Below are 72,089 nucleotides of genomic sequence, written 5' to 3' on the forward strand. Positions count from 1 at the left end.
ACAGACGGGATACCCCTCTGGTTTTGGCACCCCCTCTCCATGGTGGTGTATATTTGTCAATAATGACAAACTGTGATCCTTCAGGATTTCCATCATGGAATTCTTTATAATGCCTCTGGACCGTATGTTTTGTATCTCTACTTTTAATCAGGGCAATGTGCTCCCCCACTCTTATGGAGAATGTCCTGGTAGTACGGCCTATATATTGTTTGTGACAAGGACAGGTAATAAGATACACTATATACTTGGTGCTACATGTACAGAATGGTTTTATAGTATATCTCCTGCCTGTCACCATGGAAGTAAATTCTGTCACTTTACGAGTCCTCACGGGGTAGAAGTAATTTTAGAGGAAAAAGGGGTGGTAGAGGTAACTCTCGAAACAGGACACATCACCCTGACACCTACTCTCAACATGCTCCGTACTATCCTTCTCCCAGAGGATATGGAGCACGCCCAGACCCTCATTATATCATCGTTATTCCCCTGATTAAAAGTAGAGATCCAAAACATATGGTCCTGAGGCATTATAAAGAATTCCATGATGGAAATCCAGAAGGATCACAGTTTGTCATTATTGACAAATATACACCACCATGGAGAGGGGGTGCCAAAACCAGAGGGGTATCCCGTCTGGAAATGTTCTGGGCACATGAGCTACAGACATTTGCCCCTTTAGGGTTAAATGTGGAGGTAGATGTTAATGCCTTTATAGATCAATCATAATCTATAGGGTTTGTAGTGATTTATTGATGAATATGTATGTTCTAATTGTATACACAATTTCTATCTTTGAGTTGTAACAATCGATTCGAAGTGTATGCATTTATGTGAATCCAGTCCATTGAATTCCCTATGCATAAGACATCTTACATGCTATATACATATGTGACCCTCCATATTCAATTTGGTCATTTCTATTGAGTCACCATTATAATTATAGTTTTGGCCAAGAGTATTGTCACTTACATCTAATTCGTTGAAACGGAAATACGGAAATGCACAAGGCAGCATACACTCATGTACATGGGCGCCTACATGAGTGAATGTTTTTCCCGCAGACATAAAATCGAGTGGTTTGACTGCTCAGTTTTGTATTTTCATTATTAAGACTGATTAATAAAAGTTTTCCTATGAGAAATCTTGCTGGTATGTCTGACTCTTGCGACGCCGTACGGTTTGTAGATGCAACGTACGGTGGAACGCAAGCTTCCTATTAATCAAGCATAGTTGAAACGCAAGCCGCTTCAGAACGAGGCTTGCTTAAGCGCATTTCCGTTCCCGCGTCATGACGTCACGATGGCATATCGCGAGATGTGCGGGGAATTGTCTCCGCACACACAAGGAAATAGTTTTCGTTTTAACTATATTGCAACATCGGTATCGCATATAATACTATCTCCTCCCCGTTATACTAGTATGGGTATAAGTGGGATTTTGTTACATTGGGAGTATTGGGCTATATTATATCGAGGTGGAACGCAAAGTACACCCGCGAGATTGAAGCTTGGAACGCACGCGGGTCCGCCATCTTGGGCAACCCGGAAGTGCTAATTTACGGAATTGAATGGGCTGGAGTCACATCATAAGGATTACAGTACCTATATTAGGGAGTCAGGCTGCAGTGGATGGATACCCCTAGACGAAGTCTTGTTAGACGAAACGCGTCGGGAGGACTCCACTGCCGCCTTCATTTTATGTACAAGCGCTTTTTTTATCTTCTTAAATGTAAGTGTATTTCTTTTTATAATAAAAGTACTTTGTTTACGGAATCACACTATGTGGCCCCTTTTCTATCTCTTATGTGCCATATGCTGGGATATTTAACGTTATATGCGGAGAAGACATTTCCATGAAGTCCCTTGGGATCCCTTCACCTCCAGGTTGCCAAGATCTTCCCCCCATTGCCGGTGTGCAATACAAGCTGGTTTGACCCTTACAGTATATGCTGCTTTGGGTTCAAATCCTCCGGTAAGCTTCCACCTTCACTGGCTGTGGGAATTGCACGTTTTCGTGAAGACACTGTGGTGTGGTGTATCGAACTGGTCTTTTCACTTACCAACCAACAAGATCTAATATATACATATGGTGGACTAATTAGTAACCAGCTGTGTATTGTCTCAAAAATAGTTTATATAGAGTTATACGCTGGTGACGGCATTCTGCACATTTTTCACAGGTGGTGACCATTAAGGTCCTCATTATTTATGGACTTCAACCATTAGTCCATTGATGGACATTCAATTTGTTTTTCATGGACATTTATTCTTTATTTAAAACACCGGACATTTACTCATTTTAATTTTACAATTTGTATATTTAGGGTGCATTTTCATTTTCATTTAGCGCTACACTTTTGGTTTCTATTGGTTTATTTAGCAATTATTCTTTTTGCTGTGTTAGCGGCTCATACTTTAGTGCAAGCGCAATTTTATCACTGGTATTTTTTTGTGTACATCACCTGAAGAAATGCAAAAGCAGAGGGCAAGCTCATATGTAGCAATGCAAAAGCAGAGAGCAGGCTCACCTTTAGCCATGCAAAATCAGAGAACAGGCTCACCTGTAGCAATGCAAAAGCAGAAAGCAGGCTCATCTGTAGCAATGCAAAAGCAGAGGGCAGGCTCACCTGCAGCAGCCCTTTCCTTCTTAAAAGGTGTAGCATACACCAGAAACCCAGATATTACCTTTACAAGGCAGCTGAAGACTTCCAGTGTGTGTCTGTTGTGGCAGGGTGAGCCTATGCCAAGGTCTAAAATGCCAGTCTAGGCCAGAGTTTTGTGGAAACAAGCACATTAACCCCTTGACAACTAAGGGTAAAACAAATGTTAATGCCTAAGCACAATTTTGCAGTGTTGACATGTCTTAGTAGTGGTAATGTCTTAGTAGTGGTCTTAGTAGTGGTAGTGTCTTAGATGTGGCTCCTTGCTGTGGCCTTTCCCTGCATGGCTGTCCTCCTATTGAAGTCTCAGAGTCTGCCAATATAATTTGCAACTACCTAAAGGTGTCCTGGACCTAACCCTTTTTTCCCCCCAAAATACAAAAGGGACTGTTAAAAGAAATAAAACCTCTTTTGCATCCAAGAAGTGTCTGGCGCCCAATGACTTTAACCATCTTTGCCACCCACTATGCCTCACAACCCACCACATATTGAAGGATGTCAGCTATCTTTGGCCTTGTAGGTCCTATTAGACTGCATAAGGTCAGAGACCTTGCTACACTTGCATCAGATGCATTCAGAGAAAGACTTTACCAGGCAGGGTAGCCCCAATGGGCCATCTACAGAGTCAGGGACCAATGGAGTTGGTGTGCATTGATTTCTTGTATTTGGAACCTGACTTGAGTGGATGGAGTAATGCCCTGGTTGTGACAGATCATTTCACTCGATACGCCCAAGCTTTCCCCACTAGGGACTAGGGATGAGCCGAACACTGCCCTTTCAGTTCGCAGCAGAACATGCGAACCACCAAAAAATTTGTTCGAACACGCAAACACCATTAAAGTCTATGGGACACGAATGTGAAAAAACAAAAGTGCTAATTTTAAAGGCTTATATGCAAGTTATTGCCATAAAAAGTGTTTGGGGACCTGGGTCCTGCCCCAGGGGACATGTATCAATGCAAAAAAAGGTTTTAAAAAAGGCTGTTTTATCGGGAGCAGTGATTTTAATAATGCTTAAAGTGAAACATTAAAAATAAAATATTCCTTTAAATATCATGCCTGGGAGTGTCCTTAGTATGTCTGTAAAGTAGCACAGTGTTCCCATGTTTATAACAGTGCCACAGCAAAATTACATTTCTAAAGGAAAAAATGTAATGTAAAACTGCTCGTGGCTGTAATGTATTGCCGGATCCCAGCAATATAGATAAAAGTATCAAAAACACAAAAAAAAAAATGTGGATGTCACCCCCAAAATCCATACCAGGCCCTTTAGGTCTGGTATGGATATTAAGGGGAACCCCGCAACCAAATTTTTTAAAAAATGGCATGGGGTCCCCCAGGCACTATATACTCTGAACAGCAGTATATATACTATACGGCCTTCCCTATATACTCTGCAGAAAATTGGGCCTTAGGTGTTGGTGGTACCAAAACACCTGCCTCATTAACATAGTGACATGTCTTAGTAGTGGTGGAACCAGAACACTGTATGCCCTCACATTTACTCAATGGTTGAAGTTCAAAGGCACCTTCAGATTTGGGAGCAAAACATGTGCCTATTGTCCTTTCATAAAGGGGGTGATGTTGTTTGTTCTGCTATCACTGGCAGAATATTCAAGATCCTTTAATTTTTTTAATTGCAATACGAAATTCTTGATTTATGTTGTCACCTGTGGTTCATATAATATACAATACGTGGGACGGACTACTCGATGGCTGAGAGACCGCCTCTACGATCATCTGCATGACATTGAAAAGAATCACTCGACCAATGTCGCCAGACATTGGATTGATGTGCATGACAAGAATGTTTCATGTTTAACCATACAGGGAATGGAGAGGATTTTTACATCCATTAAAGGGGACGACAGATTCAGAACACTCTGTAAAAGAGAAGTGTTCTGGATATTTCATCTCAATACTAGAAAGCCGGCGGGGTTAAATTTTGAATGGGATGTATCCCATTTTTATGATTGAAAGCATGAGCTCCTATAGTATATGGGGTTTTACTTTCCATTCATCTGTCAGTTCGTCAATCCAAGACTCGATTCAATTATCTGCTTCACCCTGGCCATTTACTGTATGTCTCACCTTTCTGCTTTGAAAGGTCTTTTTATAGTGGGCAACTTTATATCCGCCTTCTTTCCATCTCACTATATTAGGATTGTACTGAAAATATATATATATATTTTTAACATTATACTACTAATATTTATGACACCAATTAATACCCAGAGTTGAATGGAGAGACAATATGGCCTGTAATTGCATTTACATTGTCCTAGACAAATTTGTTTAAAATTCAATCTAACATTAATAAAGTTAGTTGTGCTCTTGTACATAGTCCTTCCCATGATATGTAAGGGTCCTTCCATATGTGTGTATGCATGTACGTGTGTGCTTTTTATCGCATAACCAGGGACAGATGTCTTGTTCTGACACCTCCTGGTGGTGGTCAATTGCATACACATATCTGTGTCTATACACACACACACTGGGGCCATGAAGTATTTTGAACTTGAACTCTTCATTTATCATTTATTTACTCATTTCTCCTTTCATGGGTTAATCCACTTACATTTTGTCTACTCTGATCGCCTCCACGTCCACTCCTCCTTTTCATGTGTGTGAAAGTTTTTGAGGACTACACCTGACCTCAATCTAGATTAGACACAATTGGTCAGGTGACCAGTGATTTATGTGTATAAAAGATAGATTGGGCTCAGTCCTACAGTAATGACTAAGAGCAACTAATGGTGCAAAACGCGTCAGTTATAATCTGTACCTGTGCCTCTGTTGGACTAAGTTTTATCAATAAAGGCAATATATCGGACTGTAGCTGTCCTACTTGTTTTCTCTTTTTATTGTCCTTGCTGAGCCAGCACCCTCCATCTCCTGAAACACAAGGATGGTGTGAACACGGGCCTATCACCTGGAGCAGTAATCCTTTTGAACATACAGCTGCACTGTATTGTGTACTGTGTACACCACCAGAAGTATAGTAGAAACTGTACACACTGTATTAGATACTGTGTACACCACCTGCACTGTATTAGCAACTGTACTACGGCTGCACTGTACTGTGTACTGTGAATACAACCAGACATGTAGTAGAAACCGTACACACTGTATTAGATACTTTGTACACCGCCTGCACTGTATTAGAAACTGTACTACAGCTGCACTGTATTGTGTACTGTGTACACCACCAGAAGTGTAGTAGAAACTGTACACACTGTATTAGATACTGTGTACACTGCCTGCAAAGTAATAGATACTGTACTACGGCTGCACTGTATTGTGTACTGTGTACACTACCAGAAGTGTAGTAGAAACTGTGCACACTGTATTAGATACTGTTTACACCGCCTGCACAACGGCTGCACTGAATTGTATACTGTGTACACCACCAGAAGTGTAGTAGAAACTGTACACACTGTATTAGATACTGTGTACACCGCCTGCAAAGTACTAGATACTGTACTATGGCTACACTGTATTGTGTACTGTGTACACCACCAGAAGTGTAGTAGAAACTGTACACACTGTATTAGATACTGTGTACACCGCCTGCAAAGTTGTATATACTGTACTACAGCTGCACTGTATTGTGTACTGTGTACACCACCAGAAGTGTAGTAGAAACTGTACACACTGTATTAGATACTGTGTACACCGCCTGCACTGTATTAGCAACTGCACAATGGCTGCACTGTATTGTATACTGTGTACAGCACCAGAAGTGTAGTAGAAACTGTACACACTGTATTAGATACTGTGTACACCGCCTGCACTGTATTAGAAACTGTACTACAGCTGCACTGTATTGTGTACTGTGTACACCACCAGATGTGTAGTAGAAACTGTACACACTGTACTAGATACTGTGTACACCGCCTGCACTGCATTAGGAACTGTACTACAGCTGCACTGTATTGTGTACTGTGTACACCACCAGATGTGTAGTAGAAACTGTACACACTGTACTAGATACTGTGTACACTGCCTGCACTGTATTAGGAACTGTACTACAGCTGCACAGTATTGTGTACACCACCAGAAGTGTAGCAGAAACTGTACACACTGTATTAAATACTGTGTACACCGCCTGCAAAGTAGTAGATACTGTACTATGGCTGCACTGTATTGTGTACTGTGTACACCACCAGAAGTGTAGTAGAAACTGTACACACTGTATTAGACACTGTGTACACCGCCTGCACTGTATTAGCAACTGTACTATGGCTGCACTGTATTGTGTACTGTGTACACCACCAGAAGTGTAGCAGAAACTGTACACACTGTATTAAATACTGTGTACACCGCCTGCAAAGTAGTAGATACTGTACTATGGCTGCACTGTATTGTGTACTGTGTACACCACCAGAAGTGTAGTGGAAACTGTACACACTGTATTAGATACTGTGTACACCGCCTGCAAAGTAGTAGATACTGTACTACGGTTGCACTGTATTGTGCACTGTGTACACCACCAGAAGTGTAGTAGAAACTGTACACACTGTATTAGATACTGTGTACACCGCCGGCAAAGTAGTAGATACTGTACTACGGTTGCACTGTATTGTGTACTGTGTACACCACCAGAAGTGTAGTAGAAACTGTACACACTGTATTAGATACTGTGTACACCACCTGCAATGTATTAGCAACTATACTACGGCTGCACTGTACTGTGTACACCACCAGAAGTGTATTAGAAACTGTACACACTGTATTAGATACTGCATACACCGTCTGCACTGTATTAGAAACTGTACTACGGCTGCACTGTATTGTGTACTGTATACACCACCAGAAGTGTATTAGAAACTGTACACACTGTATTATATACTGTGTACACCGCCTGCAAAGTAGTAGATACTGTACTATGGCTGCATTGTATTGTGTAATGTGTACACCACCAGGAGTGTAGTAGAAACTGTACACACTGTATTAGATACTGTGTACACCGCCTGCACTGTATTAGCAACTGCACAATGGCTGCACTGTATTGTATACTGTGTACAGCACCAGAAGTGTAGTAGAAACTGTACACACTGTATTAGATACTGTGTACACCGCCTGCACTGTATTAGAAACTGTACTACAGCTGCACTGTATTGTGTACTGTGTACACCACCAGATGTGTAGTAAAAACTGTACACACTGTATTAGATACTGTGTACACCGCCTGCACTGTATTAGCAACTGCACAATGGTTGCACTGTATTGTATACTGTGTACACCACCAGAAGTGTAGTAGAAACTGTACACACTGTATTAGATACTGTGTACACCGTCTGCAAAGTAGTAGATACTGTACTACAGCTGCACTGTATTGTGTACTGTGTATACCACCAGATGTGTAGTAGAAACTGTACACACTGTATTAGATACTGTGTACACCGCCTGCACTGTATTAGAAACTTTACTACAGCTGCACAGTATTGTGTACTGTGTACACCACCAGAAGTGTAGTAGAAACTGTACACACTGTATTAGATACTGTGTACACCGCCTGCACTGCATTAACAACTGTACTATGGCTGCACTGTATTGTGTACTGTGTACACCAGCAGAAGTGTAGTAGAAACTGTACACACTGTATTAGATACTGTGTATACCGCCTGCAAAGTAGTAGATACTGTACTACGGTTGCACTGTATTGTGTACTGTGTATACCAACAGAAGTGTAGTAGAAACTGTACACACTGTATTAGATACTGTGTACACCACCTGCACTGTATTAGCAACTGTACTACAGCTGCACTGTACTGTGTACACCACCAGAAGTGTATTAGAAACTGTACAAACTGTATTAGATACTGTGTACATTGCCTGCACTGTATTAGCAACAGTACTACGGCTGCACTGTACTGTGTGTAGTAGAAGCTGTACACACTGTAGTAGATACTGTGTACACCACCTGCAAATTAGTAGATACTGTACTACGGCGGCACTGTATTGTGTACTGTGTACTCCACCAGAAGTGTAGTAGAAACTGTATGCACTGTATTAGATACTGTGTACACCACCAGAAAAGTAGTAGAAACTGTACACACTATATTAGATACTGTGTACACCACCTGCACTGTATTAGAAACTGTACAAGGGCTGCACTGTATTTTGTACTGTGTACACCACCAGAAGTGTAGTAGAAACTGTACACACTGTATTAGATACTGTGTACACCGCCTGAAGTGTATTAGAAACAGTATACCACAGAATGCACTGTAGATATAGGCTACACTGGAAGCAGAGTATATATCTATATATATGTAGATATATACGAGACTGTATATGTATATATATATATATATATATATATATATATATATATATATATATATATATATATATATATATATTTATTAATACACCGCCTGAAGTGTATTAGAAACAGTACACCATGGAATGCACTGAAGATATAGGCTACACTGGATGCAGAGTATATATATTAATATATATATATATATATATATATATATATATATATATATATATATATATATACACATATATATACACACGAGTCTGTGTGTGTGTATATATATATATATATATATATATATATTTATTTATTTATTTATTTATTTATATTAATACACTGCCTGCACTGACTGAATATAGAGTAAACCCTGAATATATAGTCTATGCTAAATGCAGAGTATATATATATATATCAAATACACTGCCACTAACTGAATAACCGGTCTGCTCAATCTAAATCAAGCTATCTCTCTGTCCACGCTAACAACACTACACACGGCGTGGACTTAGTCCTCCTGAGCCATGACTGGCCAAAGGCACCCTGCCTTTGGCCAATTATGGCTCTCTTAGCAGAGCACGCTGCATCAGGTGCATGCTTTGACCAATCATCATACAGCAATGCACTGCGATCTCCCAGTGCATTATGGGGCGTTCCGCGGCACTCAAATTTGCTGCAAACGCCCCATAATGTTCGCTCTTCGGTGAACGAGTAAACCCCTTATGTTCGAGTTGAACTTATGTTCGACCCGAACATCAAGCTCATCCCTACTAGGGGCCAGCAAGCCAGTACTGTAGCAAAAACCCTAGTTTTCTTTCATTATGGGCTGCCACCACGCCTACATTCAGACCAAGGTCGGGACTTTGAGAGCAAGCTTTTTAGAAGATTATGTGAACTTTTAAGTATAAAGAATTCCAGGACTACTCCTTACCACCCCCAATGGGATCCGTAACCTGGGCATTTTAACTGTACCCTGCTGAATATTTTGGGAACACTTCCCTCTGAAAAAACACAGCATGGGGAGACCATATAGCTGCAATAGTACATGCTTATAATAGCACCTCACAGGATTCTACTGGGTACTCCCCCTACAGACTGATGTTTGGAAGAGAAGCTTGTTTACCTGTGAATCTGGCTTTTGAAACATCGTTAGATCATACCTCTCAGGCCTCCTACCAGGGGTATGTCGACAGGCTTCGGAAGATTTTGAAGATATGAGAAAGCCAAGGAAGCATCCACCACCAGAGAACAGAGGAACAAGAAAAACTTCGATCTCAGAGTGAATGTCCAGGACCTACAACCCGGAGATCGAGTGTTGTTGCGCAACCTAGGAGTGCCTGGGAAACATAAACTGTCTGATCGATGCCACTCCCAACCTTACGTTGTCTGTAAACGATTATCTGGGCTTTCTGTGTACCAGATCTGACCTGAGGTAAGACTGGGCCTCTGAAGACCTAGCACCGAAACCATCTGCTGCCTATATCCAAGGCTGTCAGAGTACCTTCATCTTCCTGTCAAGACACTTATCAGTCCCCTACGCTAAGGCCTAGGGCCAGGAAAGCCTGCCAAAGTTATGCCAACTGAAGAGGAGAGTGAGGAGGAGGAATTAGACCTTGATTGGTTATGGATTTCACCTTAGAAGGCAATCTCACCACTCAGGGGACACCCTTCGCAAGGGAGACACGTCTTCCACTACCAGAATATGAAGTGCTAGATTCCCACCCACTAAGAGGAAACAAGGACGTCAAGACGGAACCCAATGAAGTACACAGTGTGCCAGATACCCCCAGTTCTCACACCAATGAAGTAGAGAAAGAGACCAGAGCTTGAGCCAGAGCTTGAACAGGAGCTTGAAACAGACCTTGAACTGGAGTTTGAACCAGAACAGGAATCAGAGTCTGAATCAGAACTGCTGGAAAATATCTACTCCAGATTGAGACAGAAAATATGCCCTCCAAAAAGACTGACGTATGATACCTTTGGGGAAAATTCTGATGAACTCATTCCTACCGCTCAGCGTTCTAGTCAAGCACTTGCCTCCTTTATTGAACCTTTAGTAAAGGATGACCTTGATCCACCGCCTGACACTACTGGGTGGGCCACTAATTTGTTAGTGGCCTGTCATAAACTTGATATGACTTTGCCTGATAATGTACATAGTTTATTGTTAGAAGGTCCCTCTTTGGATCAGTTGTTGGCTGATTCAATTTCTAGTTTGTCATATGATTAACCAGTCACTTTCTTATGATACAGTGAAGTGATCCTACAGGTTGTGTTCTGTCTTTGGGGACCAAAGACTTTCAAGTGGGGGTAAAATGTAGCAATATGGACTACAATTGCAATGAACAGTTATTCCCTGCCCTATCTGTATATTATATTATCCCTCTAGTGCCTGGTGTTAATAAACTGACATCATATTTGTGAGCCCAAGCAAAGGGATTGTGGGATTAGTAGTTCCACCAGATGGCTATTCCCCTGCATGGCTATATGCCCGGACCACATATCCCAGGGATCTTTGCTACCGTCAGGGAGATTGCTGGGAAGGTCTATAAAAGAAACCAGTAAAAAGTGAAATTATGTGCAGCGCTCAAAACATGGAAATACATATGTATACAAACTAATGTACACTGTGCAATGACCACAAAAACTAATAATAATGAAAATGAGATGTGAAATGCACACCAAACTAAAGTCCATGTGCCATCATATAAAAGTTGTTTTAAAACATAAACAGCAGTCTTTAAATAAACAGTGAAAACAAATTGTGTAAATAGAAGTGGGATTCCACGTGACATCAATGTTGAGGTGAGGACACAGACAATAGAACCACCACTGGTTAGTGAGGAGGCTTACCGGAGTGAGAGGACTCAAATGAGCATATGCTCAGTGAGTCAACAAGGCTTATGGTGCAACCACCAAAATATGGGACCTCCACATCTGAGTTCCAGATCAAGTTGGCAATTGGTCAAGAGATGTCACTAATAAGCGGTCTTCAGAAGCAGCCAACTTGTCAGACCAAATCCTTTCAAAATAGCATGACCAAAAAAGAAAATACTCCACATAGCATGAATCCTTATAAACGTAAAATTTATTAAAAGAAAATTGGAAACACTCACATTTAGAAAGTGGATCAAGCGCTTAAAACTGAAGTTTGTGGGTAACGCAATGACATCAGCAGGGCTGATGCGGGGTGCTGGACTCATAGGTTTCTATGAGGTTTATTTTTTCCCCAAGCCACATGATTAGAGCCCGAGGCTCTAATTGGCTTGAAAAAGGTTGGGCTCGGGGCGCAGAGCACTATGCCCCAAACCCACCCACTTATGACACCAGTGAATCAGTATTCACTATTGTCTTCCAGCTTCTCCTAGCGGCCATTCAGGACAGGAGGCGGATTCGGCTGGCCGGGAGGAGAAGCCGCGGCACTGCAACCGTGGATGGCTTTCTTGCAGGCTCAGTTCACAAACCCAGAAACTCCAGGGTATGTTGGATTTGCGATTCTCTTGAATCAGGTTCATCGTAAGTCTGTAAGGAAGGGATTTGAGTTTACACTGATGGTTGTAGGTGAATCTGGACTGGGGAAATCTGGGGAAATCAACGCTTATTAACAGCCTCTTCTCAACTGACTTGTATCCTGAGCGTGTGGTGCCCAATGCAGCAGATAAGATTGTCTAACAGTGGTTTACACTCCAGGCTATGGTGATTCTATGAATTGTGAAGACTGTTTCAGGCCCATTATTTTCTATGTGGATGACCAGTTTGAGCGATATCTTCATGACCAAAGTGGTTTAAATCGGCGGCACATTGTGGATAACTGCGTCCACTGCTGCTTTTACTTCATCTCCCCCTTTGGCCACGACTTGAAGCCCCTTGATGTGGAGTTTATGAAGGCTTTGCACAACAGAGTGAACATTGTTCCTGTTATTGCCAAAGCAGATACATTGACTCTAAAGGAGCGGGAGAGGCTGAAGAGAAGGATTATGGATGAGATTAAGGAACGTTGAATTAAGATTTATCAGCTTCCAGATCCAGAGTCTGATGAAGATGAAGACTTCAAGGAGCAGACAAGGCTTTTAAAGGCCAGTATTCCCTTCTCTGTTGTTGGCTCTAACCAGCTTATTGAGGCAAAAGGTAAAAAGGTCAGAGGTCGCCTGTATCCGTAATTTTGTTTTTTTAAACAGACAAGCCCTGCTGATGTCATTGCGTTACCCACAAACTTCAATTTTAAGCGCTTGATCCACTTTCTAAATGTGAGTGTTTCCAATTTTCTTTTAATAAATTTTACGTTTATACGGACTCACACTATGTGGAGTACCGCTTCTTGGTGACATCTCTTCACCAATTGGATTGCCTTTCAACTTGATCTGGAACTCAGACGTGGAGGTTCCATATTTTGGTAGTTGCCCCATAAGCCTTGTTGACTCACTAAGCATATGCTCATTTGAGTGCTCTCCCTCAGGTAAGCCTCCTCACTAACTGGTGGTGGTTCTATTGTCTGTTTCCTCACCTCAACATTGATGTCACGTGGAATCCCACTTCTATGTACACAATTTGTTTTCACTGTTTATTTAAAGACTGCTATGTTTATGTTTTAAAACAACTTTTATATGATGGCACATGGACTTTAGTTTGGGTGTGAATTTCACATCTCATTTTCATTATTATTAGTTTTTGTGGTCATTGCACAGTGTACATTAGTTTGTATACATATGTATTTCCATGTTTTGAGCGCTGCACATAATTTCACTTTTTACTTATTCCTTGATTTACACTTGTCTTATGCCCCGTACACACGATCAGAAATTCTGCCAGCAAAAGTTGGATGTGAGCTTTTGGTCAGAAATTTCGACCGTGTGTATGCTCCATTAGACTTTTGCTGGCAGAATTCCAGCCAGCAAAAGATTGAGAGCAGGTTCTCTATTTTTCAGTCGGAAAAGGTTCCTATCCGAAAACGCGATCGTCTGTATGCAATTCTGACGCGCAAAAAATCACGTATGCTCGGAAACAATTGGACGAATGCTCGGAAGCATTGAACTTCATTTTCTCGGCTTGTCGTAGTGTTGTACGTCAGCGCGTTCTTGACAGTCGAAAGTTCAGAGAACTTTTGTGTGACCGTGTGTATGCAAGGCAAGCTTGACCGGAATTCAGTCGGTAAAACCATCCAAGTTTTTTCTGATGGAATTTCTGATCGTGTGTATGGAGCATTAGGCCCCTTTCACACATGCGGACCGTTCAGATCCGCCTGTCAGTTTTTTCAGGCAGATCTGAACAGTCACTCCATACAGCTCTATGGAGTGTCGGATGTCAGCAGTGACATGTCCGCTGACATCCGATCCGCTCCGCAAAATTCAGATGGATGGATGTCCTATTTTCCATCCGTCTGGTGAATCAGATCGGATGAAAACGGACAGGCGGTCCGTAATCATCCGATCCCCCCATAGGGGAGAGCGGACTGTCTGACAGGTCCGTCCCTGCACAGAGTGCAGAGACGGATGTAGCGCCCCCCCGGGTCTACTGGGAGCAGGAAGGTACCTCCAGATACAGGGAGCGGGCTTACCTTCACCCCAGGGCTGAGTCCATGGCTATAATGGGAAGTTAGAACAAATGTGGGCGCCAGTCACTTTAGGTATTTTTCAATGCTTTAATTATAAATTGAGAAAGGTTGTAGGAAAGGTGTTGCGGGGAGGTTTCAGATACCCTTTTTAGCAGATCACTTACTCCTCCTTAAATCAAAGGACAAACAACTTTCAGCAGATCTTGAATACCTGGGTAGGTCTCTCACACAGACCTAGCAACCAGTAAGATGTCTGGATAAGCCTCTCTCACAGACTTAGCAGCCGGTAGATGCCTGGATAAGTCTCTCTCACAAACTTAGCAGCCAGAAGCGTATTACCTTGATTAGATTGTAGAGCAGCTTGACAGCACCAGAACCTTTAAGCCGACCTGGCAGTACTGTAAGGGTAGTTAGATGTAGATGCGTCCTCCAAGTGAGTTACCAGGCCCTTGTGAGAGACCAGCCTTCATCCTCACTCTCTCCAGCAAGGGTCCTCCCCTGGATCTCCTCAGCTTGGCTCGGCTTCTTCCAAACAGGCAAGACAGCCTCGGACCACCTCAGGATTAGTAGGCCCCAGACAGGCTTCTTGGCCTACTTGCAGAGTTTGCAGCAACGTAGCCTCAGGCCAGAAGGGCCACGAGGTGAGGACTGATTAGAGCACATGGCATCTGTCCAATAAATACCCCTTCCCAGAATGCACAGCGGCTAGGAACCTCCTACTGGGCTGTTTCAGGAAAAAAGAATATTCATTACAGCTCAACCTAGTTGTTATTCTCACATTGTCCTGTGGTACCAGTGACACCTACTGGCAACAGTGGGAAATGCACAACACAGACAAGTTTAGAAAAGAACCAATATACTATATACAATCAATCTGTGCTGTTTACAGCTCAGCCAAAAACTAAATTTACACTATAGCCCCATTTTTAGGAACAGGGGGCAACACGGACTTGTCATCCTCTGACTCAGCGGGGATCAATGGAGCGATCCCCTCTGACAAGTGGAGTAGTAAAAACGGAGGCTCTTCTTCCTAGGCCTCATGTGTGATGGATCTCTCCACGCAGGGAGAGTGAAATCGCGGCCTACTACATGGGTGTACAACATTCCTGCCCAATTGAGAAGGGGTTCAGCAGTGCCAGTTGTTTATCGGACATCTGACAAGCACCAACTTGACCATACAGCAACCCACGCTTCGTGATCTGGATTTGGGTGATCAGCGGGTCTGTAGTCAGGACGTCTATTCGGGAGTCGTCAGCCTGGTCGTTGGTGAGAGGGCAATTGCCCAACTTTGCAAGTCTTTCCTTGGTTGTTTTACTGGGACACTGTGTACAGACAGCTTTACTTTGGGAACACTTCACTGCACTTCTATTCAAACACTGTACATAGGCATTTTTAGCTGCAGTAAGCACAAGATATACCACCACTCTGTTACTACACCTTATTGGATACAGTTAATGAGCTCCGACTGCCGGGGAAGACCATCAGATCTGCAACGGGGACATTCTGCCATTGCTACTTATAGGCCCCTAAAAAGGTTGAACAGGCCGGCCTGGGTTTCTCTTTCTAGAAGTATTGTCAGAATCTATGCTTAACTTTGCTTATCCTTTCAGGTTATGTTCAAGTGATATTCCATTAGACATATGTATATATAGTATCCTGTTGTTGCCAACTGTCTTAACTGTTTTACTGGGGGAATCACTCTACTGAGCTGGTGCTGTTATCCAAACCTCGGTTGAACCATTACCTCTCTTGTACAATTATATCTTATCCGAAGCATTCCAGTAAACGTTAACAGAATATAAACATATTGAGTGCTGTCTTATTACTCAAAGGTGTTGCAAGGATGTCTGAACCCAGAGTGTCAGGTGAGTTGGAATGTTCACAGGGTCATGGCGGTGCAGATGAAGAGGTAATTCCAAGCAGTCCCCAAGGGCGGTCGTGCTACACATATATATTTCAAACAGGTACGGTGAACAGGCAAAGTGCTTAACGACCTACTTCAGAATGGAACCTAGCTCATATATACAGTATATATAGACTATCTCTCTCTCTCTCACTATATATATATATATATATAGAGAGAGAGAGAGAGAGAGAGAGAGAGAGATTACAAGGGGGTTACAGTTCAGCACAGTGTGCATAAACTTAGTAGTTGCATCAAAAATAATATTAGACCAGTGTCACGCAACGTTCACAATGGGAGAAAATACAAAGATACAAGATACATTAAAACATACAAATTAAAAAAGCAGCTTTTGCCTCAATACTCACTTTTAATCTGGAGCTATCTACTGCAGTACCTCTTTTCCACCACTAAATGTCCCCAGTCTTCCAAGTTGAATGAGAACCACCCTCATTCAGCCCACTCCTTTTTTAACCAGGCTGTCACTGACCTACCCCAGCCAGTGACTGGATAGTGAAGGAGAAGCAGCACAGTGATGAGTTCATCTCTCAGTTCCTCTGCTCTACCCTCCTATCAGCATGCTCTTTGTCAGTTACAAGTGATTGGCTTCTTGTGCTGCTTCTCCCTCTCTCAGTCAGAGTTCAGTAGTACAGGGACTAAAAAAGGCAGATACCAGGTTAAATTCAGGTACACATAAACTTGATATTATTTATATTGATTTTTATTTTTGTCTGCAATGTATAGGAAAACATGCTTTGAAGGGTGTTTTTTGCAGTGTATTAAAAGCATTCCAAGTGATACAATCATCAAAATAAACTGGTTTCATTCTGTCATTGATTTTAATGCCATCACCTAATTTTCAGTTAAAAATACTTGTAATGTTTATTTAAGGTGCTTGTGAATCCACTTCTTGGGTGTAATGCTGGGTGTAGTTCTTCTTAAATGATTATTGAGCTACGTAAATCAATACGCATTTGGAAAGTAGCTCAGTGCTGGCCTCCCATTTAATTTTCTGCCCTCTGAAAGTTGAAGTCTATACATTAAAGCTGGCATACAGCTATATACAGACTACTTGAAAGGCGTATATAGAAATTATTTTTGTAATTTTGTCTTAACCAGTTTTATTATCCAGGCACTCCTGTCAGACAGCATACTCAGGTCCAGCAGCAGCAAAGCTTAGTCAAGAACACCCCCTCGCCTGCTGATTGGACAATGAAGAAGCAGAAGCATACTTATGAAGTTATCACTCTACTCACTCTGCTTTGTCCTCCTGTTGCCATGTGTACTGTTGCAGAACCTGATTGGCTCCTACTGCTGCCCATCCTTCCTACATCCAAATTCCGCAGTGCAAGTGATGGCTAAGGCTAATAATAATTCAGCTTCAGGTACTTATACTACTTGCATATACAAATGCATTTGGTTATTTTTTTATTGACCACTTCCCACCATACGCATATATGCAGCCTCGGTGGGTGGGCTTTAATGCCAAAAGCCCTATGTAAAACTCATTACTGTGCTGAGTGCGCGCTCCCTGCGCTCCCGGTACAGTAACCTGTCCGGATTCACCCGGACAGTCCGGGTCTTGAATCATGTTTTGTACTGCTTGAAACATTATTCAGCCCAGACCATTCGGGCAGGGGGTGGGGGGACCATTAGCACACTTGCCACTGTGGAGAAAGCAGCAACGGCATTGCTTCTAAAAAGGTACACTGTGCCTGCAGTGTGTGTTGGGAATCCGAATCTCCTTTCTGTCCCCCCCTTTGCTGTGCATACTGCCCCCATCATACCCTCCACACTCCTCTCCTGTACATACTGCCCCCATCATACCCTCCACACTCCTCTCCTGTACATACTGCCCCCATCATACCCTCCACACTCCTCTCCTGTACATACTGCCCCCATCATACCCTCCACACTCCTCTCCTGTACATACTGCCCCCATCATACCCTCCACACCCCTCTCCTGTACATACTGCCCCCATCATACCCTCCACACTCCTCTCCTGTACATACTGCCCCCATCATACCCTCCACACTCCTCTCCTGTACATACTGCCACCATCATATCCTCTGCACTCCTCTCCTGTGCATACTGCCCCATCATACCCTCCACACTCCTCTCTTGTACATACTGCCCCCATCATACCCTCCACACTGCTCTCCTGTACATACTGCCCCCATCATACCCTCCACACTCCTCTCCTGTACATACTGCCCCCATCATACCCTCCACACTCCTCTCCTGTACATACTGCCCCCATCATACCCTCCACACCCCTCTCCTGTACATACTGCCCCCATCATACCCTCCACACTCCTCTCCTGTACATACTGCCCCCATCATACCCTCCACACTCCTCTCCTGTACATACTGCCACCATCATATCCTCTGCACTCCTCTCCTGTGCACACTGCCCCCACCATACCCTCCACACTCCTCTCCTGTATATACTGCCACTATCATACCCTCCACACTCCTCTCCTGTACATACTGCCCCCATCATACCCTCCACACTCCTCTCCTGTACATACTGCCCCCATCATTCCCTCCACACTCCTCTCCTGAACATACTGCCCCCATCATACCCTCCACACTCCTCTCCTGTACATACTGCCCCCATCATACCCTCCACACTCCTCTCCTGTACATACTGCCCCCATCATTCCCTCTACACTCCTCTCCTGTACATACTGCCCCCATCATACCCTCTGCACTCCTCCCCCGCAGATTCAGATGTAAAGGGGAACAAACCCTGTGCATTCAGATGTAAGCACTACACCTTTCCCCCTGCTGCCCAGGCCCCCCCTGTGTGCCGCCCCTCCCCCTACCACCACAGTGTTCCCGGCTTCCCTCCTCCCCACCAGCAGCTGCATGCACACAATAGGATCTTTCAAGATTAAGAGTGGGGGAAGGGTCTGGTAAATATGTCATATTTACCAGCCCCTTCCTTTTCTGAATGAACACAATGAGTGATCGGTACCGATCATCTCCATCACATGAAAAATGCACTAAAGCTCATCAAAAAGGATGTTGATTTTTTTTTAGACAGATAGAGCTTTCTTCTGGTGGTATTTAATTAGCCCTGTTTTTTTATTTTTTGCAAACAAAAAAAGACCTAAAATGTTGATTTTTTTTCATAGTGTCTGTTATAACATTTTGTAAAGTTGTTTTTTCTCTATCACTGATGTGCACTGATGAGGCTGCACTGATGGGCAATGATGAGATGGCACTGATGTGCACTGATGAGGAAGTACTAATATACAGCACTGATAGGCGGCACTGATGGGTGGCACTGATGGGCACTGATGAGTGGCACTGATGGGCACTGATAGGTGGCACTGATGAGGAGGCACTGATGGGCACTGACAGGCATCTCTGATGGGCACTGAAGGGCAGCACTAATGGGACTGCACTGATCATCAGGACACTGATGATCAGTGCCCTGATAGTCAAGGCAGTTGTCCCTGCTGAGGAATGCCACTTACCGGCTGTCAGCATGAGGAGAGGAATGGCAATAACCTGCATTTCCTGTTTACTCTGTGATCAGCTGTGATTGGACACAGCTGATCACATGGTAAAAAGTCTACGTCGAGTTGCCTCGAGGGACACAACACCGAACAGCGTAACGCGCATCCCCCAGTGCACATGTGCGCCAGAATGGGAGGACATCATATGACGTCATCCCAGAACGGGAGTGCTCCCACCCGTCGGTCATTTCACTATATGGCGGGCGGGAAGCAATTAAATCAGTATGCATCTGCGTGAGTGTAGACAGTAAGCCAGGAAGGGAAAACAGCCCTGAACCCCCATATTATGGAAAAAGAAAACTTGATCTGGCCATAGATGAATTAAAATTCGGTTGTTTCAGCAGGAACCAGTCAAATCTCGATCCATGTGCGGCTGCTCCTGCTCAACAGAAGTCGATCTGACAATCTGACAGTATTCTCACTATCAAAAAACAATATTCAACGTGAAGGATTCCTCTGTCTACGTCGATTGTGTGGATGGGGGAATAGGTTGTTTTTTTTTCTGTTCAGCCTGCTGGCTGAATGCAGAATTTTATTCATCTATGGCAGTGGCGACTGGTGGTACTTTTTTTGGTGGGGGCAGCAAACAGAGCACCCACAGAAGCCCCCCCAAAAAAAAACTTACCATCGGTCGCTACTGCCATAGATGAACGGTCGGCCGGTCGTTCAGTGCACTTACCCCAACTATTGCATGCATCACAGGTGGCTTCCCCTGCTCTCCTCCGCGGGCATCACAAGCAGCTTCTCCTTCCCCTGCTCGGCGGCTTCCATCTCCTCCCTCCTCCTCAGCGGCCAATCAGAACTCTTCTCCTTTTAGCCAATCAGGAAACGGGTCTCAACTGGGTGGGCTCAAAGCGCATTCTCTGCGCCCCGAGCCCACCCTATTTTGAAGCCTATTAGAGCCTCCCACCCCGCATTGGAATCCATGCATCTGGCGTCCTGAAAGGCACACATTGATGGGGGGGCGGCGCCCGTGCGCTCTTAATGGACGGGCCACTCCTGATCTATGGCCAGCCTAAGGCCCTGTGTGAATGGGCTTTGGGCTTGTGTCATTAGCATCAGTTTGACATCAGTTTGAGACACTTCTAAGATCATTCCAAATTCATTAGTATATGCATCTGGCCAGGGCTGCATCTGGCCAAGGACACCCTAGGCAAAACCTAATTTTGCTGCCCCCCCCAGCTCCACCACTGACTTCACCCTCTTTGCCCTGCCCATGTATACCCCACCTTTTTAACGAAACGCTCGTCAAATGCAGCCCACCAGCACCCATCAAATGCAGCCTTACAAATGCTCATCAATGCAGCCTACCAGCGCTCATCAATGCAGCCTACCAGCACCCATTAATGCAGCCTACCAGCATCCATCAAATGCAGCCTCACCAGCACCCATCAATGCAGCCTACCAGTGCCCATCAATGCAGCCTACCAGCGCTCATCAATGCAGCCCACCAGCATCCATCAAATGCAGCCTCACCAGCGCCCATCAAATGCAGCCTCACCAGTGGCCATCAATCGCAGCCTCACCAACGACCATCAAATAAAGCCTCACCTGCAGCCATCAAATGCAGCCTACCAGCGCCCATCAATGAATGTTTGCTTGCTTCCATTCATTTGGGAGTTGGGACACAGACACAGTTCTCTGCCACCGCTGCACCTCTGACACTATGTGCGAACGGAGAAAAGAGTAGGAACACCAGTGGCTGGGCTCCCTAGGCAGCAGAGTGCCCTAGGCGGCTGCCTAGTTTGCCTAGTGGTAGCACCGGCCCTGCATCTGGCCTGCCATTGTCCTCCTTCAGACCTGTATTTAACCTGCTTCAAATGGGTTTTTCACTCCCATAGACTTGTATTGGAATGAAAGCAAATGTAGCACTAACTCTCGATGGAGCTGCTGGTTTAAAGCGGGCTGTTACCTTCACTCTCGATACCTCTGTTTCACCGGCACCGGGTCTAGGGTCCCGTTGAGTTTACCTCTGGACGATATAAGCACCAAGCACTTGAGTATATTTTCTAATGCTTTAATGAACAATAAATAAAGGAATAAAAGTAATAAAGGAAGTAGCAGGAAAGAGGCAGAAGGAAAGTTGCAGGGAAGCTCAAATACCTTTCCTTAGTATTCTTTAGAACATTCTTTGGAATTGAACACTTGTAGTTGAATGCACTCCCCTTGTGGGATTCAATCTTTGCTGGATAGGCCTCTCTCACTTGCCTAGCAGCCAGTGCGCAGCACAAACAAAAGTCTCTGCCACAGGACTTGTTTGGAATAAAACCCGTACAATCCTCTGCCACAGGATGTATTGGTTTGCGATGAATGTCAGACGCAGTACTTGAACCTTTAAGCCTACCCGGCAGTACTATGCAGTAAGATTACTTCAGGATACGTCCTCCAACCAAGTCACCAGGCCCCTCTCCAGACCAGCACTCTGCATGATCCTTCCATGACGGGTCCTCCCCTGGGATCTCCTCGGTTGTCCAGCGTCTTCACTCAGGATAGACAGCTCAGGACCATTCCTCGGCTGCTGTGGTAGGCCCCAGACAGACTTCTGGGCCCACCCACACGCCGCAGCGACGTGGGCCTCTGGAATGGAGGGCCACGAGGTGGTACTCTTAACGCATACCTGTCGGCCAGGAGGGCCAGCAGGTGGCTGAAAACGAACCCCTGAACATGGCGTCTGTCCCATAAATACCCTCTCCCAGAATGCAACTCAGAGGACCACCTCCACCGAGTTGTCTCCGGGACAGAGGAGCACTAATCCGCTTCAACACGTTGCCTCTCCAACACCAGCCCATGGTGACAACGACACCCACCGGCGCAGTGTGGAACTACACGCAACTCAGCCAAGCTGGAACAGAGGAAAATCTAACTTCCTCTAACAAGTAACCCACAAGATTTACCTATCAGCAGTAGATTAAAAAATCTACCAGTGCTACACAAACAAAAATCCCATTGACGTAGGCCCTAATGTAGCCACCACACCTTAGTACCGGGATCATGCATGTTAGCATCCTACTTAAGGAAAGATCTGTGACCTTCCTCTGAATTATTTAGCCATCTGTACACTCTGATCTGTCTTGCACTTCAAGTCTGTTTCACAGAAGAGTTGACTCTGAGAGATCACTGCTTATCCACAGTAAGCTTTGGCCCTTTTCTGTAGTATGCTAGTTTGGTAATTAAAGTGATATTAAAGGCCAACTTTTTTTGTCGAAAACATGAAAAAGAAATTATAGCTTTATACAACGATATTTCACAGAGCAGTCCCTTACCTCCCTTTTGGCAGTCCTCCACTGGGGCTGTCAACTCATCTCTCCTCCAGGTGCCCCCTCAGCAAGCCGGGTGCTAAGGGGGGCACCCATGCACGCATTCCTGAGCATTCCTGAGCTGGGATGTGTGCATCCATAGACACACACACAGCATGTCTGCCATGCCCCCTACTCCCTTCTCACAGGAGTTGCCATAGGCTCCTGCTGCTCTGAAAGTTTCCTGTGAGACCAGGAAGAGAAAGCACACTGCATGCAGCTGGTGATGTTACCGCGTATGCATACCATGCCTTCAGAGCTTGTGTCTTAAAATAGGGCTGCTGCGCATGTGTAGGAGTGATGTCATCGCGGCTCCGGCACCTCATGTAGCCGGAGGCTGCGAACCCAGAAGGGAGTCCGGGTGAAGGTGGAAGCCCTGTCAGCGGGAGGGCTTCTCTTTAAGATAGGTCTTGCATAATATGCTAGTATGTGATGCATACTAGCACATTATGACATTGCCTTGCAGGGGATTTTTTTTTTTTTTTTAAACTGCAGTTTAGTACCTCTTTAAGGTATAAAACATTTTGATTTTGGAACCACTTTAAATAGTACATTTTCTATGGAGGTCTAAACATAAGACAAAAATAAGAGGGACAAGTGAGGAGTAATAGGACCAGTACCTCAAAATGAGGGCCAGTTGGGAGTTATATCTATCAATCTCCACTTTCACTAATGGCATACATGTGCCGCAGCTTATGACATTTTCTTATTACAACTCCTTCTCTATATGGATGATGTCATCATTGCATGGCTGATCACATCACTGGCTTATATTAGCTTTCTCCTGGATAAAGCAGACCATGCCGTCTTGCACGCACCACAAATCACTACTGTTTACCAACTTTAGATCGTCTTACATAACGTGGAATTTGTAAGGTGGGGACATTACTTGGCAGTACTACTTGTCAACATACCAGTTCTACTGACAGCAACAGAGCAGTGACAGAGTACGCACGTCTTTCCTCGTAAACACCTTGTTATTCAGTAACAAGAGATTTAGACAAAGACACAAGGCAAGAATGTGGAGGAGCAAATTCTAGATCATGAATAATTGCAATTAATTATATACTATATGGCCAAAAGTATGTGGACACCCCACACACACCCACTCCAATCTAGTAGGAACAGTTTTGGAAAGGCCCTTTTCTGTTCAAGCATAAAGTGCCCCTGTACATAAAGCCAACTCCATAGAGATATGGTTTGATGAGTTCTGCGTGAAGGAACTCCAACATGCCATGACCTCAACTCTACTGAACTCCTTTGAGAAGAAATGAAACACCAGTTGCAAGCCAGGGTTTCTCATCCAATATCAGTACCTAACCTCACAAATGTTCCTTAGGCTGAATGAACATAAGTTCCTACAGCCACACTCCAAAATTGTGTGGAAAGCATTCCCAGAGGAAGGGAGGCTGTAATAGCATAATGCATAGCTCCCAACTGTCCCTGATTTTGAGGGACTGTCCCTGATTTGGAACAATGTCCCTCTGTCCCTCTTTCCTCCTCATTTGTCCCTCAGTTTGGTCTAATCTATATCGTTGTATATAAAATATACATCGTTTTGCTAAGAGGTGTCCCTCGTTCCCATCTCAAAAAGTTGGGAGGTATGCATAAAGGGATGTCCAACAAGCTCATGTAGGGTGTGATGGTCAGGCATCAACTAACTTTTGGCCATATGAATTAATGTAAATCATTTAACCCTTTCATAACTAAGCCTATTTCTGACATTTGTTGCTTACGAGTTAAAATCGTTTTTTTTTTTTGTTGCTAGAAAATTACTTAGAACCCCCAGACATTATACATATTTTTTTAGCAAGAGAATCTAGAGAATAAAATGACGATCTGCGATTTCCTTCCAGTCTCACTCTAGCCAGCAGAAGTGCTGGATCGTGGATCGGGTCTCCTGGTGGGACGGGAGGCCCGGGAAGAGCGTCGGAAGGCGGCGGGATGGGGGACGTCCCCTCTCACTTCTCCGGGATAACAGCCAAGCGGCTTTTAGCTGCATCAGTTGTTATCCCTGAAGAGATGACCGCCCGCTCTAAAAAAATGGTATAACCCCTGAAAGCCGAGTCCGCATATGTGCGTTTGGTCGACGGGAAGGAGTTAAATGTTATTGTAGTTAACAACTGGATTATCACAAATTATATGTTCTCCAATTAAAGTGTATCTATTGCCATATTGCCAAAACATGTTAAGCCCAATACACACATACGTTCTTTTTTTTTTTTTTCAACCCTGCGAGCTGAACAAAAACAAAAACTGAGGAGTTTGCGAAAAGTGTGCTCCCCACTGTGCTATTGTGTTCTGACAAGATTACTGCCCCCCCCCCAGAACACACTGGTCAGCACTTGCACCCATTGGCTACGAGCGTTAATAGGATGTTGTCAAAACCTGTCTTTTTTTTCTGTCTGTGTTTCATTGGGGAGATTTCTCTTTACTTCATATTGAAGAAAAACACACAAAGTAGAGGAAATCTTTCAAAAGCAGCCATTGTCAACCAGGTTCTCTCCAGAGGTTGTTAGTGGCTTCTTGAGCTGTGGTTGATTGACTTTCCATTTGTTGATGCCTGCATAGTTCCGAAGCCAATGCCACCTGGCAGAGCCAGCTGCATGACATCAATGATATTTTTAGCTGTCTGTAGAGGTGACAATCTAACCAACAGTGTAAGGGGTGGCATTCGTCCTACTGGCTACAAATACAAAAGACATTTTGAGCCCTAATTCCTAATAAATTAGTTTTAGCAGAGGTTGCCTGAGACCTGAAAATTATTTCAAGGGTTCTTCTGGGGTACAAAGGTTCAGAAAGGCTGCTCTGAAAGTACAAAAACTTGTCTCTAGGCCTAGCCTAGTTGTCACCAGAATAGATATCTGCATTAAAAAATTTCTCCTCACCTACTCTTTCACAGATAACTGGAAATTCTGGATGTCCTATCACTTTCTATCTCTCCGACAATGTTCACCAGGGTAAATATAAAGAGTAAATTCCCTCAGTACAAAGATATCAATAAAAAAAAAAAACACAGAAGAAAAACGGAGCAGCACCACTCCATTGATCTTTGGGTTCAAACAAAGCATTTCTTTCTTCATATAATAGGACTAGCCATACATTAAGCACTTTTCAACCCGTGGTTGAAGAAAAAGAAAATGCTTGATTCCACCATTAACACAGTCAGTGTTGATGGGGGAATCCCTCCGGCAGAGCCTTTGTATTCTGACAGCAGGAGGTTTCTCCACAGACAGAATAAAATGATTACTAAGTTGGATTATTCTTCTGTGTTTTTGGCCGAAATTTTTGGGACTCCTAAGCAGCTCATAGATGATGCGACTTTCTTTCCTTCCACCAAAAGTGAAAGGAAGGAAGATTGCTTGATTCCCCCATCAACACAGTAAGTGTTGATGGGGGAATCCCTCCCACAGCACTATTCTGCCGGGGGGGGGGGGACTTTCCAGCTATAGCCATTAGCAGTGATTGCATGCACAAAATTCCAATAGGCTAGTTGGGTTGTACCCAAGTCGACAGATGGATCAACTTGGGTACAATCAGCCTTCCCATATATGGATCGAAATTTGCATAATTCCTGCGAAACCTGATAAATTTTGATTCATGCATGACTGACTTTTTCATGTGTTTGGAATTCAGTGTTTAATCTACCCAGGAAAAGGAATTAGTTACAGGAATAATCCAACATGTTTGCAGAGTTTCTCATGTACAATAATAAAATTGTTCAGAAAAAGTGTTAGATCAGGAAGTTGAAATGACGCACCCCAAGATGAAAACGATCAGCTGTAGAACAGGTATAACGCCATTCTTTTGTAATTGTCAAAAAATCTGACAATGGGTGGCCAACATTGAGCAAGCCCTGGGCTCTTAACCCAGTTTATCCATTGTGTTAATATTCTCAGATGATTAATCATTCCTTATCAGAAGTGAGATATCAGGACTGTAGTCACTGAATAAATATCAGCTGATAAGCTAATGAGCTTTACATTCAGTGTACTGACTCCAGGAGAGAACCTTTATGATTACTAGGTCAAAGTCCAAATGTGGCATATGCCAAAGCAAATAATCATCTGCTTTCATTTTCCTGGCTATATATAGGTGTTTTTGCCTGCATGTGGTTTCCTTTCATAATTATGTAAGGTGAGAATACTTCATTAAAGCATATCCAAACCCAAGAACAAAAACGGAATGCAGTATAATGCAATCTTCCAGTCCTTGGATGTGGTGGCCTACCTTTGCACTGATCAATTCAAAACATTGTAATGGTATACTCAACAGACCAAAATTGAGCAAATATTAGAAGTTCATTGTCAGGGTTTACCTGACAATGTATAGGGGTCTAACGCTATACTTTAAATCTTTGAACCTTCCCACCTGGAAACAGGCAGAAATAAAAGCTGTTCTGACTCTTCCCCACTATCTCCAAAACAAAAAGAGAAAAATAAAATTGGCTACAGATACTTAACAGCTAAACCACAAACTTGACATGTGTAGGTTTTTACATAAAGTCACATGGTTCCATAAAGTTGAGTAACTTTACTCTGCATATGTCTACCTTCCTACCTCTTAATTTTTCAAGCAATAGAGCCTGAGGCCAAGATTCCCATTATCTTCCAAGGTTATAATTAATCCAGGTTATTGTAAAGCCAGTTATACCCTAGCATTTATAGCCACATGTGTAACTCAGTCACTGTAAATCAGTTATTATTAAATATGTCAAAGAAGATGTTGATTGTCTAAGAGAATGATGGAAGGTATGAAAGTATTTGGCACTTCTCTGTTCTAATTACAAAGAACAGTCCCTCTGTCCCACAGTCCCTTGAACTTGTAACAGGATGTTAGTCCCAGTTGGTATTCCCTTAGTGAGATTTCAGTTACAGTTCTCACCCCTGCCACTATATGTCCTCACCTGTCCTTCATTTCATTTGTGTGGAGTTGCTGTGTGCAGTTGCTGTTAAGGGAAGTTCTTCCCTTTGGGGGTGAGATCAGCATAAAACTAACGTGTCATGAGGAGGTATATGTCACAAATTGGACACCAAACTCCTATGAGATTTTGGAGCCATTTTGTGACATAGGAATGATATATATTTCACAACCTGTGTTACAGAGGGAAGGTGGAGAGTGGGGAGCAGGAGTGGACCTGTGAAGAGGTTGTGTTAGCATCTGTGTGATGGAGGACGCTATAAGTGTTGTAGACTAGTCCGACTCTGTCATGTTGAAAGCTTAATGTGTCCATGAGGGCATGGGTCACCATGTATGTGTCCACTGTGACAGCCCTGGGAGTTGTTAGTTAAGGTAAACAATCTTGCATAACCCTCAACTGAAGCATGTAGGTGCACCAAGTATATCTGTTCTGCTTAAGTTGGGTCACTTTTTCAAAACGGGGTAGTTGGCCTGCTGTGTGGTATGCAGTGATGGAGTATGGAGCAATTGGGTTTCCCATCTACTGAAATGCACCACCAACCTTGCCATCTTGTGGCCTTGGTGTTGCAAAGCTACCCCTGGGTGGTGGTCTCAAGCCACCAGGAAATGAAAGGCCTTTCATATGGCAAGTTTTTACCAAGTTTGTGTTCGCTGTGACAGCCCTCCCTTCGATCCCTGGACATGGAAAGCTCTAGCTGGACTGGTGTCAAGAAGGGCAGCGAAGAAGGACATACATCAGGGACAGACTGATATTCTGCAAAAGGTGCAGGGATTGGACTGCTGGGGACTGTGGTAAAGTAATTTTCTCTGATGAATCCCTTTTCCGATTGTTTGAGGCATCCGGAAGAAACCTTGTCCAGAGAAAAAAAGGTGAGTCAGTTCTGTGTCATGCCAACAGTAAAGCTTCCTGAGACCATTCATGTGTGGGGTTGCTTCTCAGGGAAGGGAGTGGGCTCACTCACAATTTTGCCTAAAAACACAGCCATGAATAAAGAATGGTACAAAAGTATCATCCGAGATTAACTTCTCCCAACCATCCAAGAACAGTTTAGTGACGAACAATGCCTTTTCCAGCATGATGAAGCACCTTGTCATAAGGCAAAAGTGATAACTAAGTGGCTTGGGGAACAAAACATTGAAATTTTGGGTCCATGGCCAGGAAACTCCCCAGACCTAATCCCACGGAGAACTTGTGATTAATCCTCAAGCGGGGGTGAACAAAAACCCCCCACAAACTCTGACAAACTCCAAGCATTGAGTATGCAAGAATGGGCTGCCATCAGTCAGGATGTACCCAGAAGATGACATCATGCCAGGGCGAATTGCAGAGGTCTTAAAAAGAAGGGTCAACAGTGCAAATATTGACTCTTTGCATAAACTTAATGTAATTGTCAATAAAAGCCTTTGACACTTATGAAATGCTTCTAATTATACTTCAGTATACCATAGTAACATCTGACATAAAATCTAAAAACATTGAGGCATCAGACTTTGTGAAAATTAATATTTGTGTCATTCTCAAAACCTTTGGCTATGACTGTAGGTGCATCAAGTAATCTGTTCTGCATAAGTTGGATCGCTGTTTGGAAAAAGGGTAGGTGACCTGCTAGGTGGTATGCAGTGCTGCTGTATGGAGCAACTGGGTTTCCCATCACCTGCAATGCACTACCAACCTTGTCATCTTGATGGCATTGGTGTTGCAGAGCTACCCCTGGATGGTAGCCTAATGCCGCGTACACACGAGCGGATTTTCCACACGGTCACACAAAAGTTCTCTGAACTTTCGATCGTCAAGAACGCGGTGACGTACAACACTACAAGGAGCCAAGAAAATGAAGTTCAATGCTTCCAAGCATGCGTGGAATTGTTTCCGAGCATGTGTAGGAATCTTGCGCGTCAGAATTTGTACGGACGATCGCATTTTCGGATTAGGAACTTTTTCCGACTAAAAAATTGAGAACCTGCTCTCAATCTTTTACTGGTGGGGATTCCACCAGCAAAAGTCTGATGGAGCATACACACGGTCGCATTTTCCGACCAAAAGCTCTCATCAGTCTTTTGCTGGCCGAATTTACGATCGTGTATACGTGGCATAAGACTACCAGGAAAAGAAAGGACCTCTCCTACTGCAAGTTTCCCAGAGATAATATTGAAGCTGTGGAGAGGTGAGCCCAGTCTGCCTGATAAGGAAGATAACTGTGAAGGAGGATTTGGCTTAACAACCTGCTGAAAGGGGCAATTACAAATTGTTGTCAAATCGCTGGGGTAGAGATAAAAAGGTGCCATGATATGTGTGTGACAGATAGTGTAGACATGAAGATCTAATGTATGTTCTTGAGACTCATTAGAACTGAGGAATCTGCTTGTATAAGCAGGGAGATGTCTTCAACAAGTACAATTAAATGTGACCAGTACTACTATCTGTACCAGTGGCCTCCAAACTGTGGCCAGGGGTTCAGAATTGGCCCTTTGCTTGCCTTTATCTGGCCCTTGGGACACTTTTCCTCCCACTGACCTCAACAATGGGGCACTATTTCTCCCTTATACACCAACGATGGGGCACTTTTCCCCCCACTGACATCAACGATGGGGCACTATTTCCCCCACTGACACCAAAGATGGGGCACTATTACTCAAAAAGAAACCAATGATGGGGCACTATTATTTCCAATGACACCATTTATGGGGCACTATTATTTCCAATGACAACAATAATGGGGCACTATTCATCCCATTGATAACAATGATGGGTCGTTATTCCTCCCACTGACGCCAATGATGGGGCACAATTCCTCCCAATGATATCAATGATGGAGCACTATTGAAACCAATGATGGGGCATTATTACTTCCACTGACACAAATGATGGGGCATCATTCCTCCCACTGACACCAATGATGGGGCTCTATTTCTCCCATTACTACCAATGATGGGGCACTATTCCTCCCACTGATACCAACAATGTTGTGTTTATTCCCACTGACACCAGGACAATTTCTAGTTCCAATGGCCACAGTCCACCCCCCTAAAGTCTGGAGGACAGTAAATTGGCCCTATGTTTAGAAAGTTTGGAGACCCGTGATCTATACCATTGAATTTTTTTTTTAATCCTACAATCTTTTGTTATATGTATTCCATTGAGACTATTGTTCAGTTCTCGGGAAGTTTTCAGAGAAAACCCGAAATCTGGTGGCGAAAGCACAACTTTTCTTCATACTAAATTCATGAAATTCTTTAATTTGCAGATTTGCTTCAGGGACTTCAAACTGCATATCTTCAGTTCCCCTAGATAAAGGTTTCATGTTTGTGTGGAATTTGTAGTATGAACAGTTTTACTGGGAGATTTTCAAATGACGGTAGATAAGCACACATCATGCAAATGTAGAATCCAGCAGGGTGCGTTGAATCTTTGATTAAGTGGTGTGAGTAATATGGGGAGTGTATGCTCTGTAAAGGTCACACTCTTCATCGATACGATCAGGCCATGCGGTGTTATCCCTTAGAAAGACTTTCCCAAAAGCCTGAGGCATAAAGCACAATAATCGTTATAGATGCTGCACACTGTATTGTAAACAGCCACGGTATAAAGTCATCTGAAGGTATTAGTTTGTAAAGCAGATTAGACTTGTGTAAACAAACATGCCTTCACACCCACCTTCAATAACAAGGAGAAAAATGAATATGGTCCAATATTTATTGAGGTTACTATTGCTACCAGGAAAAAAAATATTCTCTGGGCTTCAGGCATTGGTTCGTAGCGATTATCCTATGTATTCTAAATATGACACTATATATATATATATATATATATATATATATATATATATATATATATATACACACACATATATCTATATATATATATACACACACACATATATACATATATCTCCCTCGCTGACGAAGTCCATCTGGACGTAACGCCGCGTACGGGGGGCGGAGTCTACCTGTGACGTCACCCGCAGCCTTCTTAGCTGTTCGGACGCGAACAGCTGAGCGTCTCACTGGATTGTAAAGTATCATCATTGCCTTTTACTCTGCGCTACAGCGGTTAGCTGAAAGTGTCACTGGATCAGTCTTTTGAACTTTTAATGTGCTTTTTACATTGCGCTCCTTAGTGCTTTTTATTGTTATATACCTCCGTTTTTTTGAATAAAGTAGCACACAGTCTGCACTTAGAGGACTCCTTTCTTTTATCTTCTGGGCCTTTTCACCTATGGTGTTTATCACACACCTACTGAGGATCTGATTGAGGAAAATTTGATCGCTGCATTATGAATTACACGGTCTCCAGCTTGTAAAAGCCAATGGTGGATGAGGATAATTATCCAGGTGATCCTAAGTCGCTCTGTTGATGTTTTCTGGATATCAGGGCCGTATGACCTCCTATAATTTAGAGGTCCAATTCTGGTAAGCGCATTTTCCTACAGACTTATTGTGCAAGAGTTTTTGAGAAGATTCTATATGTCCAGTTTCGATCGAGAGTGGAAGTTTATTCCATCCATGAGTGATTAAGGACTTTTTTCCAGTAATGGTTATATATACTTATTACACTCTCTTATTGCGCTGCACTTGTCTTTTATATTATACATATACTATCTATCTATCTATCTATCTATCTATCTATCTATCTATCTATCTATCTATCTATCTATCTATCTATCTATCTATCTATCTATCTATCTATCTATCTCTATATATAGATATATATATATACAGTGCCTCGGAAAAGTATTCATACCCCTTGAAATGTTCCACATTTTTTCATGTTACAACAAAAAATGTAAATGTATTTTATTGGGATTTTTTGTGATAGACCAACACAAAGTGGCACATACCGTATTTATCGGCGTATAACACGCACCTCAATTTAGGAGGGAATTTTAAGGAAAAAAAACTTTTAGGAGGGAAGTTGAAGGGAAAAAAACTTACATTTAAATGCCCATCATTGCAGCCTTCTCAGTGCAGCCTTGCCCCAGTCCAGCCTTGCCCAGTGCAGCCATGTCAGTGCAGCCTTGCCAGTGCAGCCTTGCCAGTGCAGCCATGTCAGTGCAGCCTTGCTAGTGCAGCCATGTCAGTGCAGCCATGTCAGTGCAGCCTTGCTAGTGCAGCCATGTCAGTGCAGCCATGTCAGTGCAGCCATGTCAGTGCAGCCTTCCCCAGTGTCCAGTCCAGCCTTGCCCCAGTCCAGCCTTGCCCCAGTGCAGTCTTGCTGAAGCCTGTGAGCTTCAAAATCGCCGACCGCGATTTGAAAATGGCGCCGCCGGCGCCGAAATACACAGAGCCGGTCCTCGGCTCTTCTCGGCGGCTCTCGTTTACTTTCGGTTCCACTCGGACGGTGAGCAGAGCTATCCGAAACTAGCCGAGTATACTCGGCTAGGTTCGGGCGGCGCTCGAGTGAAACCGAAAGCCGCCGAGAAGAGCCGAGGACCGGCACTGTGTATTTCGGCGCCGGCGGCGCCATTTTCAAATCGCGGTCAGCGATTTTTTAGTTCTGACAGGTCAGGATCGCAGGGGATCGGCGTATAACACGCACCCGCGATTTTCCCCTGATTTTAAGGGGAAAAAAGTGCGTGTTATACCCCAATAAATACGGTAATTGTGAAGTGGAAGGAAAATGATAAATCGTTTTCAACATTTTTTACAAATGAATATCTGAAAAGTGTGGTGTATATTTGTATTCAGCCCCCCTGAGTCAATACTTTGTAGAACCACCTTTCGCTGCAATTACAGCTGCAAGTCTTTTTAGGGATGTCTCTACCAGCTTTGCACATCTAGAGAGTGACATTTTTGCCCATTCTTCTTTGCAAAATAGCTCAAACTCTGTCAGATTGGATGGAGAGCATCTGTGAACAGCAATTTTCAAGTCTTGCCACAGATTCTCAATTGGATGTAGGTCTGGACTTTAACTGGACCATTCTAACGCATGAATATGCTTTGATCTAAACCAGTGGTTCTCAACCTGGGGGTCGAATGACGATTTTCCAGGGGTAACCGAATCCTGGGCTGTTCTTGAAGCCCGCACCACTCTCCAACCGTTTTTGCGGTCACCCAGCAGGGCTGTTTCTAGAGCCTGTGGCCGCCCAGTTGGGCTGTTCCTGGAGCCCGCAGCCGCCCACACTGCCTCTTCGCAGCCGCCCATTCAGTTGACGGCATGGCTGGAGGACAAAGGCTAGAGGTCAGCTGACTGGTGAAGAATGTGAAGTGGGAGGGGCTGGAGGAGACCCAATCTCCTGATTTCGGCATAGTCACTGCTGTGAGACACCACAAAGTCGGAGACATAGTGAAGCCGGAGACACAGTGAGTAACACTACCTGTGATTATAGTTGTCATTAAACGTCCCCACTACAGTTCTCAGATCAGCAGATGACCTTGATCAAGAGCACCTAAGTTGACTGATCTGAACTCCCCCCAGCACTGCCACTCATCCAATCCCCCCCCCCCCCTCACCAAGGAGTAAGAGAAAGAATAAAAATAGAGAATACATGGAAGGGAGAGGAAAAGAGGGGGAGGAACAAAGAAAAAGGGAGAGAAAGAGTAAGACAAAGAACAAGAAAGATGGCTAGAGAGAGGGATGGGGAAAAAAAACAAGAAATTAGGATAGAGAGGGATAAAAGGGAAAGAAAGGAGAACAAAAAAAAAGAGTGGTATTTCCTAAAATGTACCATAAGGGGTTTTAATACTGTACAAGTGGAAGGGACTCAGGGAGCGCTAAATGTCTGTGGGTTAGAGGAGCAAATTACTTGTCTTGCCTTGGGTGCTGACAACCCACACTACGAAAATTATTTTACTGTTAGGGGCCTCCACAACTTGGGAAATTTTATCAAGGGGTCACAGCACTAGAAGGGATGAGAACCACTGATCTAAACCATTCCATTTTAGCTCTGGCTGTAGGTTTAGGGACGTTGTCCTGCTGGAAGGTGAACCTCCACCCCAGTCTCAAGTCTTTTGCAGACTCTAACAGGTTTTCTTCTAAGATTGCCCTGTATTTGGCTCCATCCACCTTCCCATCAACTTTGACTAGCTTCCTTGTCCCTGCTGTAGAAAAGCATCCCCATAACATGATGCTGTCACCGCCATGTTTCACATGGGGGGGGATGGTATGTTCGGGGTGATGTGCAGGGTTAGTTTTCCATCACACATAGTGTTTTGCTTTTAGGCCAAAAAGTAAAATTTTGGCCTCCTCTGAACAGAGCACCTTCTTCCACATGTTTGCTGTGTCCCCCACATGGCTTCTCTCAAACTGCAAACTGACTTCTTATGGCTTTCTTTCAACAATGACTTTCTTCTTGCCACTCTTCCATAAAGGCCAGGTTTGTGGAGTGCATGACTAATAGTTGTCCTGTGGACAGATTCTCTCACTTGAGCTGTGGATCTCTGCAGCTCCTCCAGAGTTACCATGGGCCTCTTGGCTGCTTCTCTGATGAATGCTCTTCTTGCCCGGCCAGTCAGTTTAGGTGGACGGCCATGTCTTGGTAGGTTTGCATTTGTGCCATACTCTTTCCATTTCTGGATGAAGGATTGAAGAGTGCTCCGTGAGATGTTCAGCTTGGAATATTTTTTTATAACCTAACCCTGCTTTAAACTTCTCCACAACTTTATCCCTAACCTGTCTGGTGTGTTCCTTGGCCTTCATGATGCTGTTTGATCACTAAGGTTCTCTAACAAACCTCTGAGAGCTTCACAGAACAGCTGTATTTATACTGAGATTAAAGTACACACAGGTGGACTCTATTTACTAATTAGGTGACTTCTGAAGGCAATTGGTTCCACTAGATTTTAGTTAGGGGTATCAGAGTAAAGGGGGCTGAATATAAATGCATGCCACACTTTTAAATTATTTATTTGTAAAAAATGTTGAAAACCATTTATCATTTTCCTTCAACTTCACAATTATGTGCCACTTTGTGTTGATCTATCACATAAAATTCCAATAAAACACACTTACGTTTTTAGTTGTAACATGACAAAATGTGGAAAGTTTCAAGGGGTATGAATACCCCTTGAATAATCAAAAATTGACAAATATAACATGAATTATACAAAATAAAAAACAATATGACAATATATATGTGACATAATGAAAACTCAAATTCATCAACAAAGGTCCATAAAAGTCCAAAAAATAAAAATGGAAAAAAAGAGTTCAATAGAAAATAAGAATAGATTCCAGTGTCCCAGAAAAACATATTCCATGGGAAAGAAAAACAGGAAAAGTCGGCCTGTACCTTTAGTAGAGAAACAGCCCGAAAGCATCATGTTTCCATCTCCGTGCTTGACTGTAGGGAAAGTGTTCTTAGGGTCGTAGTCAGCATTTTTCTTCCTCTGCATTAAGGGGCCAATGGATGGGGCCATGTATTGTAAAATCTTGGATAAGAACCTTTTTCCCTCAGCCAGAACACTGAAGATGAGTCTTCCAGCATGACATTGACCCAAAACATACCACCAAGGCAACAAAGGAGTAGCTCAAGAAGAAGCACATTAAGGTCATGGAGTGGCCTAGTCAGTCTCCAGACTTTAATCCTATAGAAAATTTATGGAGGGAGCTGAAAATTTGAGTTGCCAAGAGGCAGCCAAAAAACCTTAAGGATTTAGAGAAGATCTGTAAAGAAGAGTGGATTAAAATCCCTCCTGAGATGTGTGCAAACCTGGTCACCAACTACAAGAAACGTCTTACCTCTGTGCTTGCCAACAAGAGTTTCTCCACCAAGGACTAATGCCGCGTACACATGATCGGAAATTCCGCCAGCAAAACTCCAATGAGAGCTTTTTGTCGGAAAATGCGACCGTTTGTATGCTCCATCGGTCTTTTGCTGGCAGAATTCCAGCCAGCAAAAGACTGAGAGCATGTTCTCTATTTTTCGGTCGGGAAAAGTTCCTATCCGAAAATGTGATCGTCTGTACAAATTCCAACGCGCAAAATTCCTGCGCGTGCTCAGAAACACCTCGACGCCTGCTTGGAAGCATTGAACTTCATTTTCTCGGCTCGTCATAGTGTTGTACGTCACCGCGTTCTTGACGGTCGAAAGTTCAGAGAACTTTTGTGTGACCGTGTGTATGCAAGGCAAGCTTGAGCGGAATTCCGTCGGAAAAACCATCCAAGTTTTTTCCGACGGAAAATCCGCTCATGTGTACGGGGCATAAGTCATGTTTTGCTTGGGGATCAGATACTTATTTTACTCACTGAACTGCAACTTAATTTATAGCATTTGTTTTATGTGTTTTTTCTGGATTTTTGGTTGATATTCTGTCTCCATCATTTAAAATACACCTATGATAAACATGATATACCCTTAATTTCTTTGTAAGTGGGCAAACTTACAAAATCTGCAGGAGATCAAATAATTATTTTCCCCACTGTATATATATATATATATATATATATATATATATATATATATATAAAGCACTGCAAAAATTGAGGGTGCTATATAAGTACCCATAATAAATATATAAAATGAATATCACACAAGCGCTCTTTATAAGATTTTATGTGAGTAGATTGTATGTTTTATATGAAAATCAGTGCTACAACAATTACATCATTCTTGTATACGTGTGAAAAAATTGCAATTCTACATCACAATAATTTGAGTAATCCAAATAAGAAAAAAAAATTGAAAGCTTTATGACATAAAGTTCAAAAAACGTAAAGATAGTCCTGTGACATAATGTTGTGTATATCGCTTCAAGCAGGTATTCCAGAAACCTGCAAGTTGAAAACCACAACCTTGATAGAGCCCTTATGGGCACACTTGACTAGTGTAGTCCAAATGTTACCTCCATCCATTTCCATAATTCCCCCTTTTATACTCCACCCTTCCACTTAAAATTCCCACCTAAAATGATGAGACCACACTTTTATTTTGGAGTAATATGGCCACAACAGCCTTTATTATAAAACACCAACTCCAAAATAAATCACTCCAATAAATAACCAATAAATAACCAATAACAAAACAATAACATATTAATAACGTAGAATGTTAACCACAGTCTGATGGTCTCTGACGGTGAGCCCCCTTTCAAAATATATATATAAATATATATATATAACCATATATATAACCATGTATAACCACCGCACTGCGGGATTTCTCAAACTAATAAGCCTCCAGCTGTAGCCGCTCGGAGACAACCGTTTCCCGCAGCGCCACCAAAAACCAGTATTCCCTCCACCGTTCAGGAATACACCGGAGGGGAACATGCTAATGATGAACCCCCCACCCCTTTAAATCCATCCTTTTACCGCCCCCGTCAAAGACCACCAGAATAAAATACCGCCACACCTCAACCTTGGACATTTAAGCTGTCATGACGACCCGATCCATTCCTGAAAAAGAAAAAATACGCAACAACAACTACACACAACTCTTAACATTTCAACCATCAAACTAAAGGGAGGGAGGGTGGGAAAAACTGCCTCCTCTGATTAATTCTTCCTCACACTGACCTCACTTGCTCCTCCCCCCCCTTAAATATCACCACTCCCCTTTTCTTTCCAAGTAAACTCTCATACCTCCCCTTTACCCATATTACCTCTCAGCCTAATATTTTAACCCCTTCCGTGTCCATTAGACACACTGTCATGCCCGGCCCTACACTACCCCTCCTTCTAGTCAGTCTTATTCCGAGCCTCACTTGACTAGTGTAGTCCAAATGTTACCTCCATCCATTTCCATAATTCCCCCTTTTATATTCCACCCTTCCACTTAAAATTCCCACCTAAAATGATGAGACCACACTTTTATTTTGGAGTAATATGGCCACAACAGCCTTTATTATAAAACACCAACTCCAAAATAAATCACTCCAATAAATAACCAATAAATAACCAATAACAAAACAATAACATATTAATAACGTAGAATGTTAACCACAGTCTGATGGTCTCTGACGGTGAGCCCCCTTTCAAAATATATATATAAATATATATATATATAACCATATACATAACCATGTATAACCACTGCACTGCGGGATTTTTCAAACTAATAGGCCTCCAGCTGTAGCCGCTCGGAGACAACCGTTTCCCGCAGCGCCACCAAAAACCAGTATTCCCTCCACCGTTCAGGAATACACCGGAGGGGAACATGCTAATGACGAGCCCCCCACCCCTTTAAATCCATCCTTTTACCGCCCCCGTCAAAGACCACCAGAATAAAATACCGCCACAGCCCGAAAGAGTGACTACCTTACGTTTGAGGGCACCCCCACACCCTCAGGGCCTGCTGTATCCCCTCCTGTAAACCCAGGGACCATAAATCAATCCCCACGTCAGAGAGATGAACCCCATCCCTCCTAAGGTACAATCCCACATTCGTTTCCAGCTCTCGGTGGCGAATGACAATACCACCATTCTGCCTTACAAATCTCCCCACCACTTTATTAACCCTAATGCGCGTTTTGTTAATGCTCGCCACAGACCTAGCCCAACGCCATGATGTTCTGGCCACAATATCTGACCAAATTACAATGGTGTTTGGTAATGTTTCCCATAACTTCATAAAGTCCGCTTTGATGTCCGCCATCAGATCCCTGACCGACCGGACACCCAAGTCATTCCCCCCCGCATGAATCACCAAAACATCAGGGGGCCTATCCAACCGCACATACCTCTCCACTTCCCCCATCACTCTACCCCATAACATTCCTGGTCTACCTAACCAGCGTATGTACGCCTCCCTCCTGGAAATCCCCAGCTGTCTGCCGTCCGGACCCACGTCACCTCTCCTGGCCCCCCAGCAAACATAGGAGTGACCTACGATCCAGACAAGGCGCATTGGGTTTCCATCTGTAATGAAAGCAAAACACAAAATAGCGGCACCCTCTTACTCTGGACTTCACCTTCCAACCAACTATACCCAAACAAAACAGCATCCCCTTGTACAACAATGTGCCATCAACAATATTAAATTATTCAACCACCAATCTCCTAGACTCCCATCTCCCGAGTCTGCGCACAGCAGCCTCCTCCAAACCGCATCTGGCAGCTTCTGTAGCTGCCCCTATGCGGAAGGAGTGTGAAGCATACTCCGACCCTACCAAACCAGCCCTTTGTAGACATCTTCGAAAAATCGTTACAAATTGATAACGTGACAGATAAGACCCATCCTTGTGCCTAAGGAAAGGCCCTGCCCCCTTGCCCCTGACCAACCTAAATGCCCTTACCGCCTCCACTGGGCATACCCTTGACCCTGGTAACTCAAAAAGGGGGACATCTACCCCTTTTCCCTGTTGGTCAGTTTTGGACCTCCGCAAACGTAAACACACCCTCCCCCTCTCCAAGCGAACATCATTGTCCAACAAACCTCCCCCAACCCGTCTTGACGGGCTAACCAATTTCCCTATCTGAAAAGCCCCATAAAAAGCCAGTGAAAAGGCCGCCGTGAACAGTCGGCTTTCATACTCTGACCGACAAACGAACTCCAACATTTCACATATTGAGACTAGATTCGCAAATGTGACTGGCCGTCTCACATCCCGTTTTTTGTGTTGTTTTCTATAGCCCTTTAAGGCCTGCCGAACCCAAAAATCCCTGGTCCAATCTTCACCCCCCATTAATTTAAACAAAAACGACAAACCTGCCAACTTCCGATCAATAGAGGACGCTGCGCACCCCTTTTCCATATTCCTAGAAACTAAATACAACACCGATAACCTGCCTTCTGACCCCAGTACCACCACACCGGCCTCCCTTACCAACCCCGACCACTCCTTCCATACCTTGCTGTAGGCCGTCCAAGTGGAATCACTTACTGACTGCCGGATCCATCCCGCAGCGACTCCAAAGGCAGCTCCCACATCCAAACCGGGCAAGGAACTCCTTCCTTGTCTGCCCCCGGCGCCAGCTCCCTGAACTTGTCCCACTGAAAACGAGACAAGGTGTCAGCCAGCGCATTGTCAACACCCAGAATGTGAACCGCATAAATGAAAATATTTAGACTCAAACACCTAAACACCAGCTGTCTCAAAAGCCGAATCACCGGCTGCGAAGATGCTGACGCACGGTTCACCACCTGCACTACACCCATGTTGTCGCAATTGATCCTTAGCTTCAAATTCCTGCATGCCTCTCCCCACAACTCCAATGCCAGCACCACTGGAAACAATTCCAGCAGGACCAGCTTACCTAGTAAACCCGCCCTCTCCCACGACTGTGGCCATGGTTCCGCGCTCCATTTTCCTTGAAAATATGCCCCGAAACCCGTGGAGCCCGCCGCGTCAGTGACCAATTCCACATCGAAATTGCTCACCGGGCCAGACATCCACACCGCCCTCCCTTTGTATGAAGTTAAAAATTCATACCAAACTTTTAGATCCTCCCTGTGTTTCCTTGTCAGCCGGATAAAATGAGTTGGCCGTTTTACCCCTGCTGTAGCAGCCGACAGCCGTCGGCAAAAAACCCTCCCCATTGGGATAATTCTACAAGCGAAATTCAACTTACCCAACAATGACTGAAGGGCTCTCAACTGCCCCTTCCTCAGCCCGTGGATGTCCCGAATTTCCTTCTGCAGGTCCTCCAACTTCCCCCTGGGTAAACGGCACTCCATAGCCATCGAGTCTATAACTATGCCTAAAAAGCTAAGTTCAGTCTTGGGGCCTTCAGTCTTTTCAGCCGCCAAGGGGACTCCGAACCTGCCTGCGATGTGCTGCAACGTGGAAAGTAAAATCGCACACACAGCGGAGGCAGGGGGGCCTATTCACAGAAAATCATCCAAATAGTGTATCACTGAGTCTAGGCCCACGACTTTCCTAACTACCCATTCTAAAAATGAGCTAAACGCCTCAAACATGGCACAGGAAACTGAACAACCCATGGGCAAACATTTGTCAACGTAGAACTGTTCCTGCCAGTGACACCCCAACAGCCGAAAACTCTCCGGATGCACCGGCAACAATCGAAAAGCCGACTCTATGTCAGCTTTTGCCATGAGAGCCCCTTGGCCGTAGCACCGCACCCACTTGACTGCCGCATCAAAGGAAGTGTATGACACTGTACACTCCTCCGGGTCAATGAAATCATTGGCCGAACCCCCCCTTGGGAAGGACAAGTGGTGTATCAATCGGAACTTATTAGGTTCCTTCTTGGGCACCACCCTCAAAGGTGATACCACTAAGTCCGGCCAAGGTTTATTGGCAAACGGCCCTCCCATGCGTCCCAATGCTACTTCCTTCTGCAATTTTTCCCCAACTACCTCTTGATGTTCTAATGCCGATTTAAGATTCCGTGCCATAGGGGGAACGATCACCAATGAACAAGGAATATTAAAACCCTCCTTAAACCCCGACTCCAACAACCTAGCTGCTTCCCGATCCGGATACTTACTTAGAAAAGGGAGCATTCTTTCCACTCTCACCGGCGTCATCCCTCTTCTGCGCAGTGTCACCGGCACGCTTTCCTCGTTTAAAACATTTTGACAACGGGTGAGCCCCCCCACACCCCGAGCATTCATGTCTAAACTTACATGTCCCCCCGAATTTGCAGGCGCCTTCATTATACTGCCAGCACACACCCCACTTTTTTCCGGCCGACGATCCTGAGGAATTTGCCCCCCCGGCCCCCCCTTGAAACGGCTGAGACGGGGCCTTCGCCGAAGACATGAGCCTCATCCATAAGCTAATATCTTTATGGTCCCAACGCAGGGACGGGCGAACCGCCATCCGCTGTCTGAACTGCTCGTCATATCTCAGCCAAGCAGTACCCCCATATACCCTATGTGCCTCTCCAATAGCGTCCATGTAACAGAATAACGCCGAACAATGCTCGGGGCTCTTCTCCCCAATTACGCTTGCCATAATGGCAAACGCCTGAAGCCAGTTTACAAATGTCCGCGGTATCAGCCTATACCTCCTCTTTTCTTCATCATCCTTTTTGGACGAATCGGGTTTTAACCTGTCCAAATTAAATTTTTCCAATGGTAGCAGTGAAAAAATTTCCACATACTCACCTTTTTGAATCTTCTCCCTGACATCCTGCTTCAGATGTGCTCCCAAGGGGCCCTCGAAGCAGACGTAAACCTCGCACCTCGCAGCATCCGCCAACCTAACCACATCGGACCTTTCCGCCTTCTCTGTGGACCCTGCTTTTTCTGCCTCCACCACCACCCCGCCAACCCCGGATTGTCCAGGAGGCGAGATTGCCGGGGGCACCCCTACCCCCCCTGCCCCATTACTCCCCCCCCTGGACTCTGTCACCGGTGCTGTCCACGGGGCCACCTGGGGAGGCTGTCCGTGTCCCCCTTCAAATCTTCCCATTAAGGTCCGCAGTCCCTGTAAAAATTCCATCATTTGTTGGCCGGACCCTGCACTGGCAGGATTGCTCCCTGCCAGCTGCTGTTCCGGCCTGACCCCCCCGACTGTGTCCCCAGACCCCCTTGTGCTACCATACCCACTGTAACCCCCCCTAATAAATCCTGAACTGCCCCAGACAATGATACTGAATTAATCGACTTACCAGGCTGACCAGGCACATTCCCCACAGCCGTCGCGGTGTTCGCCCTCGCTGGTATTGTTGGCTCCTCTTCCTCCGACAGCTCCCCTTCCGACCGGTCGTCCCGCTCTCCATCCTCCTGACTGTGCAGCCGCCCGGGTGACGCAGCCCCAGAGGCCGTGGGGTGAGATGGCGATGGAGCCATCCTCACTTCGGAAGCACTGCTGCTGTCAGACAGGCGTCGCTGACCTGACCTGACCGTCTGTGCCCTAACAGTCTTGTCTCTTTCACCATACTGCTGACTGGACTGCTTGCTGCTCTTCTCCCGTCTTTTTCTGCCACTTCCTCCGGCCACACGCTCCTCCGTCAGGCTCCGCCCCCTCCCGATCTTCACAGCATGTCTGGGGCCCTCTTCCAAAGCTCTGCTCGGCTCACCGACCATCCTCGCCATCCTCTCCTGCATTCCTCTGCGCTCCACGGATGGACTCTGCATCCTGCTGCTCTCCCTGGGTAGGGAACCGGCGCCATGTTGGCCCGTGGCCCCGCCCCCCCAATTTGGCCGGCGGCGTGTGGACCGCCCGGGGGCCGCCGAGTCTTGTCTCCTCTTCCCTGGGGGGACCGATCTCCCCTCCCTCTGGCTCCTAGTGCTCTGAACGGGCCGCGATGTAGGCCCTGGCAAAAAACGCGCCGGAGGCTGCGACCTCCGCGCGCGATAAGGCACCTCACCCGCCGCCGATCCGCTTGGTTCCTCATCTCCTATGTCCCCTACTTGCTGCTGCAACCATTCGGGTCACTTCTGTGCTGCCACCCTCCTTAGCTTTTCCAAGATTGCTTCCACAGCAGCCATTGTAGAGGAGCAGTAGTAGAAAAACTGCCTCCTCTGATTAATTCTTCCTCACACTGACCCCACTTGCTCCTCCCCCCTTAAATATCACCACTCCCCTCTTCTTTCCAAGTAAACTCTCATACCTCCCCTTTACCCATATTACCTCTCAGCCTAATATTTTAACCCCTTCCGTGTCCATTAGACACACTGTCATGCCCGGCCCTACACTACCCCTCCTTTTAGTCAGTCTCATTCCGGGCCTCACTTTCATCTCTATATACTGACCCTCACAAAAAAGGTCAATATGCGTTCCTGTGTGAATAACAGTTGTACATTTTCCTTGTTTGATCAACAAATCCTCAGGACTTCTGAAAAAACCCAGCAGCACAGGTGGTAGATGGATGGCTGAATGCATTTCACATGGAAAAACACAATAAAAGTCCATATAGCGCTCACTGTTGTTTTATTGTTCAAATAAAAAAAAAAGCCACTCCCATATAAAAAGACAAGATATGAGCATAAACCACTTCAAATCTCACCGATCTATTAACACTAGGATGGATGGTAATGGATGTAAAATTGTCAGTCCAAATCCTCCAGCCGTCATCTGACATTCTTGCTCAGTCTCGTAAAACTACACCTCTACGCATTTTGTCATAATGACATTATTAGGGGGCCAGATTGTTTTTTAATCCTTTATGGTACTACAATATGTGGCGTTTTATCAGTTATCAGGATTATTATATGTGATCCTCTTGATGTGAGGGTAGATCCACGGAGAGGAGCCAGAGGCTGCAGAGCCCAAGTCTACCTTGCTTGTTTGACCTACTTGAGAAAGCTGGGCAAAAAAAATCAGAGAGTGTGTGTCCACTGAGTAGGGGTGGGCTGCACAAGGTGATCACATATGGCTGCTGGCTGCATGGCCCGTCACCATCCCCTGGCCTGACCGGCTTAAATCTCCAGGCTCCTGGTGTGCTGCAACCATCCCTCTGCTGGCTGGGTGATCTCTGCTGCATTATTGGTCACTGATCAGTCTGCATTATTGGTTACTGATCGGGCTGCATTGATGTGGACTGTTGAGGCTGCATTGATGGGCACTTGTCAGGCTACATTGATGTGGACTGGTGAGACTGCATTAATGTGGATTGGTGAGGCTGCATTGATGTGGACTGGTGAGGCTGCATTGATGGGCACTTGTAAGGCTGCATTGATGTGGACTGGGGAGGCTGCATTGATGTGGACTGGTGAGGCTGCATTGATGTGGACTGGTGATGCTGCATTGGTGTGGACTGGTGACGTTGCATTGGTGTGACTGGTGAGGCTGCCTTGATGGGCACTGGTGAGGCTGCACTGATGTGGACTGGGGAGGCTGCATTGATGTGGACTGGTCAGGCTGCATTGATGTGCACTTGTCAGGCTGCATTAATGGGCACTTGTCAGGCTACATTAATATGGACTGGTGAGGCTGCATTGATGTGGACTGGGTAGGCTGCATTGATGGGCACTGATGAGGCTGCATTGATTTGGACTGGAGAGGCTGCATTGATGTGGACTCGAGAAGCTACATTGATGGGCACTGATGAGGCTGCATTGATGGCACTGGTCAGGCTGCGTTGATTAGCACCGGTGAGGCTGTATTACTGGGCACTGTTGAAGCTGCATTAATGGGCACTGGTGAAGCTGCATTTATGTAGACTGGTGATGCTACATTGATGTGAACTGGTGAGGCTGCATTGATGGGCACTGATCAGGCTGCATTGATGGGCACTGGTGAGGCTGCATTGATGGGCACTAGTGAAGCTGCATTGATGTGGACTGGTGAGGCTGCATTGATGGGCACTGGTGAGGCTGCATTGATGGGCACTGATGAGGCTGCATTGATGGGCACTAGTCAGGCTGCATTGATTGGCACTGATCAGGCAGCACCGATGGGCACGGGTAAGGCTGCATTTCTGGGCACTGGTGAGGCTGCATTGATGGGCATTGGTGAGGCTGCATTTATGTGGACTGGTGGGGCTGCACTGATGTAGACTGGTGAGGCTGCATTGATGTGGACTGGTGAGGCTGCCTTGATGGGTACTGATGAGGCTGCATTGATGGGCACTGGTGAGGCTGCATTGATGGGCACTGATGAGGCTGCATTGATGGGCACTGGTCAGGCCGCATTGATGAGTACTGATCAGGACTGGTGAGACTGCATTAATGTGGACTGGTGAGGCTGCGTTGATGTGGACTGTTGAGGCTGAATTGATGGGCACTTGTCAGGCTGCATTGATGTGGACTGGTGAGGCTGCATTGATGTGGACTGTTGAGGCTGCATTGATGTGGACTGGTGAGGCTGCATTGATGGGCACTTATAAGGCTGCATTGATGTGGACTGGGGAGGCTGCACTGATGTGGAAAAAGAAAAATTGACTACGAGTGCAGGATAATCAAAGAACAGTGGACTTACGATTACTTTTTAACCACTAGCCGACCAGTGCAAGACGATGTACGTCGCCACAATGGCATGGATGGGAAAATGAGCATACAGGTACGTCCCCTTTAAAGCGCAGCATTGTGGGCACACGCGCCGCGTGCTCCGTGACCGTGCCTGCGGGTCCCGCGGACTCGATGTCCGCCGGGGGGCCCGAGATCGTATCACGGAGCGGAAGAACAGGGAGATGCCTTTGTAAACAAGGCATTTCCCCATTCTGCCTAGTGACATGACAGAGATCTACTGCTCCTTGTCATCGGGAGCAGTGATTGCTGTCATGTCAGTGGAAGCCCACCCCCCCACAGTTAGAATCACTCCCTAGGACACACTTAACCCCTTGATCGCCTCCTAGTGTTTAACCCCTTCCTGCCATTGTCATTTACACAGTAATCAGTGCATTTTTATAGCACCGATCGCTGTATAAATGACAATGGTCCCAAAATGGTGTCAAAAGTGTCCGATGTGTCCGCCATAATGTCGCAGTCACAATAAAAATTGCAGATCACCGCCATTACTAATAGAAAAAAAAATAATAATAAAAATGCTATAAATCTATCCCCTATTTTGTAGATGCTATAACTTTTGCACAAACCAATCAATATACGCTTATTGCGTTTTTTTTACCAAAAATTTGTAGAAGAATACATATCGACCTAAACTGAGAAAAAAATTTGTTTTTTTTATATATTTTTGGGGGATATTTATTGTATCAAAAAGTAAAAAAATTGCTTTTTTTTTCAAAATTGTCGCTCTTTTTTTGTTTATAGCACAAAAAATAAAAACCGAAAAAGGTGCTCAAATACCACCAAAAGAAAGCTCTACTTTTTTGGGGAAAAAAGGACTTCGATTTTGTTTGGGTGTAAAGTCGCACGACTGCGCAATTGTCAGTTAAAGCGACGCAGTGCTGTATCGCAAAAAGTGCTCTGGTCAGGAAGGGGTTAAATCCTTCCGTGGCGGAAGTGGTTAATACAGTACAAGGAAAGAGCTGTGTGTCTGATATGCCAGAATATAGTTTCTGTGTTCAAAAGAATACAATTTGCATTGACACTACAAAACTCAACAAAAATATAAATATGATTGTTTGGTCGGACAAATGAGAGAAGATAAAATATTAAAATTGAAAAATGCATTGACAACTCAGCAAAATACTTTTGTAAATCAGAAGCAGCCAACGCTGTGTCCTGCCCTAGGCCGACAAGGCCCAGGCCTAGGGCAGCACTTTGCAGCGGAGCAGCACAGAAAGAGTCCCCGCCAGCTTGTGCTACACTGTAATGCCCCGTACACACGATCGGACTTTGTTCGGACATTCCGACAACAAAATCCTAGGATTTTTTCCGACGGATGTTGGCTCAAACTTGTCTTGCATACACACGGTCACACAAAGTTGTCGGAAAATCCGATCGTTCTGAACGCGGTGATGTAAAACACGTACGTCGGGACTATAAACGGGGCAGTGGCCAATAGCTTTCATCTCTTTATTTATTCTGATCATGCGTGGCACTTTGTCCGTCGGATTTGTGTACACACGATCGGAATTTCTGACAACGGATTTTGTTGTCGGAAAATTTTATAGCCTGCTCTCAAACTTTGTGTGTCGGAAAATCAGATGGAAAATGTGTGATGGAGCCTACACACGGTCGGAATTTCCGACAACAAGGTCCTATCACACATTTACGTCGGAAAATCCGACCGTGTGTACAGGGCATTAGTGTAACGCCAGTCTTATGGGGCGGACTGGGCTGAGAGGCAGATTAGTCTAGCTCCCCCATAAAGCGGCCGCACTGCTTTCGGTATGCGGGCAGCCAGCATTCCGCAACTGTGGGGGGGGCGCCGCTTCTAATTTTGACTGTCCTCTCATCCTGGACCACAAACCTTCCTCACTGTGCTATATGTTTTCTGCTGCACCATTGGCATGGTTATATCTTCTTAGTTCTCTCCATAAAATTATCAGTAATTTGTGCTTAAAGTAACACTTTTTTTTTTCATCTTGGATAGAGTGAGGGAGGGTTATAGCCCCTGTCAGTTTATTTCTTACCATCCCTGTCCCATTGCAGAGATTCCCCTTCACTTCCTGCCCCATAGCCAAACAGGAAGTGAGAGGAAATCTATGCAAATTAGGGAAATCCATTCCCCCCCCCCCCAGGCCCCACTCAAAAATTTCAGGGCAGGTCTTAAACAGCAAGGGTTGTGGCCTTGACAGGAAGGGGTGGGTCATATTTAAATAGTGGGTATACAAGTTTAGTCAGGCCTAGGGCAGCACAAAACCTAAATACACTACTGGAAGCAGCTAAATATTTCATCACTGCGAGCAAGTTTTCAAGTTGCCAAGCTAATAGCGTGCACTGGCAGACAGTGAGTAGGGATGAGCTGAACACCCCCCATGTTCGGTTCGCACCAGAACCTGCGAACGGACCGAAAGTTTGCGCAAACTTTAGAACCTCATTAAAGTCTATGGGACTCGAACGTTCAAAATCAGAAGTGCTAATTTTAACCACTTGCCGACCGCCTAACGCAGATATACTGCGGCAGAATGGCACGGGCAGGCAGAATCACGTACCCATACGTGATCTGCCTCCCGCGGGCGGGGGGTCCAATCGGACCCCCCCCAGTGCCAGCGGCGGTCGGCTTGTGACTGGGAGCGTTGAGAGGCGAGGGGGAGACCATCCGATCGTGGCCCCCCCCTCGCAATCGCTCCCAGCCAATGGGAATCCTCCCCTGCCTGTGTGTAGTTTCACACAAGCAGAGGATGTGATGTCATCTCTCCTCGGCTCGGCAGTTTCCGTTCCAGCGCCGAGGAGAGAAGACATGTGAGTGCACAAAACACTACACACACACAGTAGAACATGCCAGGCATACTTTACACCCCCAATCGCCCCCCGATCCCCCCCCAATCACCCCTCCCCCCCTGTCACAAACTGACACCAAGCAGTATTTATTTATTTATTTTATGATTACTGATTGGTGTCAGTTTGTGACAGTTAGAAGTGTTAGGACAGTGAGTATTAGCCCCCTGTAGGTCTAGGGTACCCCCCTAACCCCCCCCAATAAAGTTTTAACCCCTTGATCACCCCCCGTTACCAGTGTCACTAAGCGATCATTTTTCTGATCGCTGTATTAGTGTCGCTGGTGACGCTAGTTAGGGACATAAATATTTAGGTTCGCCGTCAGCGTTTTATAGCGTCAGGGACCCCCATATAGTACCTAATAAATGTTTTAACCCCTTGATTGCCCCCTAGTTAACCCTTTCACCACTGATCACTGTATAACCGTTGCGGGTGACGCTGGTTAGTTCGTTTATTTTGTATAGTGTCAGGGCACCCGCCGTTTATTACCGAATAAAGGTTTAGCCCCCTGATCGCCCGGCGGTGATATGCGTCGCCCCAGGCAGCGTCAGATTAGCGCCAGTACCGCTAACACCCACGCACGCACCGTACACCTCCCTTAGTGGTATACTATCTGAACGGATCAATATCTGATCCGATCAGATCTATACTAGCGTCCCCAGCAGTTTAGGGTTCCCAAAAACGCAGTGTTAGCGGGATCAGCCCAGATACCCGCTAGCACCTGCGTTTTTCCCCTCCACCCGGCCCAGCCCACCCAAGTGCAGTATCGATCGATCACTGTCACTTACAAAACACTAAACGCATAACTGCAGCGTTCGCAGAGTCAGGCCTGATCCCTGCGATCGCTAACAGTTTTTTTGGTAGCGTTTTGGTGAACTGGCAAGCACCAGCCCCAGGCAGCGTCAGGTTAGCGCCAGTACCGCTAACACCCACGCACGCACCGTACACCTCCCTTAGTGGTATAGTATCTGAACGGATCAATATCTGATCCGATCAGATCTATACTAGTGTCCCCAGCAGTTTAGGGTTCCCAAACACGCAGTGTTAGCGGGATCAGCCCAGATACCTGCTAGCACCTGCGTTTTGCCCCTCCGCCCGGCCCAGCCAAGCCCACCCAAGTGCAGTATCAATCGATCACTGTCACTTACAAAACACTAAACGCATAACTGCAGCATTCGCAGAGTCAGGCCTGATCCCTGCGATCGCTAACAGTTTTTTTTGTAGCGTTTTGGTGAACTGGCAAGCACCAGCGGCCTAGTACACCCCGGTCGTAGACAAACCAGCACTGCAGTAACACTTGGTGACGTGGCGAGTCCCATAAGTGCAGTTCAAGCTGGTGAGGTGGCAAGCACAAGTAGTGTCCCGCTGCCACCAAGAAGACAAACACAGGCCCGTCGTGCCCATAGTGCCCTTCCTGCTGCATTCCCCAATCCTAATTGGGAACCCACCACTTCTGCAGCGCCCGTAATTCCCCCATTCATATCCCCAACCAAATACAGTCGGCTGCATGAGAGGCATTTTCTTTATGTCCTCCTGAGTACCCCTACCCAACGAACCCCCCCAAAAAAGATGTTGTGTCTGCAGCAAGCGCGGATATAGGCGTGACACCCGCTATTATTGTCCCTCCTGTCCTGACAATCCTGGTCTTTGCATTGGTGAATGTTTTGAACGCTACCATTCACTAGTTGAGTATTAGCGTAGGGTACAGCATTGCACAGACTAGGCACACTTTCACAGGGTCTCCCAAGATGCCATCGCATTTTGAGAGACCTGAACCTGGAACCGGTTACAGTTATAAAAGTTAGTTACAAAAAAAAGTGTAAAAAAAAAAAAAAAAAAACACAAACAAAAATATAAAATAAAAAAAAATAGTTGTCGTTTTATTGTTCTCTCTCTCTCTCTCTCTATTCTCTCTATTGTTCTGCTCTTTTTTACTGTATTCTATTCTGCAATGTTTTATTGTTATTATGTTTTATCATGTTTGTTTTTCAGGTATGCAATTTTTTATACTTTACCGTTTACTGTGTTTTATTGTTAACCATTTTTTGTCTTCAGGTACGCCATTCACGACTTTGAGTGGTTATACCAGAATGATGCCTGCAGGTTTAGGTATCATCTTGGTATCATTCTTTTCAGCCAGCGGTCGGCTTTCATGTAAAAGCAATCCTAGCGGCTAATTAGCCTCTAGACTGCTTTTACAAGCAGTGGGAGGGAATGCCCCCCCCCCAACGTCTTCCATGTTTTTCTCTGGCTCTCCTGTCTCAACAGGGAACCTGAAAATGCAGCCGGTGATTCAGCCAGCTGACCATAGAGCTGATCAGAGACCAGAGTGGCTCCAAACATCTCAATGGCCTAAGAAACCAGAAGCTACGAGCATTTTATGACTTAGATTTCGCCGGATGTAAACAGCGCCATTGGGAAATTGGGAAAGCATTTTATCACACCGATCTTGGTGTGGTCAGATGCTTTGAGGGCAGAGGAGAAATCTAGGGTCTAATAGACCCCAATTTTTGCAAAAAAGAGTACCTGTCACTACCTATTGCTATGATAGGGGATATTTACATTCCCTGAGATAACAATAAAAATTATTAAAAAAAAAAAAAATGAAAGGAACAGTTTAAAAATAAGATAAAACAAAAATAATAATAATAAAGAAAAAAAAAAAAAAAAAAAGCATCCCTGTCCCCCCTGCTCTCGCGCTAAGGCGAACGCAAGCGTCGGTCTGGCGTCAAATGTAAAAAGCAATTGCACCATGCATGTGAGGTATCACCGCGAAGGTCAGATCGAGGGCAGTAATTTTAGCAGTAGACCTCCTCTGTAAATCTAAAGTGGTAACCTTTAAAGGCTTTTAAAGGCTTTTAAAAATGTATTTAGTTTGTCGCCAATGCACGTTTGTGCGCAATTTTAAAGCATGTCATGTTTGGTATCCATGTACTCGGCCTAAGATCATCTTTTTTATTTCATCAAACACTTGGGCAATATAATGTATTTTAGTGCATTAAAATTTAAAAAAGTGTGTTTTTTTCCCAAAAAATGCGTTTGAAAAATCGCTGCGCAAATACTGTGTGAAAAAAAAAAATGAAACACCCACCATTTTAATCTGTAGGGCATTTGCTTTAAAAAAATATATAATGTTTGGGGGTTCAAAGTAATTTTCTTGCAAAAAAATTATTTTTTTATGTAATCAAAAAGTGTCAGAAAGGGCTTTGTCTTCAAGTGGTTAGAAGAGTGGGTGATGTGTGACATAAGCTTCTAGATGTTGTGCATAAAATGCCAGGACAGTTCAAACCCCCCCCAAATGACCCCATTTTGGAAAGTAGATACCCCAAGCTATTTGCTGAGAGGCATGTCGAGTCCATAGAATATTTTATATTGTGACACAAGTTGCGGGAAAGAGACAACTTTTTTTTATTTTTTTATTTTTTTTGCGCAAAGTTGTCACTAAATGATATATTGCTCAAACATGCCATGGGAATATGTGAAATTACACCCCAAAATACATTCTGTTGCTTCTCCTGAGTACGGGGATACCACATGTGTGAGACTTTTTGGGAGCCTAGCCGTGTACGGGACCCCGAAAACCAAGCACCGCCTTCAGGCTTTCCAAGGCCGTAAATTTTTGATTTCACTCTTCACTGCCTATCACAGTTTCGGAGGCCATGGAATGCCCAGGTGGCAAAAAAACCCCCAAATGACCCCATTTTGGAAAGTAGACACCCCAAGCTATTTGCTGAGAGGTATAGTGAGTATTTTGCAGACCTTACTTTTTGTCAAAGTTTTAAAAATTGAAAAAAAAAAAAAAAATGTTTTTCTCGTCTTTCTTTATTTTCAAAAACAAATGAGAGATGCAAAATACTTACAATGCCTCTCAGCAAATAGCTTGGGGTGTCTACTTTCCAAAATGGGGTCATTTGGGGGGGGGGGGTTTGTGCCACCTGGGCATTCCATGGCCTCCGAAACTGTGATAGGCAGTGAAGAGTGAAATCAAAAATTTACACCCTTAGAAATCCTGAAGGCGGTGATTGGTTTTCGGGGCCCCGTACGCGGCTAGGCTCCCAAAAAGTCCCACACATGTGGTATCCCCGTACTCAGGAGAAGCAGCTAAATGTATTTTGGGGTGTAATTCCACATATGCCCATGGCCTGTGTGAGCAATATATCATTTAGTGACAACTTTGTGCAAAAAAAAAAAAAAAAATTTGTCACTTTCCCGCAACTTGTGTCAAAATATAAAACATTCCATGGACTCAACATGCCTCAAAGCAAATAGCTTGGGGTGTCTACTTTCCAAAATGGGGTCATTTGGGGGGGTTTTATGCCATCTGGGCATTTTATGGCCTTCAAAACTGTGATAGGTAGTGAGGAGTAAAATCAAAAATGTACGCCCTTAGAAATCCTGAAGGCAGTGGTTGGTTTTCGGGGCCCCGTACGCGGCTAGGCTCCCAAAAAGTCCCACACATGAGGTATCCCCATACTCAGGAGAAGCAGCTAAATGTATTTTGGGGTGCAATTCCACATATGCCCATGGCCTGTGTGAGCAATATATCATTTAGTGACAACTTTTTGTAATTTTTATTTTTTTTTGTCATTATTCAATCACTTGGGACAAAAAAAATGAATATTCAATGGGCTCAACATGCCTCTCAGCAATTTCCTTGGGGTGTCTACTTTCCAAAATGGGGTCATTTGTGGGGGTTTTGTACTGCCCTGCCATTTTAGCACCTCAAGAAACGACATAGGCAGTCATAAATTAAAGGCTGTGTAAATTCCAGAAAATGTACCCTAGTTTGTAGGCGCTATAACTTTTGCGCAAACCAATAAATATACACTTATTGACATTTTTTTTTACCAAAGACATGTGGCCGAATACATTTTGGCCTAAATGTATGACTAAAATTGAGTTTATTGGATTTTTTTTAGAACAAAAAGTAGAAAATATCATTTTTTTTCAAAATTTTCGGTCTTTTTCCGTGTATAGCGCAAAAAATAAAAACGGCAGAGGTGATCAAATAACATCAAAAGAAAGCTCTATTTGTGGGAAGAAAAGGACGCAAATTTCATTTGGGTACAGCATTGCATGACCGCGCAATTAGCAGTTAAAGCGACGCAGTGCCAAATTGTAAAAAGTGCTCTGGTCAGGAAGGGGGTAAATCCTTCCGGGGCTGAAGTGGTTAAAGGCTAATATGCAAGTTATTGTCCTAAAAAGGGTTTGGGGACCTGGGTCCTGCCCCAGGGGACATGTATCAATGCAAAAAAAAGTTTTAAAAACGTCAGTTTTTTTCGGGAGCAGTGATTTTAATGATGCTTAGAGTGAAAAAAAAATGAAATATTCATTTAAATATCGTACCTGGGGTGTGTCTATGGTATGCCTGTAAAGTGGCGCGTTTTTCCCGTGCTTAGAACAGTCCCTGCACAAAATGACATTTTTAAAGGAATAAAAGTAATTTAAAACTGCTTGTGGCTTTAATGTAATGTCGGGTCCTGGCAATATGGATGAAAATCAGTGAGACAAACGGCATGGGTACCCCCCAGTCCATTACCAGGCCTTTTGGGTCTTGTATGGATATTAAGGGGAACCCCGCACCCAAATTAAAAACATCTGAACAGCAGTATAAAGGCGGTGCAAACAAGACAGGGACTGTAGGTTTGTTGTTAAGTAGAATCTGTTTGTAATTTTGAACGGGTACATTTTTAAAGTGTAGCTCCAACCAAAAAATCTATTTTTAAGCTTTTTGGAAAACATAGGGAAGGGTTATCACCCCTGTAACATTTGTTTTGCTGTCTGTGCACCTCTTCAGAAGATTTCACCTCACTTTCTGTCCCAATGACAAATGTTTTTTGAAAATTTGGGGTTTTTAGTGAAACAAGGATTGGCGATAAAGCATCAGTGGAGAGGAGACACATTTTTCCCATATTAACTCGTACAGGAGAGAATTTCCCTTCCTAGGGGTAGATTTCATCTCACTTCCTGTTGTCTCCTTCCGTTTGCAAGTAGGAGTCATTTGTAAGTTGGATGTTTGAAAGTAGGGGCCTTCCCTATATACTCTGCAAAAATTGGGGCCTTAGGTGTTGCCACAACACTGTAAGCCCTCACAGTTACTCTTGGTGGGCGCAGGAACAGGCCCTGCTGTGAAACATTAGATCAAGAATTGTAATTACATGCCATTGTTGAATAGGGGCAGAAAAATTGGGCCTTTGGTGGTGGTGATGGTGTTGCCACAACACTGTAAGCCCTCACAGTTACTCTTGGTGGGCGCAGGAATGGGCCCTACTGTGAAATATTAGATCAAGAATTGTAATTACATGTCCCTGTTTAACAGGGGCAAAAAAATTGGGCCTTAGGCACTGGTGCCACAACACTGCAATACTCAAAAAATGGGGGAAAAGGGGATGATGGGATTATTACGGTGCCACCAAAATTCAAAATTACTAGAATGATATTTTATATAAAATCATTTATTTTATTGATATCAAAAACATCTAAAATGTTTACCTCACAGATGTTATAGTTGGAGCGCAGGAATGAGCCCTGATGCAAAGTATTGCATCAAAAATTGTAATTACACGCCCCTGTTAAACAGGGGCAGAAAAATTGGGCCTTGGGCACTGTTGCTGGTGCCACAACACTGCAACCCCTCACAGATACTCTAGTTGGAGCGCAGGAATGAGCCCTGCTGCAAAGTATTGCATCAAAAATTGTAATTACATGCCCCTGTTAAACAGGGGCAGAAAAATTGGGCCTTGGGCACTAGTGCTGGTGCCACAACACTGCAACCCCTCACAGATACTCTAGTTGGAGCGCAGGAATGAGCCCTGCTGCAAAGTATTGCATCAAAAATTGTAATTACACGCCCCTGTTAAACAGGGGCAGAAAAATTGGGCCTTAGTCACTGCTGCCACAACACTGCAACCCCTCACAGATGCTATAGTTGGAGCGCAGGAATGAGCCCTGCTGCAAAGTATTGCATCAACAATTGAAATTACATGCCCCTGTTAAACAGGGGCAGAAAAATTGGGCCTTGGCCACTGGTGGCGGTGCCCAGAACCAAAAATGTTCTTACAAGCTATCAGCATGAAAATTAAGGAGGAAGAGGATTGTCACTCAGCATAACAGGATAGTCACTCAGCATCAGCATAGGCAGTCTTGAAGGGATCTCACATTAAAAAAAAATCAATCGGTTACATCAGCATCAGGTGCCTGGTAGCTGGTGATCCAAGACTGATTCATTTTTATGAAGGTCAGCCGATCGACTGATTCGGTGGAAAGGCGCACCCTGTGATCAGTTACAAAGCCTCCAGCAGCACTGAATGTGCGTTCCGAAAGAACGCTAGATGCAGGACAGACCAGTAGATCAATTGCATACTGTGCAAGCTCGGGCCAGTGATCCATCCTTAAGACCCAGTAACCCAGAGGATTTTCGGTGGGAAAGGTGTCCAAGTCTGATCTTGCCCCTAGGTATTCCTGCACCATGTGAATCAGACGCTGGCAATAGTTGCTGGAACCAATCATACCTTGGGGCTGCAGACTAAAAAATTGTCTGAACGCATCGGTCAGACGGCCACCTTCTCCACCGCTCCTTCTGTGACTGACCGAAGCCTCAGCAACACGTTGCCCAGGAGGACCAGGAAATTGTAACCTCCCAGGCTCTGGAAACGCGTTGCACAAACCTTTCTGCAAGGCCTCCCGAAGACGTTTCATTCTCTGCTCCCTCTGCGATGGCAAGATAAGGTCTGCAACCTTACCCTTGTAATGTGGATCAAGGAGGGTTGCCAGCCAGTAATGATCCCTTCCCTTAAAACCACGAATACGAGGATCCTTCCGCAGGATTTGCAGGATCAGGGAGGCCATGCAGCATAGGTTTGCTGAGGCATTTGGTCCAGAGTCCTTTGGGTCACTAAGGACGACATGATCCGCAGCCACCTCCTACCAGCCACGTACAAGTCCATGGTTTTCTTTGGACTGTAAATGATTCCTTGAAGACTGATGCTGAGTGCCAGGCTCCACCTCCATGCTGACACAATCCTCCTCCTCTTCCTGTGTAATCAGCGGGCACACAGGAACACTGTCTGGATAAAGGGGGCCTTGAGAGGTAAGGAAGTCCTCCTCTTCCTCCCTTTGTTCTGCCTCAAGTGCCCTGTCCATTATTCCACGCAGCGTGTGCTCCAACAGGTGGACAAGAGGGACAGTGTCACTGATGCATGCACTGTCACTGCTCACCATCCTTGTGGCCTCCTCAAATGGTGACAGGACAGTGCATGCATCCCTGATCATGGCCCACTGGCATGGGGGAAAAAAAACAAACTCCCCTGACCCTGTCCTGGTGCCATAGTCACATAGGTACTCATTGATGGCCCTCTGCTGCGTGTGCAGCATGGCCAACCATGAGTTCCACCTGGTGGGCATGTCACAGATTAGGCGGTTCTTGGGCAGGTTAAACTCCTTTTGGAGGTCAGCCAGCCGAGCACTGGCATTATATGACCTGCGGAAATGCACACAGACTTTTCTTGGCCTGCCTCAGGACATCCTGTAAGCCCGGGCACCTGCCCAAGAACCGCTGCACCACCAAGTTAAGGATGTGAGCCAAACAGGGCACATGGGTCAGTTGTCCCTGTCGGAGTGCGAAGAGGAGGTTGGTGCCATTGTCGCAAACCACCACACCTGGCTTAAGCTGGCGTGGCGTCAACCACCTCTGAACCTGCCCCTACAGAGCTGACAGAATCTCTGCCCCAGTGTGGCTCCTGTCCCCTAAGCACACCAGCCCAAGCACTGCATGGCATCTTTTTGCCTGCGTGCTTGCGTAGCCCCTTGAACGCCTACAGAGCACTGCTGGTTCCGAGGACAAATCAGCACAGGAAGAGGCCATGGAGGAAGAAGAAGAGGAGGGGGTGGAGGAGAGAGGTGTGGCAGAATCACCACTAGTAGAATTTTGGAGGCGCGGTGGCGGAACAACCTCCAACAGTAGCAATTGTCTTCAGGTAGCTTTAGGTGCATACTGTGCAGAGGACACAGTACACTAACTGTAAATACTGCAGCTGCCTGCCTGTGGTATTAATAGGATCAGAACACCAACAATTGTCTTCAGGTAGCTTTAGGTGCACACTAGGGTTGTCCCGATACCACTTTTTTAAGACCGAGTACAAGTACCGATACTTTTTTTCAAGTACTCGCCGATACCGATTACCGATACTTTTTTTTAATGTCATGTGACAGTTTTCAAACCACAATACAGACTAAGTAATGATATCTTCTTTATAATTATGAAGAACTGTAACTCAAGACACAAAAGAATAAAACTGTTTTATTTGCTTGTGTCACACAGTAAACTCAAAGAATTATCACAGAACATGTCGATAAATACAAAAAATATATTTTACAACATCAAAATATATTAATAACAATAACAACAATAACAAATGTAAAAAAATCACACAACCAACCAAAAGTTACAGGCAATATAGCTAATAGAATTATTTCTTAAAAGTTAGTGGCAAATTCTTTTTGAGGAATAAAAGCATCTCTGCATGTTCAGCCATAAGCCTGTTTCTGCTGTCAGTAAGGACATTAGACGCTAAGCTGAACAGTCTTTCACTTTCCACACTACTGCATGGGGCAGAAAGATATTTTTGGGCCATTTTAGCCAGAGTTGGAAATCTCACTTTATGAACTGCCCAGTACTTCAGGGGTTTCTCTGAACGAGGTACAGTGATCTCTCCCTAGTAAGCTTCCAGCTGTATAGTAGCAGCTTTTGGAGCACTGCTCTCAGATGTAGATGATCCTTCACCAGCAATTTCTGCAAATACACTGTCCAGACTGGTACCTGGCTGGTCACGGTGAGGCCTTTTGGAAGCTGGTTCTTCATGCTGCTCAGATTCAATTGTCTCTTCAAAAATGTTTTGCAGTTCCAGTACTAACATTTCTTTTGCCTCCCTGGAAGTGTCAGAATTACAGAAAAAACGATCTTTATACCTAGAAGAAAAAAATAAACAACAATGAATGAATGCAGCATATTCTTTCTGTGAATTAAGAAAACAATTACATTTAATAGCAGAAAAATTAACATTACCTTGGATCGAGTAAAGTTGCGATACAGTAAAGTGGGTTTCGTTCAGTATCAGAGAAGCGCTTCTGCAAAGCAGCAAGCAAAGTGCTCTTCATTGTTTTGATACCTTGGTCCTCATCCACTTTTGCTAAAACTTTCTGTAGCACTGTTACTGCAGGAATTACATCAGAGGCAAATGCATCTGAACAACTCACTTGGCGAGTCATCTCTACAAAGGGAGCCAAGATATTGACCATCTTCTCCATCAGATTCCACTGGTTTGCAGTAATGGTGGCAGGGAGCTCATATTCAGACACATACACTCCAAGGGCCCGTTTCTGCTCAATCAGAGACTTCAGCATGTAAAATGTGCTGTTCCAACGAGTCTGCACATCTTGCTGGAGTCTTCTTACTGGCTGACCAAGCTGTATCTGGATGTCCTGCAGCCGAGAGTATGCCAGGTTCGAATGTTTGAAGTGGCCAATTATTCTGCGCCCGACTCCCACAGCATCTGCAATGCTGCGCTGTGATAACAGTCCCTCTGAGACAGCAAGCTGCAGTGTATGTGCCACAAATGAAATACTGGGAAGTCCAGCAACTTCCATACCTTTTATCATGTTTTTGGCACTGTCCCGGACCACAACATGAACAGAACTTTTGGGAATCGCCCAAGTCTGAAGCATTTCCTCAAGTATGTTTGCTATTGCTTGACCGGTGTGGGAGCCTTCAAATTTTGTAGCGTGGAGCATGACCTGATGCAAAGAGAATTCGCCATCTATCCACTGCGCCGTTAAGCTGATGAGAGACAGTGGACTCACACTACTGCTCCAGATGTCGGTGGCGAAGCTAATTGCCTTTATGTCCTTCTGCAACATGATGTTAATGTGCTTTTTAACCGTGTCGTGGATCTTTGGTAAGATGATGTCTGTTATGTAATGGCGACTTGGAATGTCATACTTCGGCTCCAACACATTAAGAAATCGCTGAAAACCCATGTTCTCAACAATTGAAAGAGGTTGATCATCCAGAATAATAAATTGGGTGAGCGCCTCTGTTATTTGTACAGCTCTGGGGTTGTCTCTTGACAGCTTTTCTCTTCTGGCAAAAGTTTGCTGCAGAGTTGGCTGCTGAGTGCTACTGCTGCTACCGATAGCGGTAAATTCTCCATGCTCACTTTTATGTTTTAATTTCAAGTGCTTTATCAGGTTACTGGTATTGTAAGAGCTGATTTTTGTACCACCTCTAGATAATTTTGCAGAACAAAGTTTGCAGTCTGCAATCCGTGGGTTGTCCTCGTTAATTTTAAAATACTTCCACACAGCTGACATTCTGCTGGTGTCTCTGTGCAGTGTTCACCGAAAGGCTCTGATAATTTGCTCGACCTTGGGTGAAAAAAAAAACAATTGAGCGCAAAGTGTCCATTGTTTAACTACGTCGCTCTATATCATGCACTCTCACCCCCTTCCTGCCCAGGCCAATTTTCAGCTATCAGCGGATTCAGCGCTGTCACACTTTGACAATTGCGCAATACGCAGTCAAGCTACACTGTACTCAAATAATTTTTTTCACACAAATATAGCTTCTTTTGGTGGTATTTATTTTATTTAATCACTGCTGTTTTTTTTTTTTTTTTTTAAAAAGAAGCTTTTCTTTGTTTCCGTCACAAAATTTTGTAAATAAGTACTTTTTCTCCTTCACTGATGTGTGCTACTGCTAATGAGGCTGCACTGATGGGGCATTGAGGTGGCACTGATAGGCTGCACTGATGAGGAGGCACTAATATGTAGCACTGATAGGATTGGGTGGCACTGATGAGGCAGCACTGATGGGGAGGCCCTTATATGCAGCACTGTTGGGCACTGATAGGATTACTTGGCACTGATATGCAGCACTGATGACCACTGATAGGTGGCACTGATTAAGCAGCACTGATAGGTGGCACTTACTTATGAGCACTGATAGGTGGCATGCACTGATGGATGGGCACTGATGGGTGGCACTGACTGTCTGGCACTGATAGATACCACTGAGTGATAAGCACTGATAGGTGGCACTGATGCAGCACTGATGAGCACTGATGGGTGGCACACACTGATGGCTGGGCACTGATAGGTAGCACGCACTAATGGGCACTGATACGTGGCATGCACTGATGGCTGTCAATGACTGAGGTGCACTGATAGATGGCATGGCACTGATGAGCAGTGCACTAATAGGTGGCACTGATTATGCAGCACCGATGAGCACTGATAGGTGGCACTGATTATGCAGCACTGATAGGTGACACATACTGTTGGCTGGGCAGTGGCACTGAAAGGTGGCACTGATAGGTGGCATGCACTGATAGGTGGAACGCACTAATGGGCACTGATATGTGGCACGCACTGATGGCTGGCACAGACTGAGGTGCACTGATAGATGGCACTGATGAGCAGTGCACTAATAGGTGGCACTGATATGCAGCACCGATGAGCACTTATAGGTGGCACACACAGTTAGCTGGGCAGTGGCACTGAAAGGTGACACTCACTGATGGGCACTGATAGGTGGCATGCACTGATAGGTGAAACGCACTGATAGGTGGCACACACTAATGGGCACTGATATGTGGCACACACTAATGGGCACTGATAGGTGGCACGCACTAATGGCTGGCACTAATAGATGGCGCTGACTGAGCACTAATAGGTGGCACTGATGAGCATGGATAGGTGACACGCACTGATAGGTGGCACCGATTATGCAGCACTGATGAGCACTGATGAGTGGCACACACTGATGGCTGTGCGCTGATAGGTAGCATGCACTAATGGGCACTGATACATGGCATGCACTGATGGCTGTCAATGACTGAGGTGCACTGATAGATGGCATGGCACTGATGAGCAGTGCACTAATAGGTGGCACTGATTATGCAGCACCGATGAGCACTGATAGGTGGCACTGATTATGCAGCACTGATAGGTGACACATACTGTTGGCTGGGCAGTGGCACTGAAAGGTGGCACTGATAGGTGGCATGCACTGATAGGTAGAACGCACTAATGGGCACTGATACGTGGCACGCACTGATGGCTGGCACAGACTGAGGTGCACTGATAGATGGCACTGATGAGCAGTGCACTAATAGGTGGCACTGATATGCAGCACCGATGAGCACTGATAGGTGGCACACACTGTTAGCTGGGCAGTGGCACTGAAAGGTGGCACTGACTGATGGGCACTGATAGGTGGCATGCACTGATAGGTGAAACGCACTGATAGGTGGCACACACTAATGGGCACTGATATGTGGCATACACTAATGGGCACTGATAGGTGGCACGCACTAATGGCTGGCACTAAAAGATGGCGCTGACTGAGCACTAATAGGTGGCACTGATGAGCACGGATAGGTGATACGCACTGATAGGTGGCACGCACTGATGGGAACTGATATGTAGCAACTTGCAAGCACTGATAGTGGCACACACACTGATGGCTGGTATTGACTGATGGCTGGCAGTGGCACTGGCTGGATGGGCACTGATGAGCACTGATTGATGGCTGGCAGTGGCACTTATGGGCATGAGAGCATTTACTCTTTTCTATGCTGCCTCTGCGACGCCCATCTTGGTACACCTTGCACTTGGCCTCAATAAAGCAACAGCGGACATCTTGTTATACCCAGCCTGAACTATATGGGCTGGGTGTAACAAGATGTCCGCTGCTGGCAGGGTGTACCAAGATGGGCGTCGGGATTTCTAAGCAGTGAGCACTGACAAGTGACAACAGTTTAACGGCAACACGGAGCGTCACATGAACTTCCATTACTGAATGTGACTGCTCCGTTCGCCGAGCCCTGCACTCTGCACTACCTGGCCTGCTTGATTACACGGAGGACTCGCTCTCCGCTCAGCTCTCTGCTCCGCCCACTGACTCCGCCCCTGACTCCGCCCTGACTCCGCCCGCTGACTCCGTCGCTGACTCCGCCCGCTGACTCCGCCGCTGACACCGCTCGCTGACTCTGCCCGCCGATTTCCTGTCTCCCAGTACAAGGTATCGGCTAAGGCATCGGGAGCATTTGTGCGAGTACAAGTACTCGCGCAAATGCTCGGTATCGGTCCCGATACCGATACTAGTATCGGTATCGGGACAACCCTAGTGCACACTGTGCAGAGGACACAGTACACTAACTGTAAATACTGCAGATGCCTGCCTGTGGTATTAATAGGATTAGAACAACAGCAATTGTCTTCAGGTAGCTTTAGGTGCACACTGTGCAGAGGACACAGTACACTAACTGTAAATACTGCAGCTGCCTGCCTGTGGTACTAATAGGATCAGAAGAACACCAGCAATTTTCTTCAGGTAGCTTTAGGTTCACACTGTGCAGAGGACACGGTACACTAACTGTAAATACTGCAGCTGCCTTCCTGTGGTATTGATAGGATCAGAACACCAGCAATTGTCTTCAGGTAGCTTTAGATGCACACTGTGCAGAGGACACAGTATACTAACTGTAAATACTGCAGCTGCCTGCCTGTGGTATTAATAGAATCAGAACACCAGCAATTGTCTTCAGTTAGCTTTAGGTGCACACTGTGCAGAGGACACAGTATACTAACTGTAAATACTGCATCTGCCTGCCTGTGGTACTAATAGGATCAGAAGAACACCAGCAATTGTCTTCAGGTAGCTTTGGGTGCACACTGTGCAGAGGACACTGTACACTAACTGTAAATACTGCAGCTGCCTGCCTGTGGTACTAATAGGATCAGAAGAACACTAGCAATTTTCTTCAGGTAGCTTTAGGTGCACACTGTGCAGAGGACACAGTGCACTAACTGTAAATACTGTAAATACTGTAAAAACACCTGCCTGCCTGTCAGTAGGAAGAGAATAACTGGAACGGATCTAGCTAAACTGAATACAGTGTACAGCAGAGTACAACACCTAGGATGCATATATATACACAATACACTGTAAGTGCAGCTGACTCGCCTGCCTACTCTATCTAACTTAAATCAAATGACACTGTCTCTCTGTCTATCTCTCTCCACTGCCGCAACACACTACACAAGGCCGCCACGCAGGCGGCCTTATATAGTGTGGGGCGTGTTCTAACCCCCTGAGCCATAATTGGCCAAAGCCACCCTGGCTTTGGCCAATTACAGCTCTCTGTACAGACGGCGCTGTGATTGGCCAAGCATGCGGGTCATAGTGCATGCTTGGACAATCAACCAGCAATGCACTGCGATGCCGCAGTGAATTATGGGCCGTGACGCACCACTCGAATTTGGCGCGAACGGCCCATAACGTTCGCAATTAGACGAACGGTCGCACATGCGATGTTGAAGTCGAACATGGGTTCAACTCGAACTCGAAGCTCATCCCTAACAGTGAGTCTTTCAGGACCTACAATTACATGAAGGATTGAAGAAATGGGGGACAATTTGCATCAGCATTTGCAAAACTCCTCAAAAAAAGTTGCTATTTGTCGTTGGCACTCGATGAAAGCAATGATGTTCATTATTCTGCACAACTTCTAATTTTCATTCATGGGACAAATGATTATTTCGAAGTCACAGAGGAGCTTGCTACAATGAAAAGCATCAAAGGAACAACATCAGGAGAGGATATCTATGAAAAGGTTTGCCAGAAGACCAGCATGACAGGAGGGGGCAGCCGGATGAAAGGGGGACAGCGGGACAGGCCGGGGCAGCGGAACTGTAGGGGGAACTGTCATAGAAGGGGGGCAGCTAGACAGGTGGGGTGCAGTGGAACAGGTGGGAGGAGGTGTCGCACACATCTAGGGAAGCACCAGTCCTCCCAGCTCTCACATGTCCAGCAGTGCCAGGAGGGGTAGCTGAGCCTGTGTCCTATCTCCACCAGGATCTCCGGCGGCAGCTGCAAGAAAGGGGGGCTTCTTCACCCTGACCTCCTCCTCCATGGGGCCCTCCACTGGCACAACTGGCACCACCCACCCCGCACAGCCTGGCGCACACTGGTACCTGACCAGAGCGGAGCTTGCATGCAGAAAAGAGGGGGGCTCCTCCACCCGGCCTCCTCCTCCATGGGTCCCTCCTGCACACAAAAGTGCGGGGAGGGGCTCCATCCCCCTGATGTCCTCCTCCATGGGGCCCATCCGACCTGGCACCTGAGGTCACCCCACCCCGCACTGCGTCTGACAGCGGGCCCCAACCTGCACACAGGTGGGATCCGCCCACCTCTCCACCCTCCCCTGCATCCTGGCAGCCGGTCCGCTCTGATGGCAGCTGTCTCATGTTAAGGGTAGTCCAGGTTGTGATCTGTGGTCTGGGCCCCTCGGATGGGCGGGCCCCTTACATGTGTACCAGCTGTACCCCCCTGATTGCAGCCCTGGCTTTACACTGCCTCATCCACCAACAAGCGCTGTGTTGTAAATCACTGAAGTGGGACTCTGTCATGAAAATTGTGGTATCTTGTGTTAATTTCATTAGAACGCATCAGTGGCAAACCTAGACATTCTTTCACCCGGGGCAAAGACTCAGTTTGGCGCCCCCCCAGTACTGAGACAAGGTCACTCAGTGCCCAGGGTAAAAATGCCAAACTGCACCCCCCCACCAACCGATGGAGCGCATGGTAAAGACTAATATGCAGCCCAACTACAACCCCCCCCCCCCCAACATTGTATTCATGATACATGGAATTTAAACAATGAGACTGCTGTGACCATCAAAATATAGCATTTAGCAATTAGATTCCATGTATTATGAATACAATGTTGGGGGGGGTTGTGTAGCTCTGATCAATTTTTATTGTAGTTGGTTTACATCACAGGGACAAGGGTAGGACAGGGGTGGGACAGGGATAGGATAGAACAGGGATGGGGTTGTTGGGATAGGACAGGGGTGGGGTGGGACAGGAGTAGGACGGGGTGGGATAGGACAGGGGTGGGACAGAACAGGGGTCGGATAGGGGTAGGACAGGAGTGGGATAGGCGTGGGGTGGGATAGGACAGGGGTGGGACAGGGGTCTCTCCCAAACAAAACATGTGTGGATTCACTGGAAAAGTTGCAAAAGAAATTTCAATTTAGATTTAGCCTAGGTTCACACTGATGGGATGTGGGAACCAGCGCTGTAATCATTGCATCGCATCTCTCCCGAAGGCAGTTCACACTGCCCTCTATGAACTGCTGCGGGTGTCATTACATTGTTTGTTAATGACACCCCCAGATCTGTTCACAGATCTCAGTGCGAACTGTGAACTGTGAACTCGCACAGGAATCGGATCACATAGGTGAGAACACCCATGCGATCCGACTTCAGTGCGGGGGAAAAAAAGTCCCTGCACTTTTTTCCTGCAAATCTAATGTGATTTCAGTCATACAACTGTATGGCTGAACTTTCATCTCACAGACATCGCATATGATCAGCACCGCGGGTGCGGGTACGGATCACATGTGATGTCTGTAATCACAGTAGGGCTCAAAGAGCTTCATCTCCAGTCCAGTCAAGCAGCCTTACTAATTTTGAATGCGTCTCTCCCCTCTGAGAAATATCAATCCCAGGAACCATGCACTCAAAATGGCAACCATCTTTGGCAGAACCTATGTCTGTGAACAGACTTTTTCCGGAATGAAACTTCCGAAATCTCCAACCAGATCCAGACTAACTGATGCACAATGGCATCACTTATTATGACTAGCAGTGACAAATATGGAACTGGACATTGACCATCTCATTAGCCAAAAGCAGACCCATACTTCCCATTGAAATATTAAGGCCTCATGTACACTGCTGCTTTCAACTGCTTCTGAACTCTCCTCTATGTTATCTTATCAGTACATGTACACAGGTTCGTTTATAGCCGTTTCTAGGCAGTTGCGTTTAGAGGCTTTTTTTAGAACCCCAAAAAAATGTGTTCAGAAGCTGTGTTTAGAGGCATTTCAAACGGCAAACGCGCATTTTTGGCTATTTTGGAAAATTAGAAAAAAAAATTTTTCAAACGCTTCTAAACGCGAATCCGGCAAAACTCCGCTAAACGCATCATTAAAACGCAGAGAAAGGGACGTTTTAAACGTGGGTTACTACCTGTCAAGTTAAATCATTCAGGAGAGGTTGTAAAAACGTCATTACGTCATGTACATTAAGCCTAATAAGTTTGTTGATTAAAATTGTTCTTCATTTTAAATATTGTGTTTTTTACAGTTTTTTTGCACTACAAATAAGATATGTGCAGTGTGCATAGGAATTTTTTCATAGTTCTTTTCAAACTATAGTCCGGCCCCCTAACAGTCTGAGGGACAGCGAACCGGCCCCTTGTTTAAAAAGTTTGAGGACCCCTGCATTGAGATAAAAAGCCTTTACAACTCCTTTAAGGAGATTTTGTCTTTGTGTGAACACTGATGTTTTAAGGAAAGATGGAGAGGTTGAATTACTAAAGGCAAATATACTGTGCACTGAAAGAGCTTATTAAATGAGGTAAAGCTTCACTTTGCAAAAAATACCCAATTACATGCAAGGATAATAAAAAAACAGTATTTTTGCTTGCGCATGATTGGATGATAGAAATCAGCGTAGCTTTCCCTCCTTTACTAAAATCTACAGCAACTGCACTTGCAGTACACAGTATATTTGCCTTTAGTAAATCAGCCTCCAAAGAGTTTCAGGCCCTTTCTAAATGGGCATTGACTTGTGTACATTTATACTAGCCTACCCTTAGGTCCAATCCGGTCCTCTAAGAAAAAAAGACGTAAGGGGATCCGCTCCCTTCCATTTAGGTGGATCGGATCAAAGGGTAGTTGGGTGTAAATGGACAGCGGAGTCCATTTACTCTCAGCCACTCATAAAGCAGAGTGGGCTCTGTCCATGTTCGCTCTGCGGAAATTGAATGGACACAGATGTGTCATGTGCCCGCTCTGCTCCAATCAGCAGGGGATCTGTGAGCGAAACCAAATCCACCCTGTGTGAAAGGGGCCTAAGTTATGTTATTTCATAGAGGGTGAATTTTCAATAGAGCGCCTTTGGGTTATTGAACACTATTGTATGTGGTTGGTAACTTACCAGTGGTGGCTGGTGCTGGAGTGGAGATAATTACTGCGCTAAATCCAAAAATGGTTGGGGTGTCAAGCAGCGGCAAAAAAATGTGACAAACAAATAGAATCGGAAAGGTAAATACCACAGCGCTAACCAAGCAAATACATAAATGAAAAGCGTGGTGGAGAAAAATAATGCAACAAATCAGATATACAAAGTGTCCAATAAATGTACATAACTCAGTGAATGAGTGACCAAACACCAGGGGGCCCTGAAAAATGTGAAAAAATATACAGGTGTGTGGGTTATAGACCAATCAAGGCTGATCTTCTAGTGAAGAGTGGTGAAGACCCGAACACTGTTGGATATGGTGGACATCAAAGATATTGCATCATCAATAATGGAGAAGTGGGTGTGCCCTTACCGGAACAGGTGGACTCCTATGTCAGTGACATGGAGTCATACAGACATGGTGCCACAAATGGCCAAAGTGTGGAGCTCAGCAGGGTCCAAGACTTCCAGGGTGTGATCCAGAAAAGAGACGGAAAACCTCCAAATGGACCTCCAATCCTTGGTGCATCAAACTGGATCTTGATGGTAGGATCAACAGGACTCCGGAGCCACTTTCAGCAAAGCATTATGTGGAAAAAGAAAATGCTTCCACATGGTGTAGATCAAAAAACATGGTATTTTATTTCTAAAAACCAGCATACAAGTATAAAAGTGATCACAAAATAAAAACTGGGCAATGTGGAGAGTGATAAGCCTATAAAACATACGCGTTGCGACCAATAGGTCTTCAACAGGGGCATAGGTCGGGGGGGGGCGGCAGACTTCAGCCCTCCAGCCAGTTCCATGCACACCATACCCCCCCTCGGTCGGCTCACTTACCCTGTGCATCCCCCAGACTGACATGTGACATGTTGGAGGGTGCATGCCAGCGGCAGCTTCCCCCCTTCATCTCCTCTGTGTCCCCGCCTCCGTGTCCCCCCTCCATCTTCGAGTGGTGGCTGGTGGGTCAGTCAGTCGGGCTTCCCCTGTATCTCCTTGGCATCACGGCGGCCATGTGTCTCCTTCTTTCTCCTCCTAGGCCAATAGAATCGCTTCTCCTTTTGGCCAAATCAGGAAATGGGTCTCAAGACCCGCTTCCTGATTAGCTGGGAGGAGAATCAGTGTGACAATAGTGAATATTTATTTGCTATTGACACACAACTTGATGGGCTCGGGTGAAGTGCTCTGTGCCCCGAGCCCACCCTTTTTTGAAGCCCCAAAAAACCCCATCGGAATCCATGCGTCCGGCGCTCTGCATGTAAATTAGGGGGCCAGGCGCATAGGTGGGGGGGCGCTACTGTAATTTACAGTATAGTTTTGATTGATTGGTTGATTGATTACATTTTACATTTTGAATATTTGAAACCATTATATTTTCCATTTAAATATCATTTTGAAACAAGACTCTATGGAATTGCCTTGCCCTTGGGCCCAGAGCACACTTCCTGCTGTGGTAAACTTCCTGCTACCCTGTTGCTAAACGTAATCCCAGAAGAGCTGAGTTTCTACTTTCTGAAACCAGTCAGTTTATCAGAATCTGCGTTTCCTGTAAATACACTGCTCTAGAAGTCAAAAGCAAACCATGGTAGGTCTATACAAAGCTGCTTATGTAAAATCACTAAGGAAGTGCATCTCTAAAGAGAAAACAGAAACCATCAGCATCGTGAATTTCCATAAAAGCTGATTAATAGAGTAAAACTACTGCATTGTAATTTTACTGTTCAGGCTGCTATCAAGTTAAAGCTGAACTCCGGGATAAGTAAATATTGTCTAAAAATTCTTTCCGGAACTCATTCATGAGGTTGAACATATCATGTGTTTTTATACTTACTAATCAAATATCCTCGTCCTTTTCCTGATCAAGCCGTCTCGGCGAAACATGTCAACATTTTTGGACGTGGTTGTATTTAGTTGTATGTGACTACAGTACTTTCATTTGTCAGTGATAGGTAATGTGTGTATACCTATGACTGTGACTGTAAACTGTATTCCCTACTTCTTTTAAAGTGTTTTTTCTAATAAATATTTGTATATTTTTATATAATTGTGTTTTCGTTCATATATGATGTACCCTTAAAGTCCCATACTCTCCACTTCTCTGTTCTACCATTGTCTAAATACACAAAATCTCTCAAACAGAATGCCCATGGGGCTTTTAAAGGGGGTAAAAAACAGTCCAAAAAGATCTTACAATTTTTAATCACAATGTACATGTAATCGTTAAAAACATCTGAGCAGATGTGCAAATGATTAAATATATCAAAAATACCTTAATAAAATAGAAAGCGCTGTGTAATAGCGTTGTAAACACAATGAGCATGATCAAGCTATGTCATGAATCTCGACACATTTCGTGAAGCAACGTTCACTTCTTTAGGAGATATTACTAAAGCTGATCAAAGTATCTACAGAGAGACCATGTCATTAGTATATTATTTTTTTTATAATCAAAATGTTTTTATTTTCTGTTATACTTTTCACAATTCACAATTAAACATCCTTAATTTCATATTTTACAATAATTACGCAGGATTAACATATTAAACATTAACCACTTCAGCCCCGGAAGGATTTACCCCCTTCCTGACCAGAGCACTTTTTACAATTTGGCACTGCGTCGCTTTAACTGCTAATTGCGCGGTCATGCAATGCTGTACCCAAACGAAATTTGCGTCCTTTTCTTCCCACAAATAGAGCTTTATTTTGATGGTATTTGATCACCTCTGCCGCTTTTATTTTTTGCGCTATAAACGGAAAAAGACCGAAAATTTTGAAAAAAAATGATATTTTCTACTTTTTGTTATAAAAAAAATCCATTAAAATCAATTTTAGTCATACATTTAGGCCAAAATGTATTCGGCCACATGTCTTTGGTAAAAAAAATGTCAATAAGCGTATATTTATTGGTTTGCGCAAAAGTTATAGCGCCTACAAACTAGGGTACATTTTCTGGAATTTACACAGCTTTTAGTTTATGACTGTCTATGTCATTTCATGAGGTGCTAAAATGGCAGGGCAGTACAAAACCCCCCCAAATGACCCCATTTTGGAAAGTAGACACCCCAAGGAAATTGCTGAGAGGCATGTTGAACCCATTGAATATTTTTTTTTTTTGTCCCAAGTGATTGAATAATGACAAAAAAAAAAAAAAAAAAAAAAAATTACAAAAAGTTGTCACTAAATGATATATTGCTCACACAGGCCATGGGCATATGTGGAATTGCACCCCAAAATACATTCAGCTGCTTCTCCTGAGTACGGGGATACCAAATGTGTGGGACTTTTTGGGAGCCCAGC

The 72,089-nt window shown here is 44.9% G+C and overlaps 1 pseudogene; it reads left to right on the forward strand.

Moving 5' to 3' along the window:
* Positions 1–12,360: 12,360 nt before the first annotated feature.
* LOC141114228 (septin-2B-like) lies at positions 12,361–13,086 on the forward strand (annotated as a pseudogene).
* The last annotated feature ends 59,003 nt before the right edge of the window (positions 13,087–72,089 follow it).

Source organism: Aquarana catesbeiana, linkage group LG12, assembly GCF_042186555.1.
Source record: "Aquarana catesbeiana isolate 2022-GZ linkage group LG12, ASM4218655v1, whole genome shotgun sequence".
NCBI lineage: Eukaryota > Metazoa > Chordata > Amphibia > Anura > Ranidae > Aquarana > Aquarana catesbeiana.